Source organism: Gobio gobio (assembly GCF_949357685.1).
Source record: "Gobio gobio genome assembly, chromosome: 18".
NCBI lineage: Eukaryota > Metazoa > Chordata > Actinopteri > Cypriniformes > Gobionidae > Gobio > Gobio gobio.
In genome coordinates this window covers 46,634,008-46,706,096 of record NC_137111.1, presented here as the reverse complement: position 1 = coordinate 46,706,096, position 72,089 = coordinate 46,634,008, and the positions used below count along the sequence as shown (strand labels likewise).

The 72,089-nt window shown below is 38.1% G+C and overlaps 2 protein-coding genes across 2 annotated transcripts in view; one reads left to right on the top strand and one right to left on the bottom strand.

Moving 5' to 3' along the window:
• Positions 1 to 37,025: 37,025 nt before the first annotated feature.
• Positions 37,026 to 58,180, top strand: LOC307141830 (E3 ubiquitin/ISG15 ligase TRIM25-like; the record flags this gene model as incomplete). Its single annotated transcript, XM_079842282.1, has 6 exons — positions 37,026 to 37,604; positions 43,087 to 43,182; positions 50,276 to 50,509; positions 54,291 to 54,441; positions 54,526 to 54,585; positions 57,367 to 58,180. 6 exons carry the CDS (start codon positions 37,026 to 37,028, stop codon positions 57,927 to 57,929), a joined length of 1,683 nt encoding a protein of 560 aa, XP_079698408.1. The 3' UTR covers positions 57,930 to 58,180.
• A 7,743-nt stretch (positions 58,181 to 65,923) lies between these two features.
• The window catches only part of egln1a (egl-9 family hypoxia-inducible factor 1a), a 36,900-nt gene continuing 30,734 nt past the window's right edge, over positions 65,924 to 72,089 (bottom strand). The window contains exons 3-5 of the mRNA XM_079842537.1: positions 68,567 to 68,703; positions 68,388 to 68,455; positions 65,924 to 66,583 (exon numbers count right to left, since the gene is read on the bottom strand). Of these exons, the coding sequence (XP_079698663.1) occupies positions 66,528 to 66,583; positions 68,388 to 68,455; positions 68,567 to 68,703 (261 nt within the window). The 3' untranslated portion in view covers positions 65,924 to 66,527. The remainder of the gene's footprint in view (positions 66,584 to 68,387; positions 68,456 to 68,566; positions 68,704 to 72,089) is intronic.

Here is a 72,089-nt window from a genome sequence, read left to right as displayed (position 1 = left end):
GCCCATCATTTTCCATTTCAGCTGTCTAGATGCATACTATTGATGAACGCGATGTTTATGTTTCGACCCGGCTTGAAGGTCATCAGCAGGTCAACTGCGAGAAAGCCCTTAAGAGCTAGTTTCACTTTCTTATGCCAGCTGAGTGATGTAGTTGCTTTTGAATAGAAGCTTCAACTAAATTACATGTTTATTACATAACACTAGACTATATCATACAGCATTCAGAAAAAGAACAGTTTGCGCTCCTAATGGATTGATTTATTCATTTATCTTGTTTCATTTTCTTAACAATTAAGATGCTGCATGTGTTCATCCAGTCTAATCGATGTGTGCGTCTCTCCCCTGACAACAAAAATCCCGCCCCCTCTCAGAAAATACATAAAACTGACTTTTCTGAGCTATATGCGTTTAAAAGTAACCTATTAAAATGGCACAATGGCATTGCTCAGTTCAACGTGTTGGGAAAGCGGGCATTTTGTCCCGCGTCAGTATTTATTAAAAAGTTAATAACGCTCAACATTCAAAAGGAAAATAAGGATGACCCGACCGACCGCGACCCGAATATCATTAAAAATTATTTTGGATGACTCGTTACCGCGGGTAACCGCGGGTGACCGCAGGCACCCGCTCATTTTGGATCAACCCGCGCATCACTGGTGTGTGCTGCTCGTCCCTGTGTGTGTAATAATCAGAGTGTACGTGTGTTGTGCACCGCCTATAGGCTCATATTACTAACACACCCTTTAAACAGCACAAAAAATACTGTGCTATTGACTTTAGAGCAGGTTTTTGTTGGTCAATGGCGCAGTCGTTTTCACTTCCTCAAAATAGCAACACACCAACAATGCGCCTGAACACGCCTGGTTTTCAGAGCAGCACGCCCATGGGTGAACAGATGGACACAAGTGCATTTGATATGACAACGTGGACCTATGATAGGGCCATCTGTACTCTTTCAGAAGATGTGTAATAGCGCCCCCTAGCGTATAACAGCGAAAACACGGAAAGCCGGAAGACGAGGAAAGAGTTAATAAAGTAAGCTTGGCTTGTAGTTGTTTACTCTTCTGATTGAGTAGCCTTTTCAATTCTTTTTTCAAACTGTCTTATAAACTTACATTGTTCGAAAGTACAGTTTTATGTGAATTTTAGTGTCGTCCACTGGTGGTGTACAAGGTAATTTACTTCTAATGTACTTTACTCTTTCCCTGCCATTGATGGCAATCCATGTTTTCACTGTTATACGGTAGGGGGTGCTATTACACATCTTCTGAAAGAGTACAGAATCTCCTGATCAAAACACAGGGAAAGAAGAAGCAGAAACGAGCAATAGAAGCATTGCTGATGCACTTGTGAAATAACGCAATCATCAAACGTCATATAAATCAAACCTGCCTAATGTTACTGAATGTAATGTCCACCCAGGACGATCTACAGGACTGTGAAGCTTTGGGGTGTTGATGGACATCTACTCCATCTGTGTTTGATCATCGCTCTGAATCCGATCTGGATGTTGTCTTTGACAGAAACATGATTTTCTGAGCTTTTTTGTTCAAAATTACGTTTTTTTTTTATGAAACTTACCCACATTCAAGTGTTGATTAAAAAAAAGAATGAAAACAAAAACAATCACTGTTCGTTCAGTTTTGATGTGCCATTTAGGGGCAGGTTTATATGAAATACATGTTCACCTTCTTGGAAAATATAAAAAATATATTTAGGCCTAAATTTAAAATGTATGTAATAGATTTGAAAATAAAATTCTCATCCATTTGGATTACACAGTTTTAACATAAACTAACTAATAAACTTAATGTGATGCATATTTTTCAGTCATACATGAATGAAAGATGTCAGATTTCTGCACTAAAAACAATACAAAATATTCAATCATGGCATAGTTTATTATTAACTATTTGCCTATATTTGATTTGATAAAAAAAAAAAACATATTTCCAAAATGCATTTATTCAAATTGCTTAGAATCAGCATCTGTTCATTTTCCATTTTCATCAGTTACATTTTTTCAGTTAAACACTATGAACACGTTTAAAATATGACTAGCCGTGGACCAAACAATATTTAATTAGTTAAAATGTATGATGCTAAATATATAAACCTGGTTATTGTGTATTTAAAACACATTCAGTTTATTTTTATTATTACAAAAATCGCCCTTGTTTCTTTTATGCATGACTGACAAATGTGCATCGCAAGTTTTTTAGTTTGTTAAAACGAATAATATTAATTTGTAATATTAAAAGTAATTTTATAACACAAAAAAATCATAAATCTTAAATTTAGACCTAAATATGTTCAAATAATGTCAGATAACATACAAAAAAGACATTGGGATCAGAATTTCAAAGGTCTGAAGTAAAAGTATTAAATATTAAGACACCAAGAGTTGAAGGATGAGATGAGTTTGCATGAGAAATGGAGCGTGTCGGTTGTCATCGATTCTCCGTTGGCAGCGCTGAACCCTTCCTCGACTCCCACTGCTGTTCACAAACTGGTGAGCTGGCAGGTTTAACAATGAGCCTAGTGTATACAGACGGACAGACGGACAGTGACCCACCAGACTGAAACACGTCTGACCTGCAGCCCCCCGTCACACACGGCAAAGACCTCATTCAGACCCTAATATAATGACTCGCTTCACACATAAACACACATGAGCAGCAGAAAACTAAAGCCATTAACCTGACCATAACCATGTGTTTTATACACAAGACTGAAATATTATTGCATTGAGAATCGAGATCTTTGTGTCACCTTTATTTATGTAGCACTTTATACAATATAGACAACAAACACACTATATTGCCAAAAGTTTTGGGACGCCTGCCTTTACACGCACATGAACTTTAATGACATCCCATTCTTAATCCGTAGGGTTTAATATGGAGTTTGCCCACCCTTTGCATCTCTAACAGCTTCAACTCTGGGAAGGCTTTACACAAGGTTTAGGAGTGTGTTTATGGGAATTTTTCTAGAAGCGCATTTGTGAGGTCAGGCACTGATGTTGGACGAGAAGGTCTGGCTCTCAGTCTCCGCTCTAATTCATCCCAAAGCTGTTCTTTCGGGTTGAGGTCAGGACTGTCAAGTTCCTCCACACCAAACTCGCTCCTCATGTCTTTATGGAGCGACGCTTTGGTCACTGGTCAGTCATGCTGGGACAGGAAGGGGCCGTCCCCAAACTGTTCCCACAAAGTTGGGAGCATGAAATTGTCCAAAATGTCTTGGTGAAGCATTAAGAGTTCCTTTCACTGGAACTAAGGGGCTTAGCCCAACCCCTGAAAAACAACCTCACCCCATAATCCCCCCTCCACCAAACTTTACACTCGGCACAATGCAGTCAGGCAAGTCCTGTTCTCCTGACAACCGCCAAACCCAGACTCGTCCATGGGATTGCCAGACAGAGAAGCGTGATTGGTCACTCCAGAGAACATGTCTCCACTGCTCTAGAGTCCAGTGGCGGCACGCTTTACCCCACTGCATCCCACGCTTTGCTTTGCACTTGGTGATGTAAGGCTTGGATGAGCGGCTCGGCCATGGAAACCCATTCCCTGAAGCTCCACACACTGTTCTTGAGCTCATCTGAAGGCCACAGGAGTTTGGAGGTCTGGAGCTCTTGACTCTGCAGAAAGTTGGCGACTTCTGTGACCCTCAGCATGCGCTGACCCCGCTCTGTGATTTCACTTCATGGATGAGTTGCTGTTGTTCCCAATCGCTTCCACTTTGTTATAACACCACTAACAGTCGAGCATGGAATATTTAGTAGTGAGGAAATGTCCCGAATGGACTATCACACCGATCACGGCCCCACGCTTGAGTTCTCTGAGCTCCTGAGAGCGGCCCATTCTCTCACTAATGTGTGTAGAAGCGTCTGCAGGCCTAGTGCTGGATTTATTCACCTGTGGCCATGAAGTGACTGAACACCTGAACTCAGTGATTTGGAGGGGCTTCCCAAAAATGTTGGTTCCGATGGCAGATATGTTCTTGTGTTAAGCTTCATTTTGATACATATTTCAGAAAACACGACTTCACATCTTTAGTCATTTTGCTTCACAAGTAAATGTTTCTTGATTTAAGAACGTTTAGATATTTGCACTGGAAAACAAGAACATCATTTTTTTGCAGAATGACAGGAAGCTCTTCCCACCCGGACTCTTCCGCCCTGATTCTCTAATGCGTTTGACCCGCTGTCCCGTCCGAGCGCTTTCACTCTCGCTGTCAGAGGCTGTTATGAAACACATGACTCCTTTTTGGGTCTGCTGTGCGAAACTACTTATCACATCAGAGTGATCGAGACGGTTATGCAACTACGCTCAGAATTCATCCAAATCTGCTTTGTGTTTGAATAGTTCATAATCTCGCTATTTGTTTTGGTCTGCCCTCGAGGCAGAAAGTGCATGAGATGTCAGCAAACAGTAAAAAAAAGTTTTAGTGTATAACTTTTTAATCAAATTGAGAGCACAGAGATAGTTTTCCATGCAGAGTTCATTGCACCTGGCAGATTCAGTTTCTATCCGACAGGATTTTCTGGCATTTCAAATTTGGTTAAAAACATAGTTTTTTTAAACACGTCCTACAAATTAAGTCCGATTTTCATGGAATTTGGTACAGAGGATTTTAAAGCTGTACAGATTAAATATTATTAGAGATTTTATTATATACCAAACTGTTCACATGAAACGCGTCGATGAAACTGATGGCGGGAAGTGAGGTCATTGTTGTAACCCAGCTAACAAAAATATGTTTTAAGAACATTTTAATGCTTTTTCGTGGTTATGTGAACACTAATGCTGCGTTCACACACCAAATGCCAGTGATTTCAATGTTAAGTCAATGGAAAGGCGCGTTGACGCGTGTCTGGTGGTACTGCGGCGCGCTGGACGCGATTCCGCCTCATTCGCGCATACAGTTTGTGCGAATTTGACGCGAATTGAGCGCCTTGCGCGATACGCGCGTTACGTGTGAATGGTGCTTTTCGTGCATTCACGCGTTTGAAGCGAATTCGCGTCTGACGCCCGAGTTGAATTTTTTTTACTTTGGCGTCAATTCGTGCCGCGTTAACCAATCAGGAGCCTGCTCACTGCTGTCACATGGTAAAGTGACGTGATGAGAAACCCAAATGTAGTTTTAAGACTTTTTCAGGTGAGAATGTAGTTGTTTAAAGCTCAAATCTGTGGTTTATTTATAAAGAGAGCGCCTATTTATAAAAAATAATCTTGCGTTTTTGGAGTTATAATTATCTTCAGCTGGGGAAATTCGAGACTAATATTAGTAAACTTAAGGTCTCTTTTGAAGATCAAACTCATTGCCAGTCACTGCCTGAAGTAAAAGTATTATACAAGGAAGAGACAGAACTTCTAGTGTCATGTAGGCCATTTAAAAATGATGGTAGTAGACTAGCGCTACATCTACTAGACCAAGGTTAGGCATTTCATGTATTGCTATCTCCTGAATTAGTTAATCAGTCCCTCAATGATCATGTTAACTATGTCTGAATTTCCACCACGTCTGTTTTTGAATCAACTTACCTGTTGAAATGTAGATTAAGCTACTGCCGAGTGCCGACGGTGGGTCTCCCTTCCAAGCAATTTACTATCGTTGCCATAGGAATGCTTTGGCTTTTGCCACCCGGAAAAACGTTATTATTGTTGTGACGTCATGGTGAATTGTCGTATAGGCTCATATAACTAACACACCCTTTAAATAACACAAAAAAATACTGCGCTATTGACTTTAGAGCAGGTTTGTGTTGGTCAATGGCGCAGTCGTTTTCAGTTCCTCAAAATAGCAACACAACAACAATGCTCCTGAACACACCTGGTGTTCAGACCGGATGCCCATGGGTGAACAGATGCACCAGTGCATTTGCTATTTAAACATCGTGACGCTTGACATGAAAATAAGAACTGCGTCGGACTGAAACTAGCAGAAAACACTTGCGTCGCGCCCAGCACCGCATGGCGCCGGGTGTATGATAGGGCCCAATATGTTTCACATCAAAATATTAAGTTTCATCTTTATATTTAAAACCATTTCCACAGTTTGGTGTGTTTGCTAGTGACTTTTTATGAAGTTGTTTTGGAAAATACCCTTCATTAAAGGGATAGTTCACCCAAAAACAAAATGTTTATGTTTATCTGCTCACCCCCAGGGCATCCAAGATGTAGGTGTGTTTGTTTCTTCAGTACGATGATTTTTAACTTGCAGTGTGCCAGTCGTATAATGCATGTCAATGGGGATATTTTAGAGTATGAGAGCAATGAGAGTAAAAACACACAGACATACAAATCTTTATTAAACCATGCGGCTCGTGGCGACACATTGATGTCTTAAAACACGAAACGATCAGTTTCTGCGAGAAACCCAACAGTATATATGTTATTTTTTACCTCTTATCAGACGAATGTCATCTAGTTTTCCCAGCGCCATAACTTCCGGCGAATAAGGTCAAAATACTGGCGCGATCAAAGATATATATACGTAGATGCGTCATTCGACCGATCCACGCAGGCACTAATGAGGAATCTATGTCTATATCTATATCTATGATCGCGCCGGTATTTTGAATGTATTTTGACCTTATTCGCCGGAAGTGATGGCGCTGTGACGGCTGATAAAGAGCCATAGAAAAAAATGAAATACATTTTTAAATATGGATATTTTTCTTACACAAACGCATCGATTCGCTTTAGAAGGCCTTTATTAACACCCCAGAGCCGCGTGGAGCAGTTATTTGATGAACAGATGCATGTTTTATGGACTTCAATACCAGAGCAACTATTACTGCTATTATAAAGCTTGGATTAGCCAGAAAATTTTTAATATAACTCCGATTTTATTCGTCTGAAAGAAGAATGTCATACACACCTCGGATGACTTGAGGGGGAGTAAATCATGGGCTAATTTTCATTTTTGGGTGAACTATCCCTTTAATTGTCATGAGTCTCGAATCAAATGCATTTAGATCTTTTCAAAGTGGTATTTGAAGTTGAATCATACAATTTTCTGTGCTTTTATTGTGTATTATTTATACACGAATCAACAGAATATTGACTGTAGCTACAGCGGTAAAGGAAATGATGCATATGAATCCCAGAGCAGAAGCCGTAGGGGTTTATTCAATACAATATTTCAGTCTCTTTGCTCTTTGGCCTCTTCATTATTGCACAGGCAATTGTTCAATCCTCAACAAATCTGCTGACCGGACGTAACGGCCCTTGATCACACACATATGTATGTCACACACCCATCGTGTACTGTAGTTGTGTTACTGTTCCAGTGCTTAATAACAGCTAGTGATTTTCAGACAAAGGAAATCCCTGTTATCAGTCACGTCCTGGCCGAAGCGCCGTCGGATTGACGGGCGGATCGATGGCTCCAGAAATCAATAGGCTTATTAAAGCTGCAGTTGAGCGAGGAACAAAGCTGATTATCCCGACTCCCAAAACTCCCGTCTCAGATCCGCCTGACAGGCAGGAGAGGTCACAGGGTCACGGGGAGCTGCGAAATTACGCTTCAGCCTGGACATTTTGACATGCGCCCAATGATTGCTACAGAGAGAGAGAGAGTCATGTGACCCAGCAGAAAAATGCAATTAGAGCGTCTTGGCTGCAAGTTCTTGGAAACCGACTTGGTCAGAGAGGGATGTGAGTCACAGTGTGAAGTGCAGAAACCCTGGAAAATGCTTTTAATCACCGATTTGAAGCTCCTGCAGGTCTAGCCAAGAAAATGCATATTTTGTTCCAATTAAATGTCTGTTTTTCCTGCCAGAAATACATCTGTCAGCGTCCATGCATTGTAAATCCTGCACCAGTGTTGATGTTAGGTCTCTGATGAGGTCTGTCCGCTCACGCATATTCACTTTTCATTTTGCTCTGGACACTTTCTGCCAAACCCCTTTTGACCCTAAATACTGCCTTCAAGGATTTTAAGTTCATATTCAATCATTTAATCATATTTTTTAGTAAGTGTGTTGATTGATTATTTTGGTTTGTTTTATTTTTAAAATGTGTTTTTTACATTTTTATGATTTATTTAATTTTTAGCTTACGAACCCCAATTTGTGAAATTATTAATATTACTATTAATATTTATTAAAATGATTAAATATATCGAATTTATACTTATAGATCCAAACGTTCTCTCGGTTCATGAATTCTATAAACCATAAAAAAAACCTTTTTTTTGGCTTTTTACACTTTTGCAAATGCATTGGCTCACATGAACTAACAATGAGCAATATTTTATTTTATATTTTATTCGTCTTTGTTAACGTTAGTTAGTAAAAAATGTTCATTGTTTGTTCATGTGAATTCACAGTGCATTAACAAATACAACTATAAAGTGTTAATTCTCCCGTTGACGGCAGCAATCTTCCATTATACCATATCACATTGTCCATGTTATATTAATACATGAAAATGAGAAATGTGGATCTTTTTTAAGGTAAATTTTACATAAACGTTTTTTCATATAAACCTATTTTAAAAATATATTTTTCATATGTATTTATATAAATTTAAAAAATACCATAAAACCCCCAAACTCTGCACAAATGTAGAGTAAAAACATTAATAAAGTGAGTAATATTACATTTGTTTGAAAAAAATGCCATTATGATGTTACAAAAATCCTATTTTAATTGTGTGGGGTCTGGGGAGACCCCTACAGCCTGGGTGTACGTATCCCAAACGAATAGCTTACAAACTCCAGTTTGGGAAACACTAGTTATTATTTTCATTATTAATATTAATATATGAAATATATCAACTAAAAACTGATTTAAATTGATATTAATCCCAGAAGGCCTATGCACCTTCAAACCAAAGTCTTTTAAATCTGTGTTTCTCTGTGTTTTCTGCAGTCTGGTTCTTGTCTGGGACTGCGGTCCGGGTGTTTGTGTGTTCATAATCTTTTGGGCCGCTGAGCAAATCGGTGGCATTATCAGCGTGTGTTTGAGCAGGGACTCGTTTGGGAGCTAAACCCAGTTTCCGTTATATATCAGATCTCCTTTCTTTCCTGAGCACTTTTCCAATTGTACTTGAGTGTTTATTGGTACACCAGGAAATTGTATCTATTTTGTCATCATTTCGTACCCTCAGGGCATGCAGGTATTTGGTTTGTGGTTTTTGGTCCCCTTGGACAGATTTTATTACCTTGGAGTTGGCCTAAAATTGGAAAGGCAGTGTTATTAAACATCCCGAAGGCTTCAGGATAACGTTTCTCCTGCTGCTACACAAGACACGCCTGTTTGTCACTGACTGGCCCTGGACTGCACGAGACACTCTGTGTTTCTAAAGCTCTGCGATGAAAGGCCAAAATATTGAGCTCAGTGTATTGCTTTTGGATAACTGAATATGTATTTTACTAGAGACTAGCTACTAGCAAGCTCTTGTGCGCATCTGAACTCTTGTTTTGGGTTGGTGCGTAGATTGTCTCTTCTTCTGCTCTTTTTCCAGTTGTGGTGGTTAGAAAAACAACGTTGCATTACCGCACAAGTGACTGTATTCATCGTCTGACTGTATTCGTCTTCTGACTGTATTCATTGTCTGACTGTATTCATCTTCTGACTGTATTCATTGTCTGACTGTATTCATCTTCTGACTGTATTCATTGTCTGACTGTATTCATCATCTGATTGTATTCATTGTCTGACTGTATTCATCTTCTGACTGTATTCGTCGTCTGACTGTATTCATCGTCTGACTGTATTCGTCGTCGGACTGTATTCATCTTCTGACTGTATTCATCTTCTGACTGTATTCATTGTCTGATTGTATTCATCGTCTGACTGTATTCATCGTCTGACTGTATTCATCGTCTGACTGTATTCGTCTTCTGACTGTATTCAGCGTCTGACCGTATTCAGCGTCTGACCGTATTCGTTGTCTGACTGTATTCGACGTCTGACTGTATTCATTGTCTGACTGTATTCATCGTCTGACTGTATTCATCGTCTGACTGTATTTGTTGTCTGACTGTATTCAGCGTCTGACCGTATTCAGCGTCTGACCGTATTCGTCGTCTGACTGTATTCGACGTCTGACTGTATTCATTGTCTGACTGTATTCATCGTCTGACTGTATTCAGCGTCTGACCGTATTCGTCGTCTGACTGTATTCGACGTCTGACTGTATTCATAGTCCAAAACGCAGCTGCTAGAGTGCTTACTAGGTCAAGAAAATATGATCATATAACACCAATTTTATCATCTCTACACTGGTTACCTATTAAGTTCCGTATCAATTACAAAGTATTGCTACTGACCTATAAAGCCCTAAATGGGTTAGCTCCAGTGTATTTAACTGATCTTTTATTGCCCTACAATCCATCGCGCTCTTTAAGATCACTAAACTCGAGGCTTCTGGTCATTCCTAGGATATCTAAGTCCACTAAAGGAGGGAGGGCTTTTTCACATTTAGCTCCTAAACTCTGGAATAGTCTTCCGGATATTGTTCGAGGTTCAGACACGCTGTCCCAGTTTAAAACTAGATTAAAGACGCATCTCTTTAGCCAAGCATTCACATTATAATTAAGTTTTATACTACAGTTAAATCGCACCAACAGCATTAATATTCTGAACAGCAGCTATGCTAATTATTTCCCATCTGCTTTTCTGTTGTTATCTCGGGACACTAGTCCCGAGGTAACTAGTTTGTCAGCTCCAGTTTGTATCCAGCCTCTGATGGAGACTTCAGATGCCCCGACACCTGTGATGAGACGACTCGACGCCTGTGAAGAGACGACTCAACGCCAGCGTTGTTATGGCCTAAAATAATACATGATTGATTAACTTATCCTAACATTTTTTCTTTAACATTCTCTTTTCTAACATTTTTCAATGTACATTTATGAAATGCACTTTCTGTGAAGCTGCTTTGAAACAATGTGTATTGTGAAAAGCGCTATACAAATAAATTTGAATTGAATTGAATTGAATCGTCTGACTGTATTCGTCGTCTGACTGTATCCATCGTCTGACTGTATTCGTCTTCTGACTGTATCCGTCGTCTGACTGTATCCGTCGTCTGACTGTATTCGTCGTCTGACTGTATTCGACGTCTGACTGTATTCATTGTCTGACTGTATTCATCTTCTGACTGTATTCATCTTCTGACTGTATTCATTGTCTGACTGTATTCATCTTCTGACTGTATTCATCGTCTGACTGTATTCATCGTCTGACTGTATTCGTCGTCTGACTGTATTCATCGTCTGACTGTATTCATTGTCTGACTGTATTCGTTGTCTGACTGTATTTATCGTCTGACTGTATTCGTCGTCTGACTCTATTCGTTGTCTGACTGTATTCATTGTCTGACTGTATTCATCTTCTGATTGTATTCATTGTCTGACTGTATTCGTCGTCTGACTGTATTCGTCATCTGACTGTATTCATCGTCTGACTGTATTCATCGTCTGACTGTATTCATCGTCTGACTGTATTCGTCGTCTGACTGTATTCGTCATCTGACTGTATTCATCGTCTGACTGTATTCATCGTCTGACTGTATTCGTCGTCTGACTGTATTCGTCGTCTGACTGTATTCATCATCTGACTGTATTCATCGTCTGACTGTATTCATCGTCTGACTGTATTCGTCGTCTGACTGTATTCGTCGTCTGACTGTATTCGTCGTCTGACTGTATTCATCGTCTGACTGTATTCATCGTCTGACTGTATTCGACGTCTGACTGTATTCATCGTCTGACTGTATTCATCGTCTGACCGTATTCGTCGTCTGACTGTATTCGACGTCTGACTGTATTCGACGTCTGACTGTATTCGTCGTCTGACTGTATTCATCTTCTGACTGTATTCGACGTCTGACTGTATTCGTCGTCTGACTGTATTCATCTTCTGACTGTATTCATCATCTGACTGTATTCATCGTCTGACTGTATTCATCGTCTGACCGTATTCGTCGTCTGACTGTATTCAACGTCTGACTGTATTCGACGTCTGACTGTATTCGTCTTCTGACTGTATTCGACGTCTGACTGTATTCGACGTCTGACTGTATTCGTCGTCTGACTGTATTCATCTTCTGACTGTATTCATCGTCTGACTGTATTCATCGTCTGATTGTATTCATCGTCTGACTGTATTTATAGTCTGACTGTATTCGACGTCTGACTGTATTCGACGTCTGACTGTATTCGTCTTCTGACTGTATTCGACGTCTGACTGTATTCGACGTCTGACTGTATTCGTCGTCTGACTGTATTCATCTTCTGACTGTATTCATCGTCTGACTGTATTCATCGTCTGATTGTATTCATCGTCTGACTGTATTTATAGTCTGACTGTATTCATCGTCTGATTGTATTTACCTTCTGACTGTATTCGTCGTCTGACTGTATTTATCATCTGATTGTATTCGTCTTCTGACTGTATTCATCGTCTGACTGTATTCGTCTTCTGACTGTATTCGTCTTCTGACTGTATTCGTCGTCTGACTGTATTCGTCTTCTGACTGTATTCGTCGTTTGACTGTATTCATCGTCTGATTGTATTCATCGTCTGACTGTATTCATCTTCTGACTGTATTCATCTTCTGACTGTATTCATCGTGTGACTGTATTCGTCGTCGGACTGTATTCATCGTCTGATTGTATTCGTCATCTGACTGTATTCATCGTCTGACTGTATTCATCTTCTGACTGTATTCATCATCTGACTGTATTCATCTTCTGACTGTATTCATCGTCTGATTGTATTCATCGTCTGACTGTATTCATCGTCTGACTGTATTCATCGTCTGATTGTATTCGTCTTCTGACTGTATTCATCATCTGACTGTATTCATCGTCTGATTGTATTCATCGTCTGACTGTATTCATCGTCTGACTGTATTCATCGTCTGATTGTATTCATCGTCTGACTGTATTCATCGTCTGACTGTATTCATCGTCTGACTGTATTCATCGTCTGATTGTATTCGTCTTCTGACTGTATTCATCGTCTGATTGTATTCATCGTCGGACTGTATTCATCTTCTGACTGTATTCATCTTCTGACTGTATTCATTGTCTGATTGTATTCATCGTCTGACTGTATTCATCGTCTGACTGTATTCATCGTCTGATTGTATTCGTCTTCTGACTGTATTCATCGTCTGATTGTATTCATCGTCTGATTGTATTCGTCTTCTGACTGTATTCATCATCTGACTGTATTCATCGTCTGATTGTATTCATCGTCTGACTGTATTCATCGTCTGACTGTATTCATCGTCTGATTGTATTCGTCTTCTGACTGTATTCATCGTCTGATTGTATTCGTCTTCTGACTGTATTCATCGTCTGATTGTATTCATCGCCTGACTGTATTCATCGTCTGACTGTATTCATCGTCTGACTGTATTCATCGTCTGATTGTATTCATCGTCTGACTGTATTTATCGTCTGACTGTATTCATCGTCTGATTGTATTCATCTTCTGACTGTATTCATCGTCTGACTGTATTCATCGTCTGATTGTATTCATCGTCTGACTGTATTTATCGTCTGACTGTATTCATCGTCTGATTGTATTCATTGTCTGACTGTATTCATCGTCTGACTGTATTCATCGTCTGATTGTATTCGTCTTCTGACTGTATTCATCATCTGACTGTATTCTTCGCCTGACTGTATTCATCGTCTGATTGTATTCATCGTCTGATTGTATTCGTCTTCTGACTGTATTCATCGTCTGATTGTATTCGTCTTCTGACTGTATTCATCGTCTGATTGTATTCGTCTTCTGACTGTATTCATCGTCTGACTGTATTCATCGTCTGATTGTATTCATCGTCTGACTGTATTCATCGTCTGACTGTATTCGTCTTCTGACTGTATTCATCGTCTGATTGTATTCGTCTTCTGACTGTATTCATCGTCTGATTGTATTCATCGTCTGACTGTATTCATCGTCTGACTGTATTCATCGTCTGACTGTATTCATCGTCTGATTGTATTCATCGTCTGACTGTATTCATCGTCTGACTGTATTCGTCTTCTGACTGTATTCATCGTCTGATTGTATTCGTCTTCTGACTGTATTCATCGTCTGATTGTATTCATCGTCTGACTGTATTCATCGTCTGATTGTATTCATCGTCTGACTGTATTCATCGTCTGACTGTATTCATCATCTGACTGTATTCATCGTCTGACTGTATTCATCATCTGACTGTATTCATCGTCTGACTGTATTCTTCGTCTGATTGTATTCATCGTCTGACTGTATTCATCGTCTGATTGTATTCGTCTTCTGACTGTATTCATCATCTGACTGTATTCATCGTCTGATTGTATTCATCGTCTGACTGTATTCATCGTCTGACTGTATTCATCGTCTGATTGTATTCGTCTTCTGACTGTATTCATCATCTGACTGTATTCATCGTCTGATTGTATTCATCGTCTGACTGTATTCATCGTCTGACTGTATTCATCGTCTGATTGTATTCATCGTCTGACTGTATTCATCGTCTGACTGTATTCATCGTCTGACTGTATTCATCGTCTGATTGTATTCGTCTTCTGACTGTATTCATCGTCTGATTGTATTCATCGTCGGACTGTATTCATCTTCTGACTGTATTCATCTTCTGACTGTATTCATTGTCTGATTGTATTCATCGTCTGACTGTATTCATCGTCTGACTGTATTCATCGTCTGATTGTATTCGTCTTCTGACTGTATTCATCGTCTGATTGTATTCATCGTCTGATTGTATTCGTCTTCTGACTGTATTCATCATCTGACTGTATTCATCGTCTGATTGAATTCATCGTCTGACTGTATTCATCGTCTGACTGTATTCATCGTCTGATTGTATTCGTCTTCTGACTGTATTCATCGTCTGATTGTATTCGTCTTCTGACTGTATTCATCGTCTGATTGTATTCATCGTCTGACTGTATTCATCGTCTGACTGTATTCATCGTCTGACTGTATTCATCGTCTGATTGTATTCATCGTCTGACTGTATTTATCGTCTGACTGTATTCATCGTCTGATTGTATTCGTCTTCTGACTGTATTCATCGTCTGACTGTATTCATCGTCTGATTGTATTCATCGTCTGACTGTATTTATCGTCTGACTGTATTCATCGTCTGATTGTATTCATTGTCTGACTGTATTCATCGTCTGACTGTATTCATCGTCTGATTGTATTCGTCTTCTGACTGTATTCATCATCTGACTGTATTCTTCGCCTGACTGTATTCATCGTCTGATTGTATTCATCGTCTGATTGTATTCGTCTTCTGACTGTATTCATCGTCTGATTGTATTCGTCTTCTGACTGTATTCATCGTCTGATTGTATTCGTCTTCTGACTGTATTCATCGTCTGACTGTATTCATCGTCTGATTGTATTCATCGTCTGACTGTATTCATCGTCTGACTGTATTCGTCTTCTGACTGTATTCATCGTCTGATTGTATTCGTCTTCTGACTGTATTCATCGTCTGATTGTATTCATCGTCTGACTGTATTCATCGTCTGACTGTATTCATCGTCTGACTGTATTCATCGTCTGATTGTATTCATCGTCTGACTGTATTCATCGTCTGACTGTATTCGTCTTCTGACTGTATTCATCGTCTGATTGTATTCGTCTTCTGATTGTATTCATCGTCTGACTGTATTCATCGTCTGATTGTATTCATCGTCTGACTGTATTCATCGTCTGACTGTATTCATCATCTGACTGTATTCATCGTCTGACTGTATTCATCATCTGACTGTATTCATCGTCTGACTGTATTCTTCGTCTGATTGTATTCGTCTTCTGACTGTATTCATCGTCTGATTTTATTCGTCTTCTGACTGTATTCATCGTCTGATTGTATTCGTCGTCTGACTGTATTCATCGTCTGATTGTATTCGTCTTCTGACTGTATTCGTCGTCGGACTTTATTTGTCGTCTGACTAATCATGTCTGACTGTATTTGTCGTGTGACTGTATTCATGTCTGACTGTATTTGTTTTCTGACTGTATTCATGTCTGACTGTATTTGTCGTCTGACTGTATTTGTTTTCTGACTGTATTCATGTCTGACTGTATTTGTCGTCTGACTGTATTTGTTTTCTGACTGTATTCATGTCTGACTGTATTTGTCTTCTGACTGTATTCATGTCTGACTGTATTTGTTTTCTGACTGTATTCATGTCTGACTGTATTTGTCGTCTGACTGTATTAATGTCTGACTGTATTTGTCGTCTGACTGTATTAATGACTGACTGTATTTGTCGTCTGACTGTATTTATCATATTAAAATATATTTTTCAGCCCATCTCATATTTTTTCCATCACTATGTCCCTTTAGGGACTCTCGAGCAAGCAAAGCCGTTTTTATGGCTCATCGATATTTTAAAAAGTGTGAATTTGAATTGAATTGGTTATAACACACATTTTGTTTTACCTGAACTGTATTATTTTTTAAGTTTATTTTATTTTACTTTTAAAAAACTTTTTTTCCAAGCCAACATTCAAAAATTACAATTACTTTTTCCATCTTTAAAATGACACCTATTGTAGTTATGTGAATTTCTTTGCATTCCAATTAATTTAGACTTCCCTAAATTTAAATACAAATTTTAGATCTAGTTCCCGTTTGTTGTCAAATTGAAATTCAAATCAAATTCAGCAGCTTAACTGGAATTCAGAAAGCGTTCCTTATTTGAATTATTCCGGCAACAATTTTGTTTTGATTGATCACTGCTGTCACTTCTGAGTTTTTTATTATTGTGTATTATTGTGGACACGCAACTGTATATTAGTTTATAATGCATAATCGATTTGTTGCAAATTCGTAGCTTTAATGATGGACTTTTTTCATACAAATTGTACATTTTCATACGAATTGCATCATATGAATTTGCATTAAATTGCTACACTTTTGGGTGAGATCAGGTTGGCAGATTTAGCGCTGAAGGCATGTCTTTCTCTCCACGGACTCTTTTGTTTTTATTGTAAGTGTACGTTTCTCTGATCTCAAGCCAAACAAGTTGATTCTCTTCCAGTTTGGCTTCTCTTTGGGATGTGTTTTGTGTCCAGGGGTTGAAGTTTTCCTGCGTCACATGTGGAGGACGGTGTGAGACACTGCGGTACTGTCCGAGAGAAAGCGGGTGTTGAGCGACAGAAAGCTGAGATTGGATGAGAGAGCGGGTCACTCTGAGTTTAAAAACAGCCGAGAGACACGTGGGACGCCCGTCAGGTTATTAAAGGCCGTTTATACGGGCAGGCAGAGCCATGAAAGAGCTATTCATTAACCCTGATGTTTACATGGTGACTAAGGCTGAAGGAATCTGTCAATTCAACTCAACCTGCTTGAGCTCAATGAAACTCACTGCTGGTTTGGCACCGAAACCGTGAAGGCCATTAATGGTTTACAACAGCGATCGTATGTCATGACCTAAAATAAAGATTGCACTATTGATGCAAACTGGTTATTGCAATGCAATCACGTTTAATAATTAATTCACCCTGAAATGTACTTGTTGTAATTATTTACTAGTCCTCATGTCGTTTGTTGTCATTGCATAGAAAAAAAGCTTTGGAAGTTCCCCTTGCGTGTTAAATGAACATTCAGGTTTGGATTGTTTGTGAGTAAATCATTTTAGGCATTATGTTTGTGTTTTGCTGGTTAAAACTATGCAGGCAATATTGTAGATTTCTAATCAGGCACTAAACAGGTTACGCCAATGAAATCGGTTGAGTCCGTGGAGGGGATTGCAAATTGGATTGATTTTGTAAAACTGGAGACAATTGGAAAATGGGATTGTGGGACGTACAGAAGGAGCTCAAACAAAGCAAATACACAATGAATGATGGTAAAAGCTCTTGTTTGCTTTGCACATAGTCATGATCATTCCTGCCCAGTTTAAAAGTCTATTGGGGCGATTACACGACACCGTAAAACTACAAACAGACATTTTTTTATGCGTTTTGGCCGTTCATTTACACGACAACGGCGTTTTGAGGGACTGAAAATGCAAGCTTTTGAGAAACGGATTTCAAAGGGAACATTTTTGAAAACTATACCTTTATCGTCTCCATTTATTTTATAGGCACGTTGTGATATCGCCATCTACTGGCCTGGCATGAATAATACAGCAGTTTTATTCGCTTTCGTCGGTCCGTGTGAACGGGGATCATTTCCACCATGTTGTCGTCTGTACACGGAAAATGCGAAGGAAAACATTTCTAGTTTTTTGCACATCGTTGTAATGTAAATGTATCCTTAATTTAAAAATATAAATTAACACAGAAATTTGAGTTTTAGGGGCCGTTTACGCAACACCATATTCAACTAAAAACATGACAACAGTGTTTTGGGGGCCTGAAAGCTTTTAAAAATGGGTTTCAAAGTGCACGTTTTTGAAAATTATACCGTTATTGTCTCGGTGTAAAACAAAAAAACGTGAATTTGTGAAACGTCATGCGTGTTACGTGTTCAGTCTATAGGCGCGTAGTGTTTCTTTAAAAAGTGACATCGCCATCTACTGGCCAGGCATGAATAATACACCAACAAATATTTGCAGATCCATATGAACTGGGATTGTCTGTACGCAAAGGAAAAAAAGTTTCCATTAGTACATCGTTGTCGTGTAAACGTACCCTACATCTTTCCGTTTCTCTTTGACTCTTTTGGTGCCGTTCACCAGGGCACGTTCACTCGACAACAGTGTACCAAAAACTGAAAAGTTTTTTTCTTTCGTGTTTTTCACGTACATTGTCAAAACAATCCCTGTTCACACGGATCTGTGAAAATGTCCAAAAACTCTGTGTTCTGCTGCCAGACCAGTAGATGGCGATGTTACTTTGTAAAGAAACACAACATGCCTATAGACTGTGCATGATGTCAGCGTGTTCAGAAATGTGTGTTTTTGTAGTTTACACAGAGACAATAACAGTATCGTTTTCAAAAATGTTTATTCAAAAGTTTGAGTTTCCAGGCCCCCAAAACGCGTTGTGTGATGAATGGCCAAAACATAAAAAGTTTTCCATTTTTAGATGAAAACAGTGTTGTGTAAACTGCCTCTAATGGGTTAATTAATATGGGTTGATTAATCAGTGAAGCTACTGAGAGCCTTTACAATTTGAGGAATTGCAGTAAAGACAAAAGCAAGAGAGAGTGTGTGAAAGTGCGAAAGTGCTATAGGGTGTGAAAACAGTGCTATATTGTTGAAGGAATGAGTGTGATTATTGAGAGAGAGAGAGAGAGAGAGAGAGAGAGAGTTAAAAAAAACAAAAAGTGTGGGAGAAGTTCCTTTTGGGGGTTTATTTTCTTTAAATACAGAGTGAGAGAGGTTTATTTGTCTTTTTTGAGGAGTCGGTGTCCATGTGTGTGAAGGAAAGTGTCTTCATTTTTGCGACTCCTCCACTTCATACATGAATACCAGAAACCCCACAATTAGGGGCCGTTCACACGACATCGTTTTCAACTAAAATAGTAATTTACACAATATTTTGGGGGCCTAAAAAAACTATTTTTTAAAAACAGATTTCAAAGTGCACGTTTTTTGAAAACGATTCGGTTATCGTCTCTGTGTAAACGACAAAAGCGTGAATCTGTGAAAACGGCGACGGCATGCACGAGCGTATCACATGTTCAGTATATAGGCATGTAGTGACAATGCCATCTACTGGCCTGACACCAGACCAGAATACAGCGTTTTCGTGGATTCATGTGAACGGGGATCGTTTTGATAAAAGACACGTTGTGTAAACGTAGCGAGTCTTCTCTTTTGCAAGAAATCCACTTTTCCTGGATTTCATGTACATGTTGTGCAATACCAGAAACCCCACAAGTAGGGGCCGTTTACACAACACTGTTTTTTACTAAAAACGTTTAAAAAAAATGCGTTTTGGTCGTTCATTTACAACACCGTTTGGGGGGCATGAAAAAGCAAACTTTGGAAAATGGGTTTCAAAGTGCTTTTTAAAAAAAAAATAATACCATTATATCATATATAATATAGACGTAGTGTCCGTGACGTCACCCATAGGATTCTGAAGAGAGTCACTCCCGGATAACTGAAAATGGTCAAAGAGGCGGGACGGGGGCGGATTATGCAGAACTTTAAGGCTTTATATAATGTAAACGAATGAGTTATAAACAAATTCACCCCCTCACAGTCGTCATGAAGAGCAAAATTAGCCGTATAGACCAAAAGCACAATTTGTCCCAGACTGTAAACGTGTTCTTCAGCTGTAAAGTTGGGCATTTTAACATGAGCTCAATGAGATTCTGCTCCTTCTGGAGTCTGTCTCTAGTGGCCAGTCCATGAACTGCAGTTTAAGTCACTTCCGTATTGGCTTCAAGAGAAACTGCGGGAGGATGCCGCTTGGTTCAGTCTATATGCGTTTAATATTTCTTTACAATGTGGCATCGCCATTTACTGGCCTGGCATGAATAATACAGCAAAAAAAAATCATTAAAAAAAACGTTCCTTTAGTACATCATTGTAGTGTAAACATACCATTAAACTAACCTAGCTTAACCCCAGAACTAGACTATATGTTCAGGTGAACTCCATTTGAAGGCCTTTATGTTTGTAATTTTCGCACTAAAAACATCCTAACTTTAAAGGCAGTCATAACCAGTCCTAACCAGAATACACTGACACTTTCAGATCGTTAGAAATCAAGTAGCCTTTCTTCTCAGGCTGCTGTGGAGTTAAAGTAACAAATATAATGCCCACAGGAAATATTATTATTATGCCAATGACCTTTTGAGTTCCAAGAGCTTCTCTGTGTGACGAACAAGAATGACTGGAATCACTCGGTGGCGCTCCGCTTTCATCCTGAAGCGAAAACCAATGAGTCACTGACGGTCATTATGGCTCTTAATTTCAGTCTGCTTCCTGCTGTAAAAGACAGGAAGAGGGGAAAACAGTGTGAAGAGCATTAATGAAATAATTAAGAAGCTCATTATCACTTTCACAAAGATTTCGGTTTCACTCTCGCCTCCTCAGCTGATCTCCAAAAACGGGTTTAAGGTGCCGCTGGAGCAGAACTCATCACTTTATATTTAGATGTATTTGTGAAGCGGATAACACAAGATATAAAGAATAAGTAAAGCTGCAAGCAACAATGAAAGGGCCCTCGCACCAGGAAAACAGAGCACGGTGGGCAATAGTTTAAGTATAAGGAGGACTACGTCAGTCGTTTGTATTTGCCACACTTCCTGCTACCAGCTGGTGGCGCTATGACTATAACTACATTTTGGCGTGATGTCTTCAGGCCAGGGAACTTATCAAACATGTGACGTTTGAGGCAGATCGGACATTGTTTGCTTGAGTTACAACAAATTCCCGTTTCGTGGTGTTAATCGCAAACATTAGCACTTAGCCAAGTGTTGCATGATTTAACTTGTTTCTAGCATGTTTGGGACTTCATGACATATTTACATGTGTTTCAGGGAGTGAATTACAGTGTACAGCATGCATGCAATTTCCTTTTGCCAACAGATGGCGCTATGACTAACCGAATATTGCCGTGTAGATGTCTACAGGTCTGGACTCTTATCAAACATGTGAAGTTTGGGGCGTATCGGACATTGTGTGCCTGACTTACAACAGCTTCCTGTTTCAATGGCGAAACATCAGATTTTGTGAGGCCGCCACGGACACGCCCTTCAGCGAAAACTCAAAATCTTTGCAATGTAACATCGCAAAGGCCTTAAGATTAGACTGACCAAATATGATGTTTATCTGATCTAATTTCTAGGATGAGTTTGTTAAAGGGGCGTGATTGGGAGGAACGGCCCCCCTGATCTGAACCCGAGCGGTGTTCTGTTATTGGATTTCTGTGCTAGCCACGGTTTGTCCATAACGAACACCATGTTCAAGCATAAGGGTGTCCATCAGTGCACGTGGCACCAGGACACCCTAGGCCGGAGGTCGATGATCGACTTTGTGGTCGTGTCATCAGACCTTCGGCCATATGTCTTGGACACTCGGGTGAAGAGAGGGGCGGAGCTGTCAACTGATCACCACCTGGTGGTGAGTTGGATCCGATGGCGGCGGAGGAAGCTGGACAGACCCGGCAGACCCAAACGTACTGTGAGGGTCTGTTGGGAACGTTTGGCCGAGCCCCCTGTCAGAGAGATCTTCAACTCCCACCTCCGGCAGAACTTCGACCGGATCCAGAGGGAGTCTGGAGATATTGAGTCCGAGTGGACCATGTTCTCCACCTCCATTGTCGCTGCGGCCGCTCGGAGCTGTGGCCGTAAGGTCTCCGGTGCCTGTCGAGGCGGCAATCCCCGAACCCGGTGGTGGACACCGGAAGTAAGGGATGCCGTCAAGCTGAAGAAGGAGTCCTATCGGGCCTGGATGGCTTGTGGGACTCCGGAGGCAGCTGACCGGTACCGGCAGGCCAAGCGGACTGCAGCCCGGGTAGTCGTGGAGGCAAAAAATCGGGCCTGGGAGGAGTTTGGTGAGGCCATGGAGAAAGACTATCGGTCGGCCTCGAAGAGATTCTGGCAAACCGTTCGACGCCTCAGGAGGGGGAAGCAGTGCCCTACCAACACTGTTTACAGTGGAGATGGGCACCTGTTGACCTCAACTGGGGATATCGTCGGGCGGTGGAAGGAATACTTCGAGGATCTCCTCAATCCCGCCGACATGTCTTCCGTTGAGGAAGCAGTGGCTGGGGACTCAGAGGTGGACTCGTCCATCACCCGGGCTGAAGTCATCGAGGTGGTTAAAAAGCTCCTCGGTGGCAAGGCACCGGGGTTGGATGAGATCCGCCCTGAGTACCTCAAGTCTCTGGATGTTGTGGGGCTGTCTTGGCTGACACGCCTCTGCAGCATCGCATGGCGGTCGGGGACAGTACCTCTGGACTGGCAGACCGGGGTGGTGGTCCCTCTTTTCAAGAAGGGGGACCGGAGAGTGTGTTCCAACTATAGGGGGATCACACTTCTCAGCCTCCCCGGGAAAGTCTATGCCAGGGTACTGGAGAGGAGAATTCGGCCGATAGTGGAACCTCGGATTCAGGAGGAACAGTGTGGTTTTCGTCCCGGTCGTGGAACACTGGACCAGCTCTATACCCTTTCCAGGGTGCTGGGGGGTTCATGGGAGTTTGCCCAACCAGTCCACATGTGTTCTGTGGATTTGGAGAAGGCATTCGACTGTGTTCCTCGTGGCATCCTGTGGAGGGTGCTCTGGGAGTATGGGGTCGGCGGCCCCCTGCTTAGGGCTGTTCAGTCCCTGTACAACCAGAGCAGGAGCTTGGTCCGCATTGCCGGCAGTAAGTCAGACTTGTTCCCGGTGCATGTTGGACTCCGGCAGGGCTGCCCTTTGTCACCGGTTCTGTTCATAATTTTTATGGACAGAATTTCTAGGCGCAGCCAAGGGCCGGAGAGTGTCCGGTTTGGGAACCACACGATTTCGTCACTGCTTTTTGCAGATGATGTTGTCGTGTTGGCTTCCTCTAACCAGGACCTTCAGCATGCACTGGGACGGTTTGCGGCCGAGTGTGAAGCGGCTGGGATGAGAATCAGCACCTCCAAGTCCGAGGCCATGGTTCTCAGTCGGAAAAGGGTGGCTTGCCCGCTTCAGGTGGGTGGAGAGTTCCTGCCTCAAGTGGAGGAGTTCAGGTATCTTGGGGTCTTGTTCACGAGTGAGGGAAGGATGGAACGGGAGATTGACAGACGGATCGGTGCAGCTTCTGCAGTAATGCGGTCGATGTACCGGTCTGTCGTGGTGAAGAAGGAGCTGAGCTGCAAGGCAAAGCTCTCGATTTACCGGTCAATCTACGTTCCTACCCTCACCTATGGTCATGAGCTGTGGGTCATGACTGAAAGGACAAGATCCCGGATACAGGCGGCCGAAATGAGCTTTCTCCGCAGGGTGGCTGGGCGCTCCCTTAGAGATAGGGTGAGGAGCTCAGTCACTCGGGAGGAACTCGGAGTAGAGCCGCTGCTCCTCCACATCGAGAGGGACCAGCTGAGGTGGCTCGGGCATCTATTTCGGATGCCTCCTGGACGCCTTCCCAGGGAGCTGTTCCAGGCACGTCCCACCGGGAGGAGGCCCCGGGGAAGACCTAGGACACGCTGGAGGGACTATGTCTCCCGGCTGGCCTGGGAACGCCTCGGGGTTCCCCCGGAAGAGCTAGAGGAAGTGGCTAGGGAGAGGGAAGTCTGGGCGTCTCTGCTTAGACTGTTGCCCCCGCGACCCGGCCCCGGATAAGCGGAAGATGATGGATGGATGGATGGATGGAGTTTGTTAAAGTACAACGTCTGGAAATGGCAAAAACTGCAAAAATTTTGCCGAGGCTTCCTGTTTCATGGCGAAACATCCGATTTTGTGAGGCCGCCACGGACACACCCTTCAGCGAAAACTCAAGATCTTCACAATGTAACATCGCAAAGGCCTTAAGATTAGACTGACCAAATATGATGTTTATCTGATCAAATCTCTAGGATGAGTTCGTTAAAGTACAACGTCTGGAAATGGCAAAAACTGCAAAAATGTTGCTGAGAAAATTCAAAATATCTGACTTCCTGTTGGGTTTTCTGATTTTGTATGTACTGGGCTGTTATATGTGTGTACCGAATTTCATACCTGTATGTGAAATGTAGCGCAAACGACACTTAAAGGCTTAGTTCACTTTTAAATAAACTTTTTCTGATAATTTACTCACCCCCATGTCATCCAAGATGTCCATGTCTTTCTTTCTGCAGTCGAAAAGAAATTAAGGTTTTGGATGAAAACAGTCCAGGGGTTTCCTCCATATAATGGACTTCAATGGGCTGCAAACGGTTCAAGGTCCAAATGACAGTTTCAGTGCAGCTTCAAAGGGCTTTAAACGACACCAGGCGATGAATAAGGGTCTGATCTAGCGAAACGACCAGTTTCTGCGAGAAACCCAGCAGTATTTATGCTATTATTTTACCTCTTATCAGAGGAACGTGATCATCTCTGAGCTCCGCCATCACTTCCGGGGAGTGAGGTCAAATTCGATCGTGGTTATAGATATATCGACAGTAGATGCCTCATTCTACTGATCCATATAGTTTCTAATGAGGCATCTACGTATACATCGATGAACCCCGATCTAATTTGACCTCACTCTCCGTAAGTAATGGCGGAGCTCAGAGACGATCGCGCTCCTCTGTTAAGAGGTAAAATAATAGCATAAATACTGCTGGGTTTCTCGCAGAAACTGATGGTTTGGCTAGATCAGACCCTTATTCATCGTCTGGTGTCGTTTAAAGCCCTTTGAAGCTGCACTGAAACTGTCATTTGGACCTTGAACCGTTTGCAGCCCATTGAAGTCCATTATATGGAAAAAAAACCCTGGACTGTTTTCATCCAAAACCTTCTTTTCTTTTCGACTGCAGAAATAAAGACATGGACAACTAATCCTTTAATTTAAATTTTGTAGGTGGCGCTATTGAGTCATTTTGCCACACCTAATTCTGAAACCCATATCAGACGTAAATGTTCACCACTTCTGACGCGTGTGCAAAGTTTAATGAGTTTTCAAGCATGTTTAGGCCCTCAAAAATGTGATTCATTTCAGAGAAGAAGAAGAAGAAGAAGAATAGATTTCTGCTCTAGCCCTAATAAAAAGCACTTTTTATTTTATTTTATAGGGTCTTGAAAACATCATGTTAGAATCCTAACTGAGTGCTAATTGAATTTCTGTCATAAATTGGATCTAATCATAAAAGAGTCTAATTTAAAATGTCACAGTAACACTTTATGATAAGGTGTTTAGTTGATGCATTTACTAATGTTAACAATTGGACCCTTATTGTAAAGTGTTACCAATGTCATCAAATGGGAGGATTATATTCTCCTGGTTCCAATTTCTGATCATTCCATTCAATGGAATTAAAATAAACGGTTTAAAGCAAATACAGAGGATTCCAGGTGTATCCACAGGACCGAGTGGGAATGCTAGTATGATTTGTTTCCAGGAATCAATAGCTCTGAAGTCATTCCTCAGTCTGCGGGAGGTTATTGAGGTAATTATAGGAGGGCGGTGAAAGGCAGATCCATCACCTTTCAGCTTTCCCAATAAGAGCCTTCTTTCATCCGTCAGACCGGAGAACATTCCCAAGCACAAAGACCTTTGCTGAGCCTGGAGACCGGCTGACACAATCAGACCCTCCTGTGAAATGTCACGCGTTTCCATGGCAGAAACCAACGCATGAAGCACAGAAGCACCAATGATTCTAATAGGGGTCGTTCAGAGGAAGAAAAGGGAACAGTGTCCAACAGAGAAGAAAATAACATTTTTAAACATTTATAAAATAGCCAACGATGGCCATTGTTAAAGGATTAGTTCACCCAAAAATCTAAATGACCCCATGATTTACTCAACCTCGAGCCATCCTAGGTGTATATGACTTCTTTCAGACGAATATAATCAGAGTTATATAAAAAATGTCCTGGCTCTTCCAAGCTTTATAATGGCGGCCCAAAATTTGAAGCCAAAAAAGCACATCGATCCATTATAAATGTACTCCACACGGCTCCAGGGTATTAATAAAGGCCTTCTGAAGCAAATCGATGGGTTTTTGTAAGAAAAATATCCATATTTAACACGTTATAAAGTAAAATATCTACTTTCCGGCAGACCGCCTTCTGTATTCATCTAGCTGGCGCGACGATGACGTCGGACGCACGAAAAAATCCTGTCTGATTTTTGAGACATAAGTGTTCATTGAAATTAGATTGTAAAATCGATTTTCCATGTCTAAAGACGTTTCCATTTTCAACGCCAAAATATAGGACAATTGACGTTTCCAACCCGATCTCACGGCAATTCGTACATATTTTACGAGGTGGCTAACTCGTACGGAATTTGTACAACATCACTCGTACAACGAGTTACCAAATTCGTATGAATTCGTACGAATGACCTACCTCAAACCCTGCCCCTAAACCTACGAGTGAGGTCGTACAAATTCGTACGAATTATGCCGCGTTCCAAGAAACCCGTAACCCGTGTTTTTCCAACCTTCTACCCGTGAAAGTGGACTGGAACGGCAGTCAAACCCGTGACTTCCCACCCGTGAACTCGTACTAGATCGATGTACTCCCAGTTACGAGTTTTGACGTCACATAGCCCGCGAAGCAACAATGGCAGCCCCCTACGAATGCAGTGTTTATGAAACAAATATACAAATAAAGTAAAATAAAAGGTATAACAGCTTTTCTTGCCGTCTGCGCTGTTTTTCTCCTCCGTTTCCCTCAAATAAGTAAGGAGTAAGCACCTTTGGCGATAGAAATAATTGTAGATGAGCATACACCCCGTACTGTCCACCACGCTTTGTTTACATCAAACTACCACACAATTCCTTGCGCTCAGGCAGTTTGGCGTGACTTTGCCTGGAACACTACAAAGTCGTGAGTCGTGGTTTGAAGTTGTAACTTACAGGCTCCAAACCCTGCCTGGAACGCAGCATTAGCCAACTCGTAAAATTGTTTTAGCACTGTCTTTGGAAATCTTTCCTTTCGCTTTCCTCAGTGGACATTCAAACAGATTCTTTATAATGGATATAGCCTAATACTAAATGGACATCGACTTGAAGAGTGAATGCTATATCAGGTTCAGGTAATACACACCTGCTGCCGAATCACAGCCGTGCTGATATACAGCCATATTGCACTGCTACTCGTGCAATTTTGCTCATATATAAAATATAGCATCTAAAACCATTTGATTCAAAATGACCTACAATCATATTTTGTTCACTTTTTTATTAATTCTACAAACATATAATTCATCTAAAGCTCTTCCCTGACTCGGTCTCTTTCGTAAACAAACACACTATCTTTTGGAAAACTTTATTAAGGCCTAGAAATTAATTTCCACCATATCGCAAATCACCCTTCATTCTGGGATGGAAATGACACTTTTAGACGTTTATGAAAAGGCCAACAACTCCTCTGTTTTCCTAAGATTAATTTTAAAGCTTAGATTAGGCCTAATATTCAATAACTATTAGAGGCTAATTGTTTTGCCAAAGAAATGATGCCCCTGATTTAATGCATATAAAAATGCATTTGCAAACACTCATTCAGATCAAGCATGCAATAATATATTCAGATTTTAGCAAATGACCATGTGTGGGTTAATTGCATGTATTATTTGCATCTAGTATTGTTTTTATGAGGCATCAGAACAGACCTGCGACCTGCCAGTTCAGATCCAGTGGCAGTTTAATATGCATGAATCATTGGTTCTGTCAGCCGGGAGGGTATTTTTAGGAAAGCACTTATTAACACATTAAGCACATTTCCCATGAACGCTCTCAGTGAGGACTGATGGAAGCCGCTGACCCAGTGAGGAGAAGTTCTCACTAACACGCCATTTCCAGTGAATGTGCTTCTGTATGAGCACGTCTGTGTGTTTTTAGGATCAGTCTGTTACCTCAGAGCGGTTCAAGAACCCCAGGGTGGTCTGTAGAGGAACTCGATGTGCCTAAAACACTGCATTTTGAGGAATCTGATCAATATTTGCACACAAGGTTGTTCTTCACATTTGTCACTGCAGGCCAAAGCTCTGTTACAAAACATTACGGGCCTCATTTATAACACGTGTGCGCTAAAATACACACCAAAGTTACAGATAATATAATATTCATTAACTAAAAGGCCACTTAAGTGTACTTAGAATTTCTTAACGCACTTAAATACACTTTTAGAAAGTACAATAATGTCAAATTAGAAAGTATATGTTTTAATAATCTTTTGTTGTACATTTATTTTGATGTGTTGACTAGCATACTAAATGTAAAGTACTTGATTATAATAGTGTGTTATTCAGTATTTCATTACAGGTAAAAAAAAATGTTTAATTGCAACTTAGTCATTACAAATATATAATACTAATATATTTAAATACACACTCTAAAAAATGCTGGGTTAAAAACAACCCATGTTGGGTTGAAAATGGACCAGCGATTGGGTTGCTTTAACCCAGTGAATGGGTCGTTTTAACCCAGCGGTTGGGTTAAATGTTTGCTTTAAACAACCAATTTGCTGGGTTAGTCCATTTTCAACCCAACTCGGGTTGTGTTTAACCCAGCATTTTTTAGAGTGCGTGGCATAGGCACACTAGAAATTTCATTAAGGTATATTTTAGTTGCCATAAATTGCCAGTACATTTGTCAGTACACATATTTCAAAGACAACCGAAATATAGGCCTAATTAATTATGCATATTAAGATGCACTTAAAGGTACAGTAAGCGATTTCAGAGAAACACTTAATATTTTAAATCACCAAAACAAACACGGTTTACTGTATGAGCAGGTTTACAGTATTAGCAGGTTTACAGTATTAGCAGGTTTACAGTATGAGCAGGTTTACTCTATTAGCAGGTTTACAGTATTAGCAGGTTTACAGTATTAGCAGGTTTACAGTATTAGCAGGTTTACTGTATGAGCAGGTTTACAGTATTAGCAGGTTTACTGTATGAGCAGGTTTACAGTATTAGCAGGTTTACAGTATTAGCAGGTTTACAGTATGAGCAGGTTTACTCTATTAGCAGGTTTACAGTATTAGCAGGTTTACTGTATTAGCAGGTTTAATCTATTAGCAGGTTTACTGTATGAGCAGGTTTACAGTATTAGCAGGTTTACTGTATTAGCAGGTTTACTGTATGAGCAGGTTTACAGTATTAGCAGGTTTACTGTATTAGCAGGTTTACTGTATGAGCAGGTTTACAGTATTAGCAGGTTTACTGTATGAGCAGGTTTACTGTATGAGCAGGTTTACTGTATTAGCAGGTTTACTCTATTAGCAGGTTTACAGTATTAGCAGGTTTACTGTATTAGCAGGTTTACTGTATGAGCAGGTTTACTGTATGAGCAGGTTTACTGTATTAGCAGGTTTACTCTATTAGCAGGTTTACAGTATTAGCAGGTTTACTGTATTAGCAGGTTTACTGTATGAGCAGGTTTACAGTATTAGCAGGTTTACTGTATTAGCAGGTTTACAGTATTAGCAGGTTTACTGTATGAGCAGGTTTACTGTATGAGCAGGTTTACTGTATTAGCAGGTTTACTGTATGAGCAGGTTTACTGTATTAGCAGGTTTACTGTATTAGCAGGTTTACTGTATGAGCAGGTTTACTGTATGAGCAGGTTTACAGTATTAGCAGGTTTACAGTATTAGCAGGTTTACAGTATGAGCAGGTTTACAGTATTAGCAGGTTTACAGTATGAGCAGGTTTACTGTATTAGCAGGTTTACTGTATGAGCAGGTTTACAGTATTAGCAGGTTTACTTTATTAGCAGGTTTACAGTATAAGCAGGTTTACTGTATGAGCAGGTTTACAGTATTAGCAGGTTTACTGTATTAGCAGGTTTACAGTATTAGCAGGTTTACTGTATGAGCAGGTTTACAGTATTAGCAGGTTTACTGTATGAGCAGGTTTACTGTATTAGCAGGTTTACTGTATTAGCAGGTTTACAGTATTAGCAGGTTTACTGTATTAGCAGGTTTACTGTATTAGCAGGGTTTACAGTATTAGCAGGTTTACTGTATTAGCAGGTTTGCAGTATTAGCAGGTTTACTGTATTAGCAGTTTTACAGTATTAGCAGGTTTACAGTATTAGCAGGTTTACAGTATTAGCAGGTTTACTGTATTAGCAGGTTTACTGTATTAGCAGGTTTACTGTATTAGCAGGTTTACAGTATTAGCAAGTTTACTGTATGAGCAGGTTTACAGTATTAGCAGGTTTACTGTATTAGCAGGTTTACAGTATTAGCAGGTTTACTGTATTAGCAGGTTTACAGTATTAGCAGGTTTACTGTATTAGCAGGTTTGCAGTATTAGCAGGTTTACTGTATTAGCAGGTTTACTGTATGAGCAGGTTTACTGTATTAGCAGGTTTACTGTATGAGCAGGTTTACAGTATTAGCAGGTTTACTGTATGAGCAGGTTTACAGTATTAGCAGGTTTACTGTATTAGCAGGTTTACAGTATTAGCAGGTTTACAGTATTAGCAGGTTTACAGTATTAGCAGGTTTACTGTATTAGCAGGTTTACTGTATGAGCAGGTTTACTGTATTAGCAGGTTTACTGTATTAGCAGGTTTACAGTATTAGTAGGTTTACAGTATGAGCAGGTTTACTGTATTAGCAGGTTTACTGTATTAGCAGGTTTACTATATTAGCAGGTTTACTGTATGAGCAGGTTTACAGTATTAGCAGGTTTACTGTATGAGCAGGTTTACAGCATTAGCAGGTTTACTGTATTAGCAGGTTTACAGTATTAGCAGGTTTACTGTATTAGCAGGTTTACAGTATTAGCAGGTTTACTGTATGAGCAGGTTTACTGTATGAGCAGGTTTACTGTATTAGCAGGTTTACTGTATTAGCAGGTTTACAGTATTAGCAGGTTTACTGTATTAGCAGGTTTACTGTATTAGCAGTTTTACTGTATGAGCAGGTTTACTGTATTAGCAGGTTTACTGTATTAGCAGTTTTACCGTATGAGCAGGTTTACCGTATTAGCAGGTTTACTGTATTAGCAGGTTTACAGTATTAGTAGGTTTACAGTATTAGCAGGTTTACTGGATTAGCAGGTTTACTGGATTAGCAGGTTTACTGTATTAGCAGGTTTACTGTATTAACAGGTTTACTGTATTAGCAGATTTACTGTATTAGCAGGTTTACAGTATTAGTAGGTTTACAGTATTAGCAGATTTACTGTATTAGCAGGTTTACAGTATTAGCAGGTTTACTGGATTAGCAGGTTTACTGTATAAATTCAGTTTCTTTCCTCAACTGATATCGTTCACTTAAATCATAACCGACTGTGTTTACATGAATACTCAAGACAGCCATTTTGACAGAACTGTGTGTGTATTTGACAGTTCGAGTGTGTAACACGAAAGAAAAGTGTAAAGACACGTAAAAAAGAACGGCTTGTGCGCAGATTTCGGTGTGTGTGTCAGACAGCGCGAGACTGCAAGGAGCTGTTTTTCACAAGTTATTGTGTTTAATTACTCTTTTTAACATCAAGCACTTCACATAAGTAACAGTCGTGTGCCCAGTCTATTCTCTGATATATGCATCGACCTAAAATGTAAAATTTTCACAATGTTGAAGTAGCCTATTAAAATCATTCAGATATTGCGTGCCCTTGCGAAATGTACATTTGCGATATTTCGATAATTTCAGTATATTTTGCAGCCCTACTTTTGGGTATGGTGTTTGTTTTGCTGATTTCAAATATCAACAGTGTTTCTCAGTAATCGTTTTCACTGCACCTTTAATATGTACTTCTTTTTCCTCAAGGCAGATCATTGGAACAATCATTGGATTGCAATCGTTCATCATGTCTTGCTGATTTGCAACCTTCAGACCAGAGCAATGCCTCACTGAGCCCATTTCTACCATCACCTCTTCTAAAGCCTTCAGAGGTAAATATGACGGCAGATCACGGGATTCTGACCATGTAAGGAATAATTGACCACAGGCTCGCCGAATTTGATAAACACCTTAAGAACGTCTGTCATTATAGAATTATAAAAGTAAAACTCAATGAAATGCTTGACCATCGACTTCACTGTGTTTGGAGGACACACCAGTATCTGTATTAACTTTAAAATTCAGGGTTTGCTGAGAAATCTAAATTATATACTTAAATATATGTCTAATTTTGAAACTGATTTGCTTGATGTCATGGTCACTATTTCCCACCCCAGGTCTGATGTTGATTTTAAACGCTGGATCAACATTGCCCCCTTGTGTTCAAAGCATGCCATTATCAATGCCTCTCAAGAATAAAAAGCTGACTGTGCAACCCAGCATTAAATGATGTCCAAGGGCAGTCGTGGCCCAATGGTTAGAGAGTCGGACTTGTAACCTAAAGGTTGCAGGTTCGAGTCTCAGGTTCACGGTGTTTGTATGCACTTGGATGGGTTAAATGCAGAGCACAAGTTCCAAGTATGGGTCACCATGGGTAGGGTGTGCTTATTTATTTATTTTTGAGAACACAATGTGCAAAAAGACGTCTATAGACATCTGGATTTGACCTCATATTTCTAAACTTGCACTGTTGAATTAATGGGCATTTTTTACATATATCTTTACCTTTTATGGGCCAGTTCCTTTGTGTTACAGTAATGCTGTTAACCCTCCTCACTCAGTCCCTGTGAAACTCACTTTGACATTGATTTTCTTCTTGAGCTTTCAGACATAATGGACAGCTCTCTGACTGTGAACAATGGAAATCAATAGTGCCGTCTGAGGTCTGGAGCTCTGGATGTGATCATCATCAGACACTCAAACTTCACCCACAGGTTCGTGATGCTTCAACGCAAATGCAAAAACTGGCCCTTCTATGTCAAATAGTGTTGTGATTTAATTGAAGTGCTTGAATCTATAGATATATTACATATTACACTCTAAAAAAATGGACTAACCCAGCAATTATGTTGTTTTAACCCAGCAATTGGGTTGTTTTAAGCAAACATTTAACCCAACCGCTGGGTTAAAACAACCCAATTGCTGGGTTAGTCCATTTTCAACCCAACTTGGGTTATTTTTAACCCAGCATTTTTTTTTTAGAGTGTAACAATGTGTTTCCAATGATTTTTGATTCTGTTGGCAATATTAAAAAAGCAATGGTATTCAGTTGCGTTTACTTTCTTTTTGGCGTTAAGTGCTTAGACGTTGCTATAATAATCACATGCATTAATATGCAAATGTAATGTGAATGCATCATTGCTCAAATGTTCTTAAAAGGTTGAAAAAACAACAACATGCGGCTTCCGTCCGCAATCTTTGGGGTTTCACTTTGAGAGGTTGTGCTGTTTTGTAACCGTTCTGAAGAGAATAAACCAAACCCGTGACTCGGAGATGATTTTATGCATATTGCAATTACACAATGCCACAATATTTACCCTCCAGTGACATATGTTTGACTTATGTAGGAGCTTGTAAAGGAAGAACACATAACAGAGGCTCAGAGGATTTCTATGACTGTTATGCAATCAACATGTAGAAAATAGAAATACATAAATGTGCACTCAAATCAGTGTTTGTCGGCTGACACCTCACAGACAAGCAAATATGAGTACAGAGAATTGCTCTCGATTATTGTGATTTAAGTCACTGGGTTTGCACAGGAAGCTTTACATTCTCCACGTTACTGTATATTAGCATAAATATGTAAATTACTGATGTGACACAACGGAACCCAACAATACAATGCAAATGAAGCTCATTTTCTAGTCAAATATATTGTGCAATTAGTGGCCAAGCACTGAAGGCACGTAAGCACCTATTCTATTTGTATTATTATTCCACATTTATAAATGTAATGGCAGCCAAATGATTACATTTGGCACAATGCATATACACCGATCAGGCATAACATTATCCTAATATTGTGTTGGTCGCACTTTTGCTGACCCGTCGAGGCATGGACTCCTCTAGACCCATGAAGGTGTGCTGTGGTATCTGGCACCAAGATGTTAGCAGCAGATCCTTTAAGTCCTGTAAGTTGCGAGGTGGGGCCTCCATGGATCGGACTTGTTTGTTCAGCTCATCCCACAGATGCTCGATTGGATTGAGATCTGGGGAATTTGGAGGCCAAGTCAACGCCTCAAACTCGTTGTTGTGCTCCTCAAACCATTCCTGAAGCATTTGTGCTTTGTGGCGGCGCATTATCTGCTGAAAGAGCCACAGCCACAGGGAAAACCGTCTCCATGAGAGGCTGGACATGGGCTCAACAATGCTTAGGTAGGTGAGACGTGTCAAAGTCATATCCACATGGATGGAGGACCCAAGGTTTCCCAGCAGAACATTGCGCAAAGCATCACTGCCTCCGCCGCCACGCCTTCTTCCCATAATGCACCTGGTGCCATGTGTTCCCCAGGTAAGCCACACACACACCCGGCCATCCACGAGATGTAGAAGAACACCTGATCATCAGACCAGGCCTCCTTCTTCTATTGCTCCGTGGTCCAGTTCTGATGCTCACGGGCCACTGTTGGTGCTTTGGGCGGAGGTCAGGGGTCAGCATGGGCACTGGTCAGCGGCTGTGCCGCCCCATACACAACAAACTGAGATGCTCTGTGTATTCTGACCCCTTTCTATCAGAACCAGCATTAACCATGACCACTTTTGATAGAGACTGACCACTGCAGACCAGGCACACCCCACAAGAGCTGCAGTTTTGGAGATGCTCTGACCCGTCACAATCTGGCCCTTGTCAAACTCGCTCAAATCCTTACGCTTGCCCATTTTTCCTGCTTCTAACTCATCAACTTTGAGGACAAAATGTTCACTTGCTGCCTAATATATCCCACCGACCCAATCAGTGTTATTCACTTCACCTGTTATGCCTGATATATCTAGTATATAGTAATATTAGTGTCTGTGCATCTCACTGAGGTCTGATCCAAAATCCTGTCTGAGAGGTTCACAGGGTTTTATTATGGAGGTTATTTGAGGGGTTTGAGATTGATCTGCAGTTCAGCAGCGCCGCCTGCTGGTCGTGAAGCAGCTGTTACCCTCTGCTTATTCAACATGATACAATTAATGATTTGAATGAATGTAATGCATGTATGAATATATCCACACAAAACAAATGACCCTCAATACATCTACAATAAAAACAGTAGATTTGGTAGATCTAAATATTGATTAAATAATTATAAAATGATTTTTTTCTGCCATTAATAACCAGCATTTTACAGAAATAGTGTTTACAGAAAGTTTTAAAATATTGGTAGGTCATAGTTTTGATTATAATACATCACATCCGGTCGACCGGTCGCATACGGTCTAGCCACAGAAGTTCAAATATTTCAATGCATCCGAAGCTCAAATCGGATCCGAAATTTCCGCATATTGGAAATGAATGACTTCCGGTCCAACGGCTGTCGTCTTGTCGTGTGCGGTGGAAAGTTTGGCTTAATCCTTTAACAGTGCTTGCATTTTAATGCACCATAGTTTCAGGGCTTGCATTTTTAGGGGGAACATTTTGTCCTTATTCTCCATTTGTTAGCCTTGTTGAATTAGTCATAAGCAGTGTTGGGGAAAGTTACTTTGAAAAGTAAAGCATTACAATATTGCGTTACTCCCTTAAAAAGTAATTAATTGAGTTAATTAGTTACTTTTTAAGAAAAGTAATGTGTTACGTTACTTTTGCGTTACTTTTTCTCACCTGGGCTGGGCTTGGTTTTTTTAGATTTTTTTTATAACAAAAAAGTTATATTTTTGTGCAATGGTAAAGACCTCTTCATACCAAAATTTAAATAATAAGCCCCAGGCTGAGGTAAAAATGCAAATTGACGCATGACCAGTAGAGGGCGCAGCTCTGCTGCCATTCTGGATAATGGGAGAATAGGATGCAGGAGGAAAAAGTTTTACCAATAAAAACAAAAAATCTAGTAATTTTCATCATCAATGGTCAGCAGCAAGACATTGGTAAATTAAATATAAAGGTAGATTATGCTTAAAAATAGTTGTTTTATTTAACATTTAATTATTGAAGGTTTGCATAGTTCTCTGATTTTATTCAGAATCTTTATTGTGCAAGTGAGATAAATAAATGCTCACTTTTAGTCTGGAACTACAATAACCCTCATGTTTACACACACGCCTCCGCACTTATTTTTCTCAATATGGAGGCAGGAGAGCTGTCAGTCAAATTAATGTGAAAAAGTAACTCAGATATTTTGTTGTAAATTTGAAAAGTAATGCGTTACTTTACTAGTTACTTGGAAAAAGTATTATTACGTAACTCGAGTTACTTGTAATGCGTTACTCCCAACACTGGTCATAAGGGACAAAGATCTGGCTTGTTTAAATATTAAAACAACAGATTTCTATTTATTATGCTATTTTGTTCTTACCCAGCTTCCTTATTATACTCTTAGAGGTGATTAGATAATGTTGCTATAAACACTGACTGTAAATCACACCATAAAACTGGGAACAAGTCACACCCTGCAGTCTAGAAGATATAAACCTTCCAGCAGAGTGAAATAGAAACTGAACTGTTCTCATGTTAGATGTGTGAAATGGCAGATTTCAGTATTTCAGTGTATCAGGACCAGTTCATCTGTCCAGTGTGTCTGGATCTCCTGAAGGAGCCAGTGACCGTCCCATGTGGACACAGTTACTGTATGCGCTGTATTACAGGTTACTGGAATCAGGATGATCCGATGGGAATCTACAGCTGTCCGCAGTGCAGACGGATCTTCACGCCGAGGCCTGCTTTAGGGAAGAACGTGGTGATTGCTGAAATGCTGGAGAAACTGAAGAAGACGCAAGTCCAAGCGGCTGTTCCTGCTGGATCTGGAGACGTCCCGTGTGACGTTTGCACTGGGAGGAAACACAAAGCGCTCAAGTCGTGTCTGGTGTGTCTGAACTCGTACTGTCAAACTCATCTTGAGCGTCATGAGGAGTTTCATCCGGGTAAACGGCACGAGGTGATCGATGCTACTGGACAACTGCAGGAGATGGTCTGCCAGAAACACCACAAGCTTCTGGAGGTTTTCTGTCGTACTGACAACAAATGTGTTTGTATTGTGTGTATGCTGGATGAACACAGAAACCATGAGACCGTATCAGCTGCAGAAGAAACCGCTGAGCTGCAGGTATGATGATGATGAATTAAACTCAAAATTGCTACACTTTATTTCGTTGGTCCACTTTAGACGCTCTACTACAGCACAGCAAACACAAAACGTTCCCATTTGATTATTTTTTTGGGGGAACCAAATAAAAACGTTCTCTGTAGGTTATTTTTAGGTTTTATTTTTATAACCATATGTTATGCTGAAATGGGTCATTTTTCATAAACAAAGTATATATTGCAGATACAGTTTATTAAAACCTGGATTAGATCAGTCTAAACATATTATAATTTTCAGGTGAATTCAATTTTATAGCTAAAAATATTAAGCCATGGTTAAGCATAGTTAAAAATAATACCAGGGGGAATATGTAAAATAAATATGATGAAAAGAGGTTAATACAACATTACGAGAACATTCTTGGAACGTTCTGCAAACCTTAAAAAAACGTTCTATTTCCGTAACGAAAACTTTCCTGGCTAATCTAAAGCAAACTTTACACATACATGTTTTGGGAACATTCCCATAACGTTCTGGGAACCAAAAATCGGAAGTAACTCTGCAACTACATGTCAACTAACTCATCAGAGTATTAGTAGACTGTTAGGGTTCATGTTAGTAGATTAAGTTGACATGTAGTTGCAGAGTTACTTATAGTCAGTAGAAAAACTGTTGAGCATCAAAATAAAGTGTTATTAGATATTAAACAGACAGTTACTAATACTCTAATAACTGCTAGTTGACATGGAGTTGCAAAGTTACTTATAGTTATTAGAATGGCTAAAGTGGACCATCAAATAAAGAGTTACCAAAGGTTTTGTCTAGATCCCAGAATATAAAGGATAATGTACAGTATGTTCTTTAAAGTATGTAGCATCATACTGTCATTTGCTGATATTAAAGTCAGTATTAAACTTATAAAACATTATAATTTTCAGATAAATCCAATTTTATAGATAAAAATATTAAGCCACGGTTAAGTATAATATGAAAAGCTTAAAAAATAATACCATTATGTACCATATGGGACGTGGGAGAATATGTTAAAATAAATATGATGAAAAGAGGTTAATACAACATTACGGGAACATTCTGGGAACGTTAAGGTAACGTTCTGCAAACCTTAAAAACGTTCTATTTCCGTATACGAAAACTTTCCTGGCTAACCTAAACCAAACGTTACAAACAAATGTATGTTTTGGGAACATTCCCATAACGTTCTGGGAACCAAAAATTGTTAGCTGGGAAGCAACTACATGTCAACTAACTCATCAGAGTATTAGTAGACTGTTAGGGTTCATGTTAGTAGATTAAGTTGACATGTAGTTGCAGAGTTACTTATAGTCAGTAGAAAAACTGTTGAGCATCAAAATTAAATGTTATTAGATATTAAACAGACAGTTACTAATACTCTAATAACTGCTAGTTGACATGGAGTTGCAAAGTTACTTATAGTTATTAGAATGGCTAAAGTGGACCATCAAATAAAGAGTTACCAAAGGTTTTGTCTAGATCCCAGAATATAAAGGATAATGTACAGTATGTTCTTTAAACAAATTAATTTAAGTATGTAGCCTTACTGTCATTTGCTGATATTAAAGTTAGTATTAAACCTATAAGACATTATAATTTTCAGATAAATCCAATTTTATAGCTAAAAATATTAACCCACGGTTAAGTATAATATGAAAAGCATAAAAATGAATACCATCATGTGCCATATGAGACATATGAAAAATAAATATGATGAAAAGAGGTTAATACAACATTAAGGTAACGTTCTGAAAACCTTAAAAAAAACCTTTCTATTTCCGTATACGAAAACTCTCCTGGCTAACCTAAAGCAAACATTTCAAATACATGTTCTGGTAACCAAAAATTGTTAGCTGGGAAGCAACTACATGTCAACTAACTCATCAGAGTATTAGTAGACTGTTAGGGTTCATGTTAGTAGATTAAGTTGACATGTAGTTGCATTAAATGTTAATTATGTCATTAAAGTTAGTATTAAACCTATAAGACATTATAATTTTCAGATAAATCCAATTTTATTGCTAAAAATATTAAGCTAAGGTTAAGTAAAATATGAAAAGCATAAAAATGAATACCATTATGTGCCATATGAGACGTGGGAGAATATGTAAAATAAATATGATTAAAAGAGGTTAATACAACATTGCGGGCACATTCTGAGAACGTTAAGGCAACGTTCTGCAAACCTTAAAAAAGTTCAATTTCCGTAACGAAAACTTTCCTGACTAACCTAAAACAAACGTTACAAATACATGTTTTGGGAACATTCCCATAACGTTCTGGGAACCAAAAATAGCTGGGAAGAAACTGTTGCTTCAAATCCTCTCTCTAGCTTAAGTATACTTGCAGTATAAAAACACTAAACTAGTAGTTTACTGAGTATATACTTCAAAGTGTACTTTCATAAACTAAAAAATTACAAAGTATAAAAAGTTCATTTGTAGTATAGTTGCTGTACAAACGAGTACTCAAAGTTTACTACTGTTACACTTAAAAGTATACTTTTATACACTACAAAGTGGGCCAATTTAGTCCCAAGTAGTATTGAAAAATTACACTTACAAGTTTACTACTAGTACATTGATATTAGTATAGCTACTTACTACATAAAGTATTCTTAAAAATATACTTATAGGCTACTTAATAAAATGACCTTGAAGTATACTTTTTTTTGTAAGGATGTACTTGCAAAGTCACTTATAGTCAGGAGAATATCGGTTGGGGAGCATCAAAATAAAGTGTATAGATATTAATCAGACAGTTACTTATACTCTAATAACTTCTAGTTGACATGGAGTATCGAACTGTAAATTCTATTTAGCCTACACGATCATAAATTTACACATTCAGGATCTGCTGTCGCCAAACTCTGGCAAGTTCGGTTATCTTTGTTATGAACAAAACAATAAAATGAGAATCTATAAACTTGTTATATATATTTAATCTAATATTAGTATATCCAGGGCTTGACGGCATTCCAGTTCCAAATGTAGGCTATGGGATGTCCGTCTTTTAGTCAAATTTCACACATAAATATAGTGGGATTTATAAAATATGTCCCCAACGGAAATCACATATACTCTCTTGAGTTGGTACTTATTTTGAATAAGTAATTACTTCACGACCGCTAAAAAGTATGTTCTATATAGTATGAATGTAATCCATGTTGTCATTATCATGTGACCGACCAGTTGCCACTTTACTTTTATTCCTAAATTCTCAGAGACAGAGCGTATTTTGGCCACGCCCACACCGGGGGGAAAAACAATCCAACACTCTCCAACGACTTTGCATTGCATGAGGCTGCCTCATTGTCATTTCGGACTTATAACAAAAAACAGAACAATGTCTGAAAGCTGATATGTGACACGGTGTACAGCAAACAAGCTAAATAACACAGAAATAAGTTTTTATAAGCTGTCGACCCAAAAAAACGAGCGTTTAAGAAGATAAAAGTGTACATGACGATTTCAAAACACTGCCTCATGAAGCTTCGAAGCGTTATGAATCAGCGATTCGATTCAGCAGTTTGAATCGCCAAATTTCAGCAGTTTGACGGTTTGACACGCGATCCGAATCATCATTCGGCTTACTGATTCATAACGCTTCGAAGCTTCATGAGGCCGTGTTTTGAAATGCTTTTCTTACTTGGTATTTTTGTCTTGTTTTCAGTCCAAATATGTACAAAAATCTTACATTAAGAAGCATTTACTAGACAAGCAAAAGTTTTTGTCTTGTTTTGGGGAAAAATAACTCAAAGTGAAGGGAGTTTTTGCTTAAAATAAGCAAAATAATCTGCCAATGGGGTAAGCAAAATAATCTTGTTTTCTGTTTGAATTAAGATTATTTTGTTTACCCCATTGGCAGAGTTATTTTCCCCCAAAACAAGACAAAAACTTTTGCTTGTCTAGTAAATGCTTCTTAATGTAAGATATTTGGACTGAAAACAAGACCAAAAGTAAGAAAAGCATGTCCCATCGGTCCGTGTTGTGTTTAAGTTTAAGTTTATTATTTATTTGACTGGGACAATGTGCAAGTACATTAATCTTACAAAAGAAAAGATGCTTTACACCAGATTTAGCCACAGCTAATTTCCATCCGCAGTCCCTGGGCAGATAAAACAATAAAATATATACATCTAAACATCAATAACTCACTATCTATTTACAACCTCATTTACATTTACACTTCAGCCGAAGCTAACCCTGTCCATACTGTTTACAATCAACCTTTTAAAATTGCTATAGTCAATTATTACTAAACATTAACATAATCAGTGCTGACATAGTTGGTTTTCTAATAATACCTTTTTAACATTTTGAGAGAAGTCCCTCAGGTCAGAGGTTAATTTTAGACTATCTGGAAGCTTGTTCCATTCTTTAACAGCTTTGAATGAGAAGGCTGTCTGTGCAAAGGCAGAGCATCTTTTAGGTAATCTACAGTCATTTCCACTTGTGGACCTAGATGTCCTGGTAGTCTGTTCTGAGCAGAGCTGTACAAATCGCCTCAGTGGTGGAGGTGCATTATTATTAAGAATCTTAAAAATTAACCTAACATTTGAGTATACAATTAGATTTTCAAAATTTAATATATTTAACCGCCTAAAAATTTGGCAATGGTGATGTCTTAATGTTTTTTTATCTAATACTTTTACAGCCTGATTATAAAGTGATTTTAATGGTTTTAATGTTATTTGACTTTTTTGAGACCAACAGGAGATACAATAGTTAACATGAGAAATAATCATTGCATCCAGATATATTTTTGCTGCATCATAAGTGAGCATATTTCGAATATGTTTAAAAACTGAGATATTGTATTTTAAAATATTAGACAATTTTTTTATGTGTTTTTTAAAACCGAATGTTGGTTCTAAAATGACCCCTAAGTATTTGAAATCATCTACTACTTTAATCTTTTTTTCCTTTTACAAAAATACTCAAATCAAATTGTGCATGTCAAATCAAATCAGTCATAATCAATAAATGCCATTTCTTATTTTTTTGTTTCAGTATTTATTTATTGATCCTTAACTTCGTTTCAAATAGCCTACAGTTTCTGAATGTTATTTATATATAAAAGCACTTCTGTTATGCACGATTAAGTATCATATTTAATGGGAACTTATTTTGATCATTAGTTATGTGAGGCAAAAGTAGAATAAACTGAAATTCATGGCATTTCAACAACTTATTGTGATAAAATGATTTCCCTTTGCTTTCCCCCGCCTGTTCTGGCATCCTGGCGCACATCAGCTGTCCATCATGTTGAAATAGTAAGGTTTAAACAGTCTGGTGTTAAATTATTTTATAGATATCAATGCAACAGCCGCTCTAGCCTGATTGCCTGACAAAATGGCGGAGTTTAGGCTGCATGAAGTCAACCTCTGGAGCTCTATAATAGTAGTGAAGTGTGTGATTTCGGATGCAGCCCTCGGATTGAAGTTTCTGTCATTTCGTTTATCCGACAGGGCAATTTAGGAGCGATGCAGACGACCTTCCAGCAGAACATCCAGCAGAGAGAGAGCGAGCTTCAGGAACTGAGAGAGGCTGTGGAGTCTCATAAGGTGAGTCTGGAGACGAGGAACGACTGCTGACAGTTTGAGGATGCTTTCTAGCGGGCGGTATGACACAAAATTTATATCACGGTATTTTTCTAAATTATATCGGTTTCACAGTATTTTTTTTTCCCTCTACGCATGTCCAGGTGTTCACTGTAAAAAAAAATACCCGTAAAATTTACGGTAAAAAAACGGCAGCTGTGGTTGCCAGAACTTTACCGTAAAAAATACGGCAGTAACGTTTTAGGTTTTTAGGGACAGCACCATATAATGTAAAGGCTTATAATGTAATAATTACGGTTTAAAAAAAATATATTTTACAGTTCAAAACCGAATAATTTAAAGGTTTATAATGTAATAATTACGGTTACATTTTTTTATTTATTTTACAGTTCAAAACCGTATAATTTAATGGTTTATAATGTAATAATTACAGTTTAAAAAAATATTTTACAGTTCAAAACCGAATAATTTAAAGGTTTATAATGTAATAATTACAGTTAAAAAAAATAATTTTACAGTTCAAAACCGTATAATTTAAAGGTTTATAATGTAATAATTACGGTTAAAAAAATAATAATTTTACAGTTCAAAACCGTATAATTTAAAGGTTTGTATTGTAATAATTATGTTTACACTGTAAACAATTTACGGTAAAACAACATATTTCATTAACTGACCTATTGAAATACTAATATCTGTTATGTACCTTTGATATATACGGACAACCACCAATCACAGTGGAGATGAGAATCGCGAGATGAATCAAAGCCCATCACAAGCAGCTTTTAAGAGCACAATACTGATATATAGAAGGTGCTCAGTGTCATTCACACAAACACTAAACACCATCAAGGTGATTTGAAATTTAAAAAATGCAATAAACATTAATTTAACAACATCAGATGTAACATAAAACCCTAATGTACATAACTGATTAGAAAAAACAAAGAAGAAACATAGTCATGTGCAATGAAAATACATCAAATGCGAAGTGTCACGCAGGGAATTCTGGGAATGTCAATTTACGGGTTTTCACTGTTAATGACACAATGACTATGACACACTTCCAAAACCTGTAAATTTAACGGTATTTTACTGTAAAATTAAATGTAAGGTTGGATCTATTACAGTTATTCACTGTATATAGTACGGAAACTTTCTGTTAACCAATTAACTGTTTTTCACCGTAGCAATTTTACAGTAAAATACCGTTAAAATCACAATAATTTTTTACAGTGCACATTTTCTACTGCTTGACTAAAATGCCCTGTTTTGTCATCGCGGTCGTGATCAGACGTACGGCTGTAGTATTAGAGTCCTTGCACATATATTTCATTTGAAGAAGACGTGATGAAATATGTGCGCATACACACGCTGGTTCATGTTTAGAGCACTAGAGTATATGAAATATACCCATAAAAAACGTAAATGTGCTCGCTCCGGTCTGTATCTGATCTATGATCCATGTGGTGATCCTCTCTTGCGTGCGCCGTGTGTTGTTTGAGTTCTCCGCTGTAATGCGATCTCTGTGTCCTCACTGCAGTGCAACAGTGGAAAGACACCCCTCTCAAACGGTGTCACTGCGCCGCATTACGAACGTTATTTAAGCGACATATTGCGGTATAATCAAAATTAATATCATAACAAAAATAAACACTGGTATTCGGTATGATCCGGTATACCGCCAGCACTAGTGCTTTCACACCTGGGCGTTTGTTTCAGAACCTGGTGTGTTTTCTCCCTCGGTTCGGTTCGTTTAGGCATATGTGACCGATCCGAGACTGCCTGAATGAGGTGGCTCGATTGCAAACGAACTCTGGGAAGGTTCGCTTGAGGTGTGAAAGCAATCCGACCCAATGGACCAACGAACCAAGTGGTATTATAATTGACCTATCGGTAAGCCCCGCCCCTTTTAGTTACTGCAGCTAACTCGGACAAACAAACAGAGTTGCTAACTGTCTTACAATGACAGTGTCAGTGTGAAAACCTTATCCTAAGATGTTTTGGACACAGAATGTAGCAGACCCCCTCTGATCGATGGCCAAACTTTACTGATGGTATTTGCAATTCATGAGCCGCGGTTCAGCTGCGCGAGAAAAACACTGCCAGTGTGTGGATTCAAGACGGCTCCCGCTGCACATCTCACGAAGGAAAGCTTCCACAATCTTCACGAGTTCAATGAAGGATTCGCACAACGGCTTGTCCAGAAAGATGGATTTAAAAACAGAAGCTGTTTACGGGCCACGACCTGTAAGTCTGATTTATGTTTCGTCTATGTGTTTTCCTGTAATAGTTTGTATTGTTTTGTATTGTACGTTGTAGCAAGGAAGTAAACAGATGACAACGCTGTTTGGCTCTGCAAACCAGCAGAGGTGTCAAGTAACGAAGTACAAATACTTCGTTACCTTACTTAAGTAGAAATTTTGAGTATCTATACTTTACTGGAGTAATTATTTTTCAGCCTACTTTTTACTTCTACTCCTTACATTTTCAAGCAATTATCTGTACTTTCTACTCCTTACATTTTAAAAATAGCCTCGTTACTTCTATTCCATTTCGGCATGTTTTCATTCCGGCTTGTCATAAAAATAAAAATAAACTATCCAGATAAATCGCGCCATCCGGACAGAGTAAATTTGATTGTGGTTGGATGAGAAGGATAAACATAAACCATTCCGACACCCTATTGGGTTGTAGGCGATCAATCACGCCTGCACCTGCACAAATCACACACCATGTTGCCAGATAGGGCGGGTTCTCGCCGACGAGCACGCACTTTCAGCCAATCAGCAATCAGCAGGCAGACGTGCTCAGCCTCATTCATGACTTTAGCCGGTTTTTAGCGCGATAACTCGTAGCTGTATATTCCAGTGATCGCTATGCCAGTGGCATAAATATACAATAAGTTGTATCTACAGTAAAGAGTGGGAAAGTGACTCAACTCTCAAACGTGAATTACACCTGTGACTCGAAGACTCTTTAAATATAACCGTGACTCCTGTCCATCATCATATACACACTTAGGACATCTGCAACTAGCAACCCCGACAGATGCTGAAAGAGCTTTAAATCAACGATTAATCTGCTTTGACTGTCGTGAAGTACATGGCACATGCACTTAGCAAAGACATACTGTAGTTTTGTCAAAGCAAAGTGCAACACAAAGGTAAGCGCATTGTTGTTACTTATTTGTTGACGGATTATTGTACAGTATAAATGAATTACGCATTTTGACATTGGTGTGTGCATTAACGTGTGAAATGCCTGTTAATTACATAGCTTTTTCCAATCTCTATATTGGGCACTTTTTGCACGTAAATTGGCTTCTTACTGTTGACATTGAAAATCTTGTGTTTTTCTAAGGGATTGCTGTTTTGACAGTTTCTACCTGACATATAGTCATATTTGAACCGTTTTGCTGGGAATCATTATTTTTTTTAATCATCAATGTTATGCTTTAAGGAGATAAAATGGTAACTTACTTATCAACATTGATTGGTATGTCAATAAAATAATATCAAATTATTTTGGCAGTTAAAGTTTTGGTTTTTTTTTCTTGGAGTGACTAGTTGCCTATAAGTATTGTAAGAGGTGCAAAATTCAATAATCAATATCAAAAAAATATCAAAATCAATAACCAGGCATGTTATCAATAACCATTTTCTTTAAAAAATATAAATGTACATTTGGTGAGGTTTTTGGGCTGGAAATTGTTGACCCAATCTGGCCACACTGATCACACATTCAAATAATGGTTATTGATAACATGCCTCTGAATTTTGACTTTTTGCACCTTTACAATATTTATAGGCAACTAGTCATCAAATCTTCCACTCCATGAAACACGTTAATGCTCAGTAGTACACAATATGGTTCTTTAATGTATTTGCATTGTCCTAAAATGCGTTCATTTCAATGGGAATATATGCGGCTGAAACGCGTAGCCAAGTGCATCTAAAAATGTTCAACAGTAACTTTTTAATATAACATTATAGTCATTATGGCCTTCAGAAAAATGTTTTTTTGAGGAGGTGGGGTATGCACTGTGGCATGGCCTAATCTTTTGTCCTTAAAGGGATACTTCACCCAAAAATGAAAATTCTGTCATCATTTACTCACCCTCAAGTTGTTCCAAACCTGTATGAGTTTTTGTTCTGAAGATATTTTGAAGAATGTTTGTAACCAAGCAGATAGAGCAACCATTGACTGCCATAGTAGGGGGAAAATGCTATGGCAGTCAATGGTTGCATATAATCTGCTTGGTTACAAAAATTCTTCAATCTTCAGAACAAAGAAACTCATACAGGTTTGGAACAATTTGAGTAAATTATGACAGAATTTTCATTTTTGGGTGAGCTACCCCTTTAATGGCATTTTTTCCCCTTACATTACTTTTACTTTTATACTTTAAGTAGTTTTGAAACCAGTTACTTTTACACTTTTACTTGAGTAAAAAGCTTGAGTTGATACTTCAACTTCTACAGAAGTCTTTTTAAACCCCAGTATCTATACTTCTACCTGAGTAATGAATGCGAATACTTTTGACACCTCTGCAAACCAGTCTGTTAAATGCTCATTCATACTTAACGTTATCCGACAAACACCTAACGTTACAAACTTTTTAAAATCTCAACAGCGAACTTGGCATTAGTGTACATTATTTGATTAGAGCTTTTATGTATTGTTTATCGACATGCTTGTTTATCTACGGGCATGCTAAACATGGTTCTGTGTTTGATTTGTCTACTATAGTAAAGCCAGTGTTTAGTGTTCATTTTGGGTTAATAGTTCTTGCGACAGATATTTGGCTATAATCATTCTAAAAACACAAAAGTAATGGTGCCATTCAGTAGCGATCACTATAGATCCGCAGTCTTTACTCTTGAGGACTGAACAGGTTCTGCTCGATCATCTTCACTAAAATTGTCTGGGTCCGATTCGGGCTCAAATTGGTATGGTTTTATTGACGCCACTGTTTCTAATACTGACCAAAGCACAGCCTCCAGGTAAAGGTAAGGGGCGTGACGTTTCCGATAAACGTGCACTAGGCGGTTAGCGAATCACAACACACTGGGCCAGCCAACCAATCTGAGCCCATCTTGAGGGACCGGCTTCATACAACCCAGAAACCATCAGACCGTTTTACAAGGAGGGACAGAGCACAGTGTAGAATAAATGTCAAATATATGAAAAATAATGCAATTTTTTAAAAACGAAGCATGAACACATGTTACAGTGCACCCCACAAACACAATCAAGCCTTCGAAAGAATGTGTTTTACCACCCCTTTAAAGACAAAACAATATATCTCTGCTAATGCTGTAAACATAGGGAGCCCTTACTTGCACATCAGCTACTACAATACAACAACAGAGCCCAAATCAGCCTAAATTCAGTATTTTTAGGTCTAATAATCAACACTCAAATAACACATTGTGTGCAAGCATGTAAACTTCACATAAGGCAGTTTTTGCATTAACTTCTAAATCTATTTATAAAATTATGTTTTTAATCCAATTCAATTTTGAAATATAATCATTTATACACAGTGTCTGTCACTTTCATGACATTTATTTAAACATACATTAAATAAACAAGACATCACTAACAGGCTAAGTAGAATATAATGAATATAACGGCTAATATAGAGCATATATTCAGTGAAAGAGTTGATTTCTCTATTGAACTCACAGCTGTGGACACTGAATGACTGCTGAGGTCATGTGATGCTGCGTGACATTGTTCTCAAGCTGTTTTATTCACGTCTTTCCGCCGTTGAAACACTGATTTAGCGATTACACCACATATGATATGTGACAGTAAGTTGTACTGTATCCTCAACATACCATAAGATATTAATTTACATTTATTCGAGACGATCGCGTTCACTTGCCTATACAGTAATCAGTCGCGTCACATTAAAGAGCGTCAAAACGGCATTTATCGTTAGAATTTCGTGATATAATGGACTGAATACTTAATATGTTCGTCTGGGAACTCGGATTTAAGTGCCATGCGTAAAACAAGCCGACTGTTAACTGTTAAAGATTGAATTCGGAACGGTTCGGTACACACGTGCACCATACCGAAAGACCTGGACCCAAATGGTTCGGTACGAATACGTGTACCGTTACACCCCTAGAATGTATAATTTAACAGCAGGAATGACGGCTACATTTGTATAGTGTTTGCTTGTGTCTCGGCGGTTACAAATAAAGCCACAATAAGTTCACAGAGCGAACTTGTCCATCATCTTGATGGATAACGCAGAGGAAACTCTGACCAATAAGAGGACAGTTGTACTCGTATGCATCTATCCATCATAAAAGTGCATCTATCCATCATAAAAGTGCATCTATCCATCATAAAAGTGCATCTATCCATCATAAAAGTGCATCTATCCATCATAAAAGTACATCCATCCCTCATAAAAGTGCATCTATCCATCATAAAAGTGCATCCATCCATCATAAAAGTGCATCCATCCAAATCCATCCATCATAAAAGTGCATCCATCCATCATAAAAGAGCATCTATCCATCATAAAAGTGCATCCATCCATCATAAAGTGCATCTATCCATCCATCATAAAAGTGCATCTATCCATCATAAAAGTGCATCTATCCATCATAAAAGTACATCCATCCCTCATAAAAGTGCATCTATCCATCATAAAAGTGCATCCATCCATCATAAAAGTGCATCCATCCAAATCCATCCATCATAAAAGTGCATCCATCCATCATAAAAGAGCATCTATCCATCATAAAAGTGCATCCATCCATCATAAAGTGCATCTATCCATCATAAAAGTGCATCTATCCATCATAAAAGTGCATCTATCCATCATAAAAGTGCATCTATCCATCATAAAAGTGCATCCAGTAAGAGCACAGTTGTGCTCGTATGTGACTTACTGTACATAAACACATTTTGGTATGCTTTGAAATGTTGTCTTGTGAAAGCGAACCGAACCAAGAAGAAAGTGCAACGTTTTAACAAATGAAGTCCCTGTTTCGGAACAAAACAAACGATCTGTAGGTGTGAAAACGCCCTGGGACTGTGCTTTCTCACTGACTGATGTGTGTCCTAACAGCGGTCAGCGCAGGCAGCAGTGGAGGACAGCGAGAGGATCTTCACTGAGCTCATCCGCTCTGTTGAGAGAAGCCGATCCGAGCTGACGCAGATGATCAGAGATCACGAGAGCGCTTCGCTGGCTCGACTGGAAGAACTCCTGGAGCGGCTGAAGCAGGAGATCGCTGATCTGAGGAGAGGAGAGGCTGAGCTGGAGAAGCTTTCGCACGCAGAACATCACATCCGTTTCCTCCAGGTAACAACATCTAATGGAGCTTCACAGTCATGGTGGGGATACTTCAAAATGTATCTTTATTGATTGATATTTCAAAGTTTTGTCATTTTGACAGACAATACATATTGTATTTACCTGCTTTAGAAAGTAAACACTGCTAATACTTTTCCTGCTAATACTGCACTTTTCCTTGCCACTGGCTTGGCATGCTCAGTTGGGGACTGCAAAAAATGCTTTTTTTACTTTGTATTTTTGTCTTGTTTTCAGTCCAAATATAAAAAAAAATCTTACATTAAGAAGCATTTACTAGACAAGCAAAAGTTTTTGTCTTGTTTTGGGGGAAAATAACTCAAATTAAGGGAGTTTTTGCTTAAAATAAGCAAAATAATCTGCCAATGGGGTAAGCAAAATAATCTTGTTTTCTGTTTGAATTAAGATTATTTTGCTTACCCCATTGGCAGATTATTTTGCTTGTTTTAAGCAAAAACTCTCTTCATTTGAGTTATTTTCCCCCAAAACAAGACAACAACTTTTGCTTGTCTAGTAAATGCTTCTTAATGTAAGATTTTTTAGATATTTGAACTGAAAACAAGACAAAAATACTAAGTAAGAAAAGCATTTTTTGCAGTGGGGACACTACATTTTTCGAAATTTTTCAACTAAATATCGAAATAAATCTAATTATTAAACTAAATTAACCATATAAACTAAATTACTGATCTAATTACTGATCTAAAGCCCACACTGTCACTGTATGATAATTGAAATGAACTGATGACATTTTTTTTGTCGGCTGAATAAAATTATGCTGCATTATTTTCCTGTTTAACACTGTAAAGCTGCTTTGAAACAATCTGCATTGTTAAAAGCGCTATATAAATAAAGTTGACTTGACTTGACTAACAGGGATGAGAAGTAAAAAGAGGACACAATGTGGCTACATTTACATAAAAACCTGGAAAGAGACGTGAGGATTTAGGAGGAAAACCAAGAGATTCTTAGTGTGTTCCAGTGAATTATTCATGACATACACTCTAAAAAAAAAGGCTCGTAATCATAGGGGAAATTTTTTAGTGCTATATAGCACCAATTTTGGTGCTTCAGTGGTTCTTCAGCGGTTCTTCAGAGGTGCTATATAGCACCTTAGTCAAAGAACCGGTGAAGAACCTCTGAAGAACCGCTGAAGAACCTCTGAAGAACCGCTGAAGAACCACTGAAGCACCAAAATTGGTGCTATATAGCACTAAAAACGGTTCCCCTATGATTACGAGCCAAGAACCATTTTTGGTGCAATATAGAACCTTTTTTTTTTTAGAGTGTACTGTAAATTAAATCGGGAGAACTAACCACAAATGCACAGTATTATATAGTCATATTCGGACGGTAATTGTTTCTCGTGTGGTCATAAGGTATTTTCATCATTGACAGGGGCTAGTCAGTGATTTTATTGCCGTCCAAATCCAGAATGTCAGTGTTTTTCTCCCAATCCCCGGCCGAATTACCCACTGTTTTTAGACAAACACTAAGGTCGTGTGGTAATTTAATCGCCGTCCGAATCCACATCTCTGAGTTTTCTAGAAATATCACTTCAAAATTCCCAGTTTATATCCTTTTTGACCCCTGCAGAGCACCGTACGGTTGCACTTCACTGTAATTTGGATGCATTTTAAAGATATTCCCCCGGTTTCACAGACAATGCTTAAACTAATCCTAGACTAAAATGCATGTTTGAGCTGTTTTAACTGAAAGAATCTTGCACTGACAAATCTTAAAATATGTCAGTGGCATCGTTTTGTCTCAAGATGCACACCAGCAATGTTTTTTTCTTGGGCACGTTTATAAAAGTTACTTAAATGTCCTAATTGAACTAAGGCCTAATCCTGGCTTAGTCTAAGCCCTGTCTGTGAAACCGGGCCCTAGACTTTTATTACTGAAATGCTGGCCAGTATTTACAAGAGCAATGTATTTCATCACCGCTCAAGAAATAAAAAGAAGAAAAGCACGTAAACATTTGAAACAGGCCGTTATTACGTATGTTAAAATAACCGCAGCATTTAGTTTACCTCATGTAAATAAGAGGCTGTATTCACTTATCTCCGCTCATAAAATGACATCCTTTATTTTGAGATAGAACACAAGACAGAAACCATTTTACAGGGCTCTCAAGTTTTGAACTGAGTTCAGAGTGAGATTTTGGCGACAGTGGGGAAGAGGTTCTGATCTGAAAAATGTGTATAAATAAATAAATAATAATACTTTTAAAAATTGAATTCAACATTTCTGTGTGTGTGTGTGTGTGTGTGTGTGTGTGTGTGTGTGCATAGTATTAATTCTTGCATTTCTCTATTTCAAAGATGTCAGGGAAGAGGCAAATTAATAATCCATAATAATTTGGAATATATATATATATTAGGGCTGTCAAAAGATTAATCGCGATTAATCGCATTCAAAATAAAAGTTTGTGTTTACATAATATATGTGTGTGTACTCTGTTAATTATATATATATATAAATACACACACATTCATGTATATATTTAAGAAATATTTGCATGTATATACTGTATATACATTTATATAATCTATAATATATATAAATATAAATGTTTTATATATAAAAATTATATATTTTTTCTTAAATATATACATGCTTGTGTGTGTATTTATATATTAATAATAATTAACAGAGTACACACACATATATTATGTAAACAAAAACTTTTATTTTTGATGCGATTAATTGTGATTAATCTCTTGACAGGCCTAATATATATATATATATATATATATATATATATATATATATATATATATATATATATATATATATATATATATATATATAAATATATATATAATATATATATATTATTATTATTATTATTTTTTTTTTTTTTATTGTGTTGTAAATATAATTTATTCTGAAGCAAGTCTCACCAGTGTTCAATCAGCCTTGAGATATTTAAATCTGCATATCTTGGATATTTTTACCTTTTTTAAGGGCATTTTCCCATAATCTTATTAAATATAGGCTATGCTTCAGCTTTCATTTTACATTCTTAAATTTGATCTATAAATTAAATTAGAATAAGGCACTGTAGGGCTGTTGCCAATCAAATTAAATCATTTACACTGAAAAAAATTTCAAAAAATTATCCTGGAAATTCCTCTGCGTGAGAAATACAAGGTGTGGCGTGTGAACGGGTTGAAATGCGTGTGTCTCACGCCCAATGCGTGAGACTTGAGAGCCCTGATTTTAACTATAATGTGCGTCTATATATCTTCCTATTTTTTTATGGATTTAAATAATTAAATAATAATTAGGATATTATTTTCCTATTATTAAATTAAATATGCATTTTTTCTTATTATACCAAATATATGACATTTTATTTCATGGTTTTTTTTTTTTTTTTTCATGTTTTTTTTCACATTTCATTTCCTCCACCGGGAATACACCACCATCTGAATGCACGAGTGTTATCACTGAGGTGGCATGCACATTTATTTTTTACGGATGTCCACATGAGAAACAATTGCAGTCCGAATAGGGCTTATGTTGTCCTTTTTCATATGTTACAGTGGAAGGAAAAAAAATTAATAACGAGGAGGAAAAGAATGCAGGGACTGAAAAGAGCTACTCTTGTCTTACCACGTCATAATAAAATATTAAGTCTGAACATTGTACAGCTCGTTCAGTCAAATTGATTTGTGATGACTAAAATGCAGTAGGCTTGTTAGGAAAAAGATGGATATTTTGGCTATTTCTATCTTATCTGTTGTTTGTCTTTCTGTCTCTGTAGAGTTTCCAATCCCTCTCTCTCGGTGGATCGTCAAAATTACCCAGAATCATCATCAGTTCTCTCATTTCTTTTGATGACGTTGGGAAATCTGTATCTAGATTCAGAGACAAAATGAACCAGTACTGCCTACAGCAGACACAACACATATCTGGTACAGGTGACATTCATTTACCCAAGCTCATGCAATATTAATAGATTTATTTTCTTGACCTGAGATTTTAATTTTTTTTCATAGTGAAACACATTCAGATCATTCTTGGTCCTGAATATGAGAGCAGAGAGGAGTACCTCAGATGTAAGTTTATCCACTCTAATGGGAATTTATGAAACCGTTCCATCATAATCAGGGCTTGACATGAACTTTTTCGAGTTGGCAGGTGGCTTCCCAAAGTTACTAGCCACTCGCATTTTCACTGGCCACAATTTAGACATTAATACCATGGGGAAAACTGCTATATAGATATTTTTAATATTACCTCATAATTTTGCAGCTGGAATATTAGACTGCTGTCACTTTAAAACCTGACGCACGGATCCATTATACTGTTACACGTGTTTTCTTTCTCAACTGTTTATGTTCACTTAACCCTCATCCATCCCTCACACCTTTTTTGGGGTCCAGAAAGCTTATTTAATTTTTATAATATTTTGTTCTATTTTTTCATTACATTACAATCCAACGCTCTCCATTGACTTTGTATTGCGTGAAGCGCCTCCTTGTCATTTCTGACATAACAAAATAATTTTTTTATAACAAAAAAACTGAACAATGTCTAAAAGCTGATATGTGACAGGGTGTACAGCAAACAAGCTAAAAAAACTCAGAAATACGTTTTTTATAAGCTGCCAACCCACAAAAACAAGCGTTTAAGGAGACAAAAGTGGATACAGGTAAGACGTGAAGCTTCACAGGAAGAATGGGTACATTTTGGGATCCTGACACTCAGTATACCTCAGTTTGCAGTAAACATTTAGTCACTGTTAAATCATCTATCCAAATGTCAGTTTTATATATTATATTTCCTGTCTCTGATCACGTTCTCCTCCAGTGGGTGTAGTTCTCAGTGTAATATATGTTGCGCTCTGTCTCAATGCCTGTATCCACTTTTTTGTCATTAAACGCTCGTTTTTTGGGTCGACAGCTTATAAAAACTTCTGTGTTTTTGGTTCTGTGTTTTTTAGCTTGTTTGCTGTGCACTTTGTCACATATCAGCTTTTAGACTTTGTTCTGATTTTTGTTATAAGTCAAAAATGACAAGGAGGCGCTTCACGCAATGCAAAGTCAATGGAGAGCGTTGGATTGCCCCCCAGTGGGCGTGGTCTTCAGATTATGACGCCTGTCGCTCTGTCTCTATATGGAGCAAATGAGCTGCTTCGCAGGGTCCTAAAGTCATTTCTTGAGTTTATCTCCTCAGTATGCATTCAGATACACATGTAGACATTATAAAATATTTTTTTGGTAAAGTTCACATTCCATTCATTCCTGTGGGGGTCAAATTGATCCGCCAGGGAAGGATTTGTTACTTTTTAAAATTTCCACCACATTAACTAATCCAGTCAAATTTGTTGCGTGTATTTGTGGTTCAAGTGCAAAAGACCAAGTGCGATGTCTTGGACGGTTGGACCACTCTGATGAACACTCAATTTTTTGCATTTTTAAAAAACAATATTTTGCGTCAAAATGACCCGAGGGAAGGACTGACTTTGTTTACGTGAATACTCGCCAATACTGGCACTTTGAAATTATTTTGTGTGAATTTGACAGTTCAAGTGCAATAAGCAGCGAAAAAGAACTCAATTTAGTGCTTTAGTGCTGAGAGGTGGCTTTATGTGCGCGCACTTTGGGTGTGAGCACAAAATCTGCGGGAATGAGTCAAATTATGCGCAATCCCACACCGAAATTTAAGCCCTGTAACACCAACAATATTAATTTGAGCTCACCGGCGATGTCAACAGGCCTGTGTGTTTAATAAAGTTATGATGACTGATTTTATGGAGTACATGCACACTTGAGTTTTGTTTATTAAAGGGTTAGTTCACCCAAAAATGAAAATTCTGTCATTAATTACTTCCCCTCATGTCGTTCGACACCCGTCAGACCTCCGTTCATCTTCAGACACAAATGAAGATATTTCAGTGTAAATCTGATGGCTCTGAAAGGCCTCCATTGACACAATGGCACGTTACACTCTCAAGACCCTTAAAAGGTACTAAAAACGTCGTTACAAAGTCCATCTCACTACAGTGGTTCAACAATAACTTTATGGAGTGACGAGAATAGTTTTTGTGCGCAAAAAAACCCTAAATAACGACTTATATAGTGATGACGATTTCAAAACATGGCATCATGAAGCTTCGAAGCGTTATGAATCACTGAGTCGAATCATGATTCGGATCGCGTGTCAAACCGCCAAACTTTGGCGATCCAAACTGCTGAATCGACTCACTGATTCATAACGCTTTGAAGCTTCATGAGGCCGTGTTTTGAAATCGTCATCACTATATAAGTCGTTAGATAGGGTTTTTTTTGCGCACAAAAACTATTGTCGCCGATTCATAAAGTTATTGTAGAACCACTGTAGTGAGATGGACTTTGTAATGACGTCTTTAGTACCTTTTAAGGGTCTTGAGAGTGAACCGTGCATTGTGCCAATGGAGGCCTTTCAGAGCCATCAGATTTACACTAAAATATCTTCATTTGTGTTCTGAAGATGAACGGAGGTCTAACGGGTGTCGAACAACATGAGGGGAAGTAATTAATGAATTTTCATTTTTGGGTGAACTAACCCTTTAACCTAAAATCTGCCACACTGACCCCAAACCAGCCGAAATTTTGTCCTTCCGTCTCAACCAATTTTTACCTGCACAATCTAGCAACACTGATTGGCAGATGTTAATGTCAAGCCCTGATCTTAACCTGTTAAAAAGATGTAAATAAGTTATCTGTGTACTGTAAAAAAAACATGAACTTTTACTTTTAACCAAAATTTTAGATAACTTTGTCCTTTCACATACATTGAAAAAATCAATTGGAGAGACAGAAATTGTATTTACAGTGCATGCATTTGTTCTTTAGATTTCCGTCGGTTCACTCTGGATCCAAACACCGCTCATAACGACCTCCTTCTGTCTGACGGGAACACAGCGATCACTAGCACTGGTACGGGACAGCCGTATCCCCATCATCCGGACGGATTTGATGGGTGGGTTCAGGTGTTGTGTAGAGAGCGAGTGTCTGGACGCTGTTACTGGGAGGTGGACCGGGGTCGTAGTGAAGGTGTTGGTGTATCTGTATCCTGCAGGAGCATCAGTCAGAAGGGACATGGCGATGAGTGTAGATCTGGATGCACTGATCAGTCCTGGAAATTATTCTGCTCTCCCTCCAGATGCTTATTCAGGAGCAAAAGCGTAGAGATGAAACTCCCCGGAGTGTCCGGCTCTAGAATAGGAGTGTATGTGGATCACAGTGCAGGGATTCTGTCTTTCTACAGCGTCTCTGACACAATGAGCCTCATTCACAGAGTCCACGCTACATTCACTCAACCGCTCTATCCTGGGATTTTACACAGTAAATACACAGATACAGTGAAACTGTGTCACCTGAGAGATTCAGTCAAATACTGCCAGCTCACTGTATAGTGTAAGAGAACTGATAACGATGGCTGCAAATGTGACTGGGAGTTTTATAGGCCATTTTGGATTTAACTCGAGGTTGTGAGAGACTGACTTACAGTATAAAAGATCATGTAACTTTCACAACTTTTATGGAGTTTTTGTTCACCAGTGTTGGGAGCAGGGCCGGCCCAAGCCCTTATGGGGCCCTAAGCATAATTTTATTTGGGGCTCCTTGGTGCCACCAATACGATTGACTATTGCCAATTCTTGATAATGCGCACACCCAGTATCAATGTTATTAGTTGTAGCTGTGTTGCTCACATCATGTCTGGCTGTCATGTTTTTACCCTTATACGGTTTTTAATTGTAACAGTAGCAAACCCACAAGAGATGTTAATATTCAAAGTACTACATTCTAAAAAAAAAAAGGTTCTATATTGCACCAAAAATGGTTCTTGGCTCGTAATCATAGGGGAACCTTTTTTAGTGCTATATAGCACCAATTTTGGTGCTTCAGTGGTTCTTCAGCGGTTCTTCAGAGGTTCTTCAGTGGTTCTTTGACTAAGGTGCTATATAGCACCTCTCAAGAACCGCTGAAGAACCACTGAAGAACCGCTGAAGAACCACTGAAGCACCAAAATTGGTGCTATATAGCACTAAAAAAGGTTCCCCTATGATTACGAGCCTTTTTTTTTAGAGTGTACAAGTCAGACTGGGATATGTCATTTATTTTATTTTATTTATTCATTTATTTTTAAGTAGCCTAGTCTCTTATGCTAAATATGCTCACTTTTCCCCAGGATTCTTTAATGAATAGAAGGTTCAAAAGAACAGCATTTCTCTGAAATGGAAAGCTTTCAGAAAATCCTAAAAAATATTGTAAACAACTGTTTTCAATCATAAATGTTTGTTGAGCATCAAACCATCATATTCGAATGACTTGTGAAGTGATGATGATAAATTCAGCTTTGATCACAGGAATAAATTACACTGTACTATATATTCACATAGAAAACAGCTGTTTAACTTTATAATAATATTTCACAATATGACTGTTTTTACTGTATTTTTGATCAAATAAATGCAGCCTTGGTGAGCAAAAGAGGCTTATTTTAAAAACAGGAAATGTTAATTTCTTTCAAACATTGAAACAGAGCTTTTATTTTGAAAGAACCTTTTTATTTTCTAAATAAAAACTTCAAAAATATAAGCTACACAATTTATCATTCCAAGGGGATGATTTAGCACTTGTAGAAAAACATTTACTGAGAAACTGGAAGCTTATGCTGTACTCTGTCCAAAACATGCAGCACGTCAGACAAGATATTCGCACTAAACCATAGCGCATTCTCAAATCCATCCATTCATAAAAAGGTTACCGGGCAACTGACGAGTACGTTTTAGCGCTGATTTTCTCTTAAATTGGACTTTGAACCCTGGCTAACAATCGAATAGTGTCCGGCCAATGGCGCCGCCAGCTTGTGCAGTGCTGTCAGAATAAATCCGTGCATATATTAGAAAACTTTATATTTTGCAGTTTATAGGCCATTTCGCGATTTCAATCATAAATTAACATACAGCAAAAAGTCATTTCATGTGCTCTTGGGGGGCCCCTGGTGGCCAAGGGGGCCCTAAGCAGCCGCTTAGTTCGCTTATGCCTTGGGCCGGCTCTGGTTGGGAGCAATGCATTACAAGCAGTGTTGGGGAAAGTTACTTTGAAAAGTAATGCATTACAATATTGCATTACTCCCTTAAAAAGTAACTAATTGAGTTACTTAGTTACTTTTTAAGAAAAGTAATGCGTTACGTTACTTTTGCGTTACTTTTTCTCACCTGGGCTGGGCTTGCTTTTTAGTTTTGTTTTTTAATAGCAAAAAAAGTCCTTTTTTGTGCTAATGTAATGTAATGTAAACCTCTTCATACCAAAATTGAAATAATAGGCCTCAGGCTGAGGTATAAATGTGCTGCCATTCTGGATAATGGAAGAATAGGACGCAGGAGAAAAACGTTTTACCAATAAAAACAAAAAATCTAGTAATTTTTGCTCATGGCTTAACTAAATCATCAAAGGTCAGCAGCACGACATTGGTCAATAAAGGTAGATTAAATGCATAAAAATATTTGTTCTATTTAACATTTATATATTTGAGGTTTGAGTACTCTGATTTTGCATTTGACTGATTTTATTCATTTTGAGGAGTACAGAATCTTTATTGTGCAAGTGAGATGAGTAAATGCTCACATTTAGTCTAGAACTACAATAACCCTCATGTTTACACACAACGCCTTTCCACTTATTTTTCACAACATGGGGGCAGGAGAGCTGTCAGTCAAATAAATGTGAAAAAGTAACTTGCGTTACTTTTTGGAAAAAGTAACTCAGATATTTTGTTGTAAATTTGAAAAGTAATGCGTTACTTTACTAGTTAATTGAAAAAGTAATATTACGTAACTCAAGTTACTTGTAATGCGTTACCCCCAACACTGATTACAAGTAATCCAAGTTACGAAATTGGATTACTTTTCGAGTAACTAGTAAAGTAACGCATTACTTTTAAATTTACGACAAATTACAGCAAAGTTAAAATAAGTAATGCAAGTTAGTTTGTTTACCCATTTATGGACTGACAGCTCTCCTGTCGCCATGTTGAGAGGAATCGGGAGTAAAGGCCCTTTCACACTGGACGGGTAGCGGAAAAGCGAAGCGGAAAAGCTAATATATTGTGTGCGAATAGTTCGTGTCAAAACCTTTCACATCAGCCGCGACACAAATTTGCGGCGTCTGTGACGTTTCAGAGCTCAAACATTACAAAACATTCACAGCGACAGCTGAGAAAACACAGACACTTCCTCATTCAGTGAGCATTTCATTTTCTTTAAAAGACCGAAAAGAAGGTTTTGGGTGCACCCAGTCTTAAAGAACAGAGAGTCTGAAGGGGAGTATGCTCATCTTGTACTAGAGCTAAAACTTTATCATGGCCGGTTCCGCTCTTACTTTCAAATGTCCGTGAGATAATTTCAGGAGCTCCTCCAGAGACAGTAGCTCCGCATCTGACAAGACAAACACACACTTCAGGAACCAATCGATCCGGAGCAGCTGTGTTTCAGCTGAGTCATAATGGAAACATTTAAGTGCCACAGTCGTACTGACGGAAACACATTCACTTTCTATAGTCAAAATCAACGAGTTTTAACTCAAAAGGTGTTATCGTTGTCTAGCCTACAGTGGGCAAACACAACTACAGCTGTAATCTTATGAGAAATGCGATACCTGGCAAAGGTTAATGTTGATTGAATAGCTAATGAGATTAACTGGACATTTCGTGACCTTTGTTTCCTTGTATGTGATTGGTTTAAGCCTTTTCTTTCGCTGCAAGAGTTTAGATTTACATTTTACATTTATGCATTTAGCAGACGCTTTTATCCAAAGCGACTTACAACTTGGGTGTACACGAAGCGATTGGTCATGAAGGGTCGAGTAAGTGCAACAAGTGCCTGAAATACTGAGACCGTATACATTGCTCAGTGTAGCACAGGCTAGAGTAGGGAGGGGAAAAGAGGTGGAAAAAGAGGATTTTTTCATGAGGTTAAGTGCTCACGGAAGAGCTGAGTTTTTAGTTGACTTTTGAATGTTGTCAATGATTCTGCGTTTCGGATGGCGTTGGGAAGATCATCGTTCCACCATCTGGGAACGTTGAATGAAAATGTTCTGGAAAGGGATTTTTTGCCTCTTTGTGATGGTACCACAGTTTAAGTCAAGTCAACTTTATTTATATAGCGCTTTTAACAATGCAGATTTTTTCAAACCAGCTTCACAGTGTTAAACAGGAAAATAATAATTTTATTCAGCCGTATAGCCGTTCTGGAGAAAACGGTGATGTCATCAGTTCATTTCAATTATCATACAGTGACAGTGTGGGCTTTAGATCAGTAATTAGATCAGTAATTTAGTTTATATTGTTAATTTAGTTTAATAATTCCATTTATTTGGATATTTAGTTGAAAAATGTAGTGTCCCCAACTGAGCACGCCAAGCCAGAGGCAACAGTGGCAAGGAAACCAAAACCCCATCAGGAGCATCATGGAGAAAAATAAACCTTGGGAGAAACCAGGCTCAGTCGGGGTGCCAGTTCTCCTCTGGCCAATTAACAAACAGCGTATGATTATTATTTTGGCAACTTTACAGGTCAGAGGTCATTATAGATCGGAATAGTCGAAAGATCGGCGGCAACACGCCAGAGACGGGTTTATTGAGGATGCCGTATTGATTAAACAATTATTAAATTGCAATATTAGAAGGATCGGAGTCATCACGCCAGAGACGGGTTTATTGAGGATGCCGTGTCGATGAGGCAATTTTAGGGGGAGTCTAATCTACACTGTCTCTGCAGACACTTCAGGGTCATGCATTTGTCTTGTCTGAGTTTAAAACAGGGGTCTTCAACGTTTTTCAGGTGAAGGACCCCTTAGGCGATAGAGACATGGAGCGGGGACCCCCGATACAAAATGTGTCAAACAGAGCTACATATTAAGCATAGAGCCTTCGATATTAATTGAAACTAACTATATGATTAAGAATAAGATATATTAAGACAGTAGATCAGAAAGCACATTACTGTTGCTCATGCATCACTAGCTATGTTTCCATCCAAAGTTGCGAATATAATTTATGCGCAAAAATGCAATATCGCATAAAACATTTGCCAATAAAGCACCGTTTCCGTCCAGTGAGTCGAAGAGAACATAATTGTCACTTCCTGATAAACTACCGCTAAAAAATCAATAAGAAACATTGGAGACGCCACCATACATAATCATTTTCGTATATATAATAAATTATTTGCGTCTCAGAGAAACTAGTGCGTCTCAATAAACGTGTTGTCATGCTTTCAGAGGCAGATGTGCTGTTTTGGGAAAGCAGTCGTGTAATACAGTTCTAGAAGGGAAATATACCGAGCATCTTTGACAACACACTTCTGAAAGACCATAACAGCATCTCAGATGTTTTGCAAACAAGATTTTTCCACTGGTTAGTAAAGTTATGCTGTTACATCGCGAAAGTCACATGATTTTCTTTATGTGCATCAAGGAATTTATTTGGTAAATGCGTTTCCATCGTAGTTTATGCAAATGTTTTCGTATCGGATAGAAAATGTATCCGACTCAAAGGAGCGCATATGATTTTTAGAATTTATGCGCATCTTGGCGTTTCCATTCAGCTTTTTTTTATGCGATATCCCAAAATGTGCATAAAAATAGGTGTATGAAAACATAGCTACTGTCTGTATATTACTTGCCATTGTTAAAATTAACAAAATGCTGCGATAAAAAAAATCACAATTTATTAGTTGTTTGCAGTTGTTGTAAATTATTTTAATTGATTTGCGGAGTCATACATTTATTTTACTAATCAGATGGACAATTAAACATTTACCTGAACTTTAGTTTCAAGTTTACTAAAACATTTTAATTTCACTGTGAGATTAAGAATCAAATCACTATATATATTGATACGAATCTATGATTCTGTATGTACATCGCGTATCTATTTTGACATGACATATTTTTGTCCCATGCTAGTTTTCACTGTCAATTGTAATTTCGAGGGTGAAACACGCATTTATATGTAGACGTCACTTCCAAAACTTTGCAGTGTGTAATTTGCCGTCGTTCCTCTTAGCGGCATGATAAACAATACTTTTATTCAATGGATTATAGATATAACCTCAAAAGCACGAAAGAGCGCTCACTTTACAATCACAATTAAGCTGTCACTCATCTCAGTTCGCGATCTCACAGCGTTCCATCAAAATCAGTAAAGACTCATCTCTTACTTACATCGTGTCTTTGTTAGTGAGAGAACTCACGAGAGCGAGCAGAACTCAGTCAGCACTGAACAACTCAGTGAGTGGATTCTAACTTAAACATCTCTGATTGGCCATTGCGTTCCAGAGATCATCGAGCATGTCTATGATTGGCTACATTTCTCACCGCTGCAAAACCCGCTGTGAATAGGAATGTTTCACGTTCTCCAGAGCACAAAATCGAACACAATGTTTGCCAAATTTAGTTTGTTTGTATTACAGTATCAACGCAGGGTGCTCTGCTTTAGTTTCAGGGTGCTTATACGTGATTGAATTTGACTTTGTGATGTTATAATTTTTTTATCAAAAAATTATTTGTGATGAAACATTAATTGGCGGACCCCCTGCAGTACCGCTGCTGACCCCCGGTTGAAGACCCGTGGTTTAAAAAAATCGTCATCGAAACGAAAAAAAATTAACATCGTTTTTTCGCCACAGCTCTTTTGCGTTCGGTGTGGAAGCACTCATTACACAAACAGCTGATCAAAAAAATAAAACCTTTGCGCGTCAAAATCGCGTCCAGTGTGAAAGGACCTTAAGTGCGATTGTGTTCGCTATGTAAACATGAGGGTTATTTTAGTTCTAGACTAAATGTGAGCAGGCATTTACTCATCTCACTTGCTCATTTAGTATTCCTCAAAATAAATAAAAACAGTGTAATGCAAACTCAGAATATTACGCAAACCTGCTGCAATAACTAAATATGCTAAATAACACACATGTACTTTATGTATTTAATCTCACTTTATTAACCTAAGTCTTGGCTGCTGATCCTATTCAAGCACATTAATAAGAAAAAATTTGTTTAGATAAATATTACTTATTTAAAAAACTATAAACAACTTCTTCTTCTTTAATCCAGTAATGGCAGCCGTTGAAATGTTTGTTTGAGCGGCGCCCTCTATTGTACAGGCGTGAATATGCATTTCCTTCAGCCTGAGGCTTATTCACTTCACTTTTGGCGTTTTTAATCTAATTTTAATTTACGTCCCAGAAACCATATTCCATTTTTTGTACTGTGAAACAATTGATAAATTAATACATTTCAATTCTCAGATTCAATGTGATAATGTACTGTCTTAGATTATTCCTGTTTTATCACTGAACTCTGTATCTGAAAATAAATTTAATTTGTTTTGGGGGCAGCGCTCATTAATCTGAATTGTAAAAAAGAAAATGTATTTTACAGACAGATATCCACTTTCAAATCGATTAATCATGATTAAGTATATATATATATATATATATATATATATATATATATATATATATATATATATATATATATATATATATATATATATATATATATATATATATATATATATATATATATATATATATATATATATATATATAATATATACACCTATCAGGCATAACATTATGACTGACAGGTGAAGTGAATAACACTGATGATCTCTTCATCACCTGTTAGTGGGTGGGATATATTAGGCAGCAAGTGAACATTTTGTCCTCAAAGTTGATGTGTTAGAAGCAGGAAAAATGGGCAAGCGTAAGGATTTGAGCGAGTTTGACAAGGGCCAAATTGTGATGGCCAGACGACTGGATCAGAGCATCTCCAAAACTGCAGCTCTTGTGGGTTGTTCCCGGTCTGCAGACTCGGCCTCCAAATTCCCCAGATCTCAATCCAATCGAGCATCTGTGGGATGAGCTGAACAAACAAGTCCGATCCATGGAGGCCCCACCTCGCAACTTACAGGACTTAAAGGATCTGCTGCTAACATCTTGGTGCCAGATACCACAGCACACCTTCAGGGGTCTAGAGGAGTCCATGCCTCGACGGGTCAGGGATGTTTTGGCAGCAAAAGGGGGACCAACACAATATTAGATCATAATGTTATGCCTGATTGGTATATATATCTATAAAGATAAGATAATTAAACCCTAGATACTACGGAGAGTTTTACCATGGCTGTAGTTTTTCTCACCTGATTTATGAATGTACTGTATTTGCCACAAGGTGGCACAGTTTAGCCATTTCCAGCTGTTGCTCCTCATTTCCCTAAAGACCCGTAAAAGAGCTCAGATAAGATGAGCCATATTGAATCTGATTGTTGAGCACATCAGCTTGTTCAATTCTGAAGATGGTTAGCAAAATCAGTTCAGCTCATATTATTTTATTCCATATTTAGAATATTCACAAATGCAAAAATGTCTTAAATGCAAACAGGCTTTTATTTTTGATGAATTTTTACAATAACTTGCAAGGCATGACCTTGTGCATTTTACAAAGTTAAGCAGTAGGATTGCAGATGACATTCCCATGATGCATCTGCCAGCTCTCAGTCCTGGATAAACGCCAAAAAATGCCAAAAGTCCACTTCCTCGCTGGGTGCAGTTCAGCACGAACAGACGCTCTGATCAGTACTGGCGCAGTGATGAGACCAAACACGCATAGATCCATAAAGACCAGGTCGAAATGTAGAAACTCATCCCAGAACAAAAAGCAAATATTTCTCCTTTCACCGTTTGAAACATTCCTCAAAAGCGCTGTGACTCCAGTCACATGAGAGGCGTTAATGTGAATGTAATACAGAGCACTGGACCTTTCAAAACTGAGATTAACCCGACACACTCATGGTCAAAGTTAGCTGGTTTTCTGGGAACTGTGGTTGAATTCTGCAGAGTTTTAAATCTCTATTAATTCAATCTTCCGCTCCTCCTCTTGCTTCGTCACGGACACACCCGCTGCCTTTTCCGACTCCAGGAAAAGTCCGGATTAATGATACTTTGATTAGCTGGGCTCAGACGGCTTGTTTAGCTCCACCTTCACTCCTTTTTCACCAGCACCTTTCCAAAAAAAAAACAAGGAGAAAATAATTTACCCTTTACATTGTTTGACACAATTTCTGTTTTTAACTTCAAACCAAACAGCACGTGACGCTTTCTGAGAGGAAATTATTTTAATGATTAGAGGTCATTATTTACTGATAATCTATCCTCAAAGCTCTCAAATAACACACAGTAGTGGCCAAAAGTGACATCCAGAGGGGATATTTGATTTTAACGATCCTACAAGTCAGATTAAACCATCAAAATATGAGGAATATATATATATATATATATATATATATATATATATATATATATATATATATATATATATATATATTCCTCATATTTAAAAAAAAAAATATATATATATATATATATATATATATATTTAAAATATATATATATATATATTTAAAATATATATATATATATATATATAAAAAAAAATATATATATATATATATTTAAATATGAGGTAAGAACAAAACACTAAACTTGGTTAAGTAATTTAAATACAAAAATAAAATAATTATATTATTAATTAAATTATATATTATATTATATTATTAAATTAAAATTAAAACAATTTTTTTTAAGTTAATTAAATTAAATTAAAAAGTGAAATAATTTAACAAAATTATTTAACTACAGCTAAAGGTTTGATTTTACTATGCAAAAAAACATGTATATGAAAAAAAGGGAAAAAGCTCACAGGAAAAAGCAAACATTGACTACAACATGATCCGTTATAAATATCTTGTTGTTGTATGTGTTCATAATTTCTTTAAATGACAGCCTGGACAAAAATTATGTTGGCACAATTTGGCACGTTTAATTGTGCTATTATTGCAAACAAAGCACAACTATGCAATATGTTTTAAAAATATTTAACACATTTTTAAAACTTTAACCCAAAATGTTTGCTCACACTTTAGATTAGTGTCCAATTCTCACGATTAACTAATTATTAACTACGACTTTTGCTTAAATAAACTCCTAATTACTGCTTTTTAATAGTTACGTTTAGGTATTGGGTAGGATTATGGGATGTAGAATATGGTCATGCAGAATAAGGCATTAATATGTGCTTTATACGTACTAATAAACAACCAATATAGTAATATGCTAATAAGCAACTAGTTCATAGTGAGAATTGAACTCTAAAATGTTACCACTTATTATTTAGTTACCAGTGTTATTTGTTTTTATTTAAAGGTGCAGTGTGTAATATTTAGGAGGATATTGACAGAATGCATTTCAGTGGTGTATAAAGACCTTACATAATGAACCGTTATGTTTTTATTACCTTAGAATGAGCCGTTTCTATCTACACACACCGTAGATTAACTAAATTAGAGTGAAGTCTGCATTTTGCGCCGCCATTTCTACGGTAGCCCTAAACGGACAAACTTCTCTACAGAGCGCTAGATACTCTCTTTGTCCTGTGTCAGCCACCGTAGCTTCTCTATGTCCTTCGAAAGGGAGGGGTGAGCGGTGTGTTATTGCAATTTACAACCTCACCGGTAGATGCCGCTAGAATTTACACACTGCACCTTTAAATGTCAATAACATTTTCCACACAAATCTATCATATGACTTTAGAAGACTTGCAATAAAGCACACAAGCTGTACAGACTACTTTTATAAAAATGATATGGTCCTTTTTGGAGCTCGACAGATATGGTCCCTCTGAACTCTGAACTGTTGTTATATTTAAAACATATGCTTCTCAGACATCCTCCTAAATAACAGCACACAGGTTTGGAGCGACTTCAGAGGGAGCGAGTAATGACCGTGTTTTATTTTTGGGTGAAATTACCTGTTAGGTACTTTTCTTTAGCTCTCGCCCGCTCATCAGCATCAAAATACCACACGGTAATGGCATATCTATAAACACAGGAGACAAAGTTTATGAGATATGAAGGAAAAAAAGGATTAGACAAAGGGAAGAAAATGCAGTGTGTGTGTGCGTGTTTGTGCTTGTGTAGAGATGATGACCTTGTAGCTTTCGCAGGCTGGACCTCGTGAGGGTTTCGTCTGTCAGACCAGAATAAAAGCAAGCGGTCAAACTTGGGTTCAATGTCCGCAAACTGAGCTTTACCCTCTGGAAATATCCGCAATATTCCTCCATGATCCTTCAGACAGAATAAGATGAATCAGTTATGACTGAGGTTTATTATTAGACAAAAGTACATAAATACAATCTCAACTTCATTTTGGCTTAAGAAAGCCTGATCAGAAAGTTTGAGTTAGTTTTAAGAGCTTGAAGTTAGATGATTGCTAGGGTTTTACTATGCAGTTGCTAGGGTGTTGCTATGTGGTTACTAGGGTATTCTAAGTGGTTGCTACAGTCTTGCTATTCAGTTGCTATCATTTTTGGGGGGGTTGCTAGGCGTTTGCTAGGGTGTTCTGGGTGGTTGCTAAGGTGCTGCTTTGCTAGGGTGTAATTGGCAGATTTGGTTTAAAGGGCTAGATATGAATTTTTGACAGTTGGAGTTTAAAGGGCTTGAATGTGTTAAATTTGATTTTTGTTTTTACAGTTGGAGTTTAAATGGATTCAATGTGTTAAATTAGATTTTTTTGACAGTTTGAGTTTAAAGGGATTTAATGTGTTAAATTTGAAGTTTTGACAGTTGGAGTTTAAAGAGATTCAATGTGTTAAATTTGATTTTTTTTGACAGTTGGAGATTAAAGGGATTCAAAGTGTTAAGATTTGAATTTTTGACAGTTGGAGATTAAAGGGCTTGAATGTGTTAAATTTGATTTTTGTTTTTATAGTTGGAGTTTAAAGGGATTCAATGTGTTAAATTGGAATTTTTGACAGTTGGAGTTTAAAGGGATTCAATGTGTTAAATTTGATTTTTGTTTTGACAGTTGGAGTTTAAATGGATTCAATGTGTTTAATTTGAATTTTTGACAGTTGGAGTTTAAATGGATTCAATGTGTTAAATTTGAATTTTTGACAGTTGGAGTTTAAAGGGATTCAATGTGTTTAGATTAAATTTTTTGACAGTTGGAGTTTGAACAGTCTTGGCTCATTTTGAACATTCTGTCAATGTAAATCGATTTTCCGAGTTTTGATTGTCCATTTTAGGAAAATTGTCATAACATAATTACTTAAAGTTCTTATTTTGAAAAATACCCGAAACAAACAATGAGTGATTGATTACATACAAAAAACTGCATTTACTTACGGTTGCAAGTCTCTGTCCTGTTCACATTTTAACATTAAAAGTCTTTTAATGGTGTTATTTTAGTTTTATTATTGTTTAATTAATATTTTGTATTGGCTTTTATTTTTAATTCAATTTGTAGTCTTTTCGTTATGTGCTTTAGCCATTTTTTTTTTAAATATTGCTATTTAGGTTTAATTCATTTTAATTTCAGATTTAGTTTTAGTTTTTATTTATTTCCAGTTAAACATTTTAGTGCGTCAACTCAAACTAGCATTTGTCATTTTCATTAAGTTTAAGTTTTTCAACTAATATTTATATTTTATTTTATTTCAGCTTTATTTATATAATTACAGAAATGTTTTTAATACTTTTAGTTATAGTTACCGTTACTAACCTTAGTTAACATTAGTTAATGCACTGCGAACTAACATGAAAATGTTTTACATGAACTATCATGAACAAAGATAGTTATAATAGTAATAAATACTGTAAGAATATATTTCTCATGTTAAGTTGCATGCATGATCTAATGTTAACAAGTGAGACCTTATTGTAAAATGTAAAACAATATATCGGCCCTTTTCATATAAATGTGATTAGTCTCTGATGCCGTTATCAGTCATATTAAACTCGCGTGATATCATACTAATGTGACTACTGACAATACAGTCGACTCAGCAGTGCGTGACTGGAGCTTTTTTAGTGATAATGATAAATTCCATTAGCGAAAATAACAGAGCGACGCAAACAATGAGAGGCCAGGTCTGGAGGAGGTTAGGATAGGAAACGGCAGTGGAGCACGGCCTTCCTGAAGAGGGATGAGAGGAAAGGCCACATGCTGGATAAAGGGCCGTACGCTGAGTGCAGGGAAGCAGACTCCTGAGGGTGCGAGAATGAACCTCTCACACGTACGACACGCTGCTCACACACACACACACACACACACACACACACACACTGCTCTCTCTCTCTCTCCAGGGAGCCCAACACACACTTCATGCAGGCACATAGTGAACATTCAAGTATGCATGCGCATTCAAGCACAAAAGTGCAAAATCATCAGGGAAATACATTTTAAAATGCTGTGAAGTGCAGCTATTTTTTTCTATACTGAAAAAAAAAGATGTTACATCTAAATGAACTGGTTTTATTCAAGTCAAAACATCACTACCGTTCAAACGTTTGGGGTCAGTAAGATTTTAAGAAATTAATGTTTTATTCAGCATAAATGCATTCAATTACAATGTTACAAAAGATTCTATTCCAAGTTAATGGTTTTCTTTTGAACTTTCTATTAATCAAATAATCCGGAGAATTATGTATCACGATTTCCCAAAAAATATGAAGCAGCACAACTGTTTTCAACATTGATATTAATAAGAAATGTTTCTTGAGCAGCAAATCAGCACGACATACAAGCAAAAATCATCTGACTGTTTCCAAAAAGCAACATATGCAAGATCCTTTTTATTAAAATGTATAAACGCTTGCTATTTCAATATTTTTTTTCTGATATGGCATAATACAAATGTCACATAATAATATATATTTTTTTAAATTGCACAAAATATTACAAAACTCTGCATGTGATAGTTAATGTCATGATCAAGTTATAGATTAATAAAGTAGGAAAAGATTAAAAGTAGGTCTCAATGTCGAGCCCAGCAGTCAGAACTCTTAAAGGGATAGTTCACCTAAAAATGAGTAAATGTGAGTAAATCGTTCATCCAAAAACGCAAAACACAGAATTTGGTCAAAATAAATGCGAATTTGAGTATTTCATAGCCCCAAAAATGTATTTTTCATGATTTCAGTTAATTAGACATGCTTATTTTGACTACTAACATTTTATTTAACCATTAAAACTCTAAAAACTAAATTAAATTGCATGCACTGACATTTTTTGGGGGGGATTTTTGTTTTTAAAGCTACACTGTGTAACATTTTTGTTTATTCTTAGCTAAAAACACTTAGTTCTTTCAAAAATATATGTGCTCATTAATGTATATTTACTTCTTTCAAGTAATAAAGTATTCTCGTAAGTTTATAATATGCCATTGAAAATACATACGGGTGAGGGGTTCGAATGCCGGTCGCCATGTTGCCCCTCCATTTTGAAAGTACATTAGCCAAAGAGGGACATACCCGTAAATTCAAGCTTCGCCTTTGGCGTTTTAACACTCGATGGCACCGTGTCGAATGTGGACGAGGTCGAACTGGAAGCCATGTTAATCTTGGACTAAATCGGCCACCGTAGGAGTTAAAACGAAATCGGAATTGAGAGGAACAGAAACTAATATTCACTGGATGGTCATATACCTTTTCACCACTAGATGGGGGAAAAT